Source organism: Choloepus didactylus, chromosome 25 (assembly GCF_015220235.1).
Source record: "Choloepus didactylus isolate mChoDid1 chromosome 25, mChoDid1.pri, whole genome shotgun sequence".
In the NCBI taxonomy this organism is placed as follows: domain Eukaryota; kingdom Metazoa; phylum Chordata; class Mammalia; order Pilosa; family Megalonychidae; genus Choloepus; species Choloepus didactylus.
Window position 1 is genome coordinate 3,972,883 of NC_051331.1, and position 66,283 is coordinate 4,039,165.

The following is a 66,283-nucleotide window of genomic DNA, read 5'->3' on the forward strand; positions in this document are numbered from 1 at the left end:
TCAGAAACCTAACTGAAGAAGCTATACAGTTGGCAATTAAGCATGCAAAATATACTCAACACCATTTGTCATTAGGGTATTGCAATATTAAACCACAATGATATAGCATCACACACCTCTTAGAATACGTAAAACCTAAACACTGACAATACCAATACATGGTGAGTGTGGGGTGCAATACAGACTCTCATTCATTGCCAGTGACAATAAAAAATGGTGCAACAAGAGGACAATTTGGCAGTTTCTTTTAAACTAAACATAGTCTCACCACAAGATCCAGCATTCAGTTCTTAGGTATGCAGCTGTTTGAAAAGTTAAGTCCACACAAAACCCACAAATGAAGATTAGAGAGCTTTACTTATAATCTCCAAATTCTCAAAGCAGCCAAGATGCCCTTCAGTGGTTGACCAGGTAAATACAATCTGCTATATTTATACAATGGGATATTATTCAGTGATAAAAAGAAATAATCCAGCCAGCCACAAAGGTCAAGGTTAAATCTTAAATGATGGTGACTAACTGAAATCAGTCTAAGCATGCTGGATGAGTAAAAGTTCAGTTACATGACCTGATAGATCAGGCTAACAATAGAGACAACTGAATGATCACTGGTTACCAGGGGATTGTGGAGAGGGGAGGGGGTTATACAGGCAAAACACAGAGAATCCACTTCACCAGGATTTCAGTGCCACCTCAGGATATTGCAGTGAGTCATTTCTATGTCTCTTGCCCTATTTATATGTAATCTCACTGAAATAAAGAATAATGTCTTACTGATTTCTTTATTCCAAAAATAATATTTAGTGCCCACCCTGAAGGCTTAAAGAGCTTCATTGTATCCACAATCAAGCTTTTTAGCTAGATAGGACTGTGTGTGAATAAACTTTCTTTATGTGTTTTCCTTTTGATGTCCCTAAATTTACAACCAAAAAAAGGGGTTCCTGGACTCATAATGCACTCCCCCCACTATGGTGAAGATTCTGTGACTCACCCAGAATTTTTGAAAGGAGGGTCTGGGGTCACCAAAGCAGATTCTTCCTTGAATGAAGGATGAAGTTAGAAGCTCTGCTCCCATAAAGGGCAGGGAGATGGGAGCACTCATGAGGTCTCTAGAAGACACAATTGTGTCTCCTCCTCATCAGAGATTGGTAAAGTAGACTTAGAATAGTGTAGGTGAAGCATTTAGTTTCCATGCCTTTAGGGATTTCATTCCCCTGGGCCAAATAAATGATGTATTCTTTTGCATATCTACTCCTGGACATATTTAGTTCTCTGGAGATAAGAAAGAAAACACAAAGCAAACTTGTGCCAATTTTGATGCTTTGGAGAGAGCTTTGAAGATTCATGTTTGTCTCTTGCCCCAATGGACTCCTTCCTTCCAGCAGGAGGTCACCCCTCTTTAGGTGTGGGCTCTAGGATTGCAATATCTCCCATAAGGGTTTCCATATCCCTGATTCTAGAGAGAGATCCTGGGGTGCACTAAAACATCTGTCTCTGATCTGACTCCTTCTGTGTTGTATCTCATTCATGGGGATGCCCTCTCTCCAAGGTATTTCCTTTTGTTCCACTACTGTGCTTTTTTCCCCCATAATTAGCAATAACTGTTCAACTCCCTCCAACATTTGTTTTATCAGTCATTCAACAAATATTTATTCAGCAATACTGTATGTTGAGCATTAAACTATGGTCTGAGAATTGATAAAGAGAAAGATATTTTACTTTCACTCAAACAGTCTAAACAGGCTGAGAGACATGTAAATAAATAAATTCATTACCCTAAGGTGGTCCTGCATCCTGGTCAAGTGCAATTTCTTAGTAATGAGAATGGTCTCCATTTCTGCTAAAAAGCTCTTGGTACCCTGATAGGGGTTACATCCAAATGATAGATCACTTTGGTTTTATTGGAAGATTAGAAATATTAATCCTTATCTAAGAAAACAGACATCTTGCTACTTACTTAGTTCTCTGATTTCCTTCAGCTGTGTTTTGCAGTTTTATGTGTAAAAGTCCTTCTTGACTTTAGTTAAAATTATCCCTTGGTATTTTCTTCTTTATATGATATGGTAAATGGAATATTTTTAAACTTCCAGTGAGTGATGTACATTGCTGGCATATAAAGGATAACCTGACCAAAAGGAGGATGTGAAAGGAAATGAAATAAGCTTCAGTGGCAGAGAGATTCCAAAAGGAGCCGAGAGGTCACTCTGGTGGGCACTCTTATGCACAATATAGACAACCCTTGTTAGGTTCTGATGAATTGGGGTAGCTGGTGGTAGATACCTGAAACTATCAAACTGCAACCCAGAACCCATGAATCTTGAAGATGATTGTATAAAAATGTAGCTTATGAGGGGTGACAATGTGATTGGGAAAGCCATAAGGACCACACTCCCCTTTGTCTAGCTTATGGATGGATGAGTAGAAAAAATGGGGGAGGAAAAAAAACAAACAAAGGCACCCAGTGTTCTTTTTTACTTTAATTGCCCTTTTTCACTTTAATTATTATTCTTGTTATTTTTGCGTGTGTGCTAATGAATATGTCAGGGATTGATTTGGGGGATAAATGCACAACTATGTAATGGCACTGTGAACAACTGAATGTAGATTCGTTTTGTATGAGTGCATGGTAACATAAACCTTGTGCTTACACTTGGCTGAATTCATTCATGAGCTCTAGAAGTTTTCTTGTGGATTCCTAAGTATTTTCTATATAAATAATTATGTCATCATGAATACAGACAGTTTTATTCTGTCATTACCAATTTTGATGCTGTTTATTTTGTTTCATTGCCTAGTTTCTTGGGAAAGGAATTCTAGTGCAGTATTGAAAGCAGTAGTGAAAGCAGGCATCCTTGCTTTGTTACTGTCCTCAAGGGGAAGGACTTCACTCTTTCACCATTGAGTATAAGACTAGCTGTATTTATATGTATGTGCCCTTTATAATTTTGAAGAAATCAGTTTCTATTCTTTTAATTCTGGTGTTTTTATCATGAAAGGGCATTGGATTCTGTCAAATGGATTTTCTACATCAATTAGGATTATGCGATTCCCACCACCCCCCATTCTGTGAATGTGGTGTTTTACCCTGACTGATTTTCTTATGTTGAACATCCTTGCATTTGTGAGATAATTCGCACTTGATCATGGTGAATTATTCTTTTAATATTCTGTTGGATTGGATTTGCTAGTATTTTTTGAAGATTATGCATCTATATTCATAAGGGAAATTGCTCCTTTGTTTTCTCTTCTTTTGATGTCTTTATGTAGCTTTGGTATCACAATAATCTTACCTGCATAGAATGAGTTTGGAAGAGTTCCCTGCTATTAAATTTGGAAGAATTTGAGAAATATTGGAATCAATTCTTTGAATATTTGATAGAATTCACCATTGAATCTTTCTTGTTTTGGACTTCTCTTTATTGGGAATCTTTGATAAGTGATCAATCTCTTTTCTTCTTAAATACCTGTTGAGATTTTCTATTTGTTCTAATGTCAGTTTAGGTAAGTTGTGTCTTTCTAGGGATTTCTATTTCCTCTGGATTTTCTAGAGTGTTGGCATATACTTGTTCATAGCATTCACTAAAAATCCTTTTTATTTCTTCAGTATCAGTAGCAATATCCCTAATTTCATTTTGATTTTAGTAGTTCGCATCCTCTTTTTTTTTTTTTTTTAACTTTTTCTCTAGCTAAATGCTTGCAATTCTATTGATCTTTTCCAAGATCTACTTTTAGTACCATTGGTTCTCTAAATTGTTTTTCTATTCTCTATTTCATTTATCCCCATTCTGACCTTTAGTGTTTCCTTCCTTCTAATAATTTTACATTCTGCTTGCTCTCTTTCTTTCCTGGTTTCACTAGATGTGAAGTTAAGTTGTTGATTTTTGATATCTCTTCTTATCTAATATAGGCATTCTTAGCTATAAATTTCTCTTGAGCACTGCCTTTACTTCAGCCCATAAGTTTTGGTATGCAGTGTTTTCATTTTCATTTGTCTCAAGATATTTCCTAATATCCACTGAATTTATTTTTTGACCTTTTGATTCTTTAAGACTGTATTGTTAAATTCCACATATTTGTGTATTTTCCATTTCATTCTCTTATTGATTTCTAGTGTCACTCCATTGTGTTCAGAGGAGATGGTTTGCAGAATTTCAATCTTTTTTAATTTATTGAGACTTGTGTTGTTAACTAATATGTGGCCTATCCTGGAGAGTGATCAATGTACACTTGAGAAAAATATGTACTCTGTCTTTGTTCTGTGGAGTGTCTTGCATATTTCTGTTGGGTCTAGTTCATTTATAGTTTTGCCTTAATCTTCTGTTTCCTATTGCTCTTCTCTCTAGATGTTCCACCCATATATAAAAGTAGTGTGTTTGAATCTCCAAGCATCTCTTTCTCCTTTAAATTTTGTCAATGTATTTTAGGACTCTGTTATTAGATTCATGTATATTAATAATAGTTAAATCCTCTTTGCATATTGACCAAGTCATCAAAAGTGTCCTTCACTATCCCTGTCAATGTATTTTCACTTAAATTCTATTTAATCTGATATTAGTATAGCCACCCAGCTGTCTTTTTGTTCCTATTTGTTGGAATATTTTATGCATCTTTCATGTTCAGTCTGTTTGAACCTTGTGTTGTAGGATTTATCTGCATTATTTTTTGCCTCTTGTTGAGAATATATAGCATTAGATCATGCTTTTTTATCCCTTCTGCAAATCAGTGACTTCTGACTGGAAAGGTCAAGTCATTTACAGACAAAGTTACTTGTAAGGCAAGAAATATTTTAGACATTTTGTCACTGGTTTCTTGTACATCATATGGCTTTTTCACCCTCATTTCTTCCAATGCTGTTTTCATTTATGTATGGACAATTTATTGCAGTGATGAAAATTGATCCTCTTTTCATTTCCTTTTCTGCATATATTTTAGATATATTCTTTGTTGTAACCAAGGGGTTAATATTTAATATCCAAAATCTATAACACATAAGTCTGATAAAATAACTTATCTTCAACAGCATATAAAGTCTCTTCTCCTATATCCCTCCACCTCCACCCTTAAAGTTTTCCTGTTAATTAACTCTTGATATATGTCATGCATAATTACATAGAAATATGGTGATGTCTTATACATATGTATTTTTGATATTGTATGAAATGAAACGTATATTACCTACTGAGAATACAATAATCCTGGAATTTGTATTTACCCATGTAAATTTTTTCACATGGCTCCAAGTTACCATCTAGTGTCCTTTATTTTGACCTGAAATGTTCACTCTAGCCTTTTGGTAGGGCAGGTCTAATGTGGATGAACAACCTCAGCTCTTGTTTATCTGGGGAAGACTTAAACTCACCATGTAACACTAGGGACAAAACAATCTTGTATCTAAGTACCCATTTTTGTTTAGTGTACCACTTATCATTGATCTTTAAAATGATAAAGATACAAGAATCATTTACCAGAGCTTCCAGATTATAAAGGTTTGAGTTTCATATCTATCCTAAACCTACTTCCCTAATGTAGAATACAAAGTTCTAATGTGTTCATAGATACTCTGCAAATGCTAGCTCATTATCAGTGTTAAAGATCTGGAACTTGATCACTGTACTGAAAGTGGTTATGTATGTGAGTAGCCTTTTTTTAGAAAATGTACATGGAAATATTATATGTTCAAGGAGCATAATATATGTAGACTACTATAAAATATTTTAAACATGAATAGGGAGATAGATTGAATAATACGGCAAATTTGGCAAACTTTTATAATTTGCAGATTTGGGTATCTTCAGGAAGGTGTTGGAGTTGCTTGAATGGGTTTAGATCATGTTTGCAACAGCATTTTCAGTTTGAAAGTATTTCAAAACTAAAAATTGAAGGAAAAATAAACTACAGCTGCATTTGGGCTTCCCTAATATAGTTCCCTATTATGTTTTATTTTCAGGCTGAATTACTTTCTTATTTTCAGAAGAGATCAGGGTCTATTGAAGGATTATATTTTGATTGTTTTTCCAGAATTTTATTTATCAGAAAATAGTGGTATGCCTTCCATGGGGGCAGTTCTACAAGGTTATCAACTTGTCAATTTGTAGTTAACTGATTCTCCCAGGATATGTTTCCATGTGGTGCTCAGTCTTGGTTTCTGCTGTTGGTAGCTGGGGAAATCATCAGTGACAACAACCAAGCATGTCTCAGTGAGTGTAAGTCCATGTTTCTCAGCACATAAGTAACTTCTATCCCTTCCACTGAGGCCAATGTGTTCATGAGTGCATGGGGCAAGGACAGACATAGCTGGGATCAAGTCTGACTGCCATCCAAAGAATGGCTCAACTTGCCCACTGATTGCTACAATTGCCTCAGCTGAAGTTGCTCTGGTGGGGGTTCACATAGGATACAAATATCTTTATCTTCAGCACTCACTCAGAGATGTATAATAATTCATTTTATAAAATCAGCCTTTCCCTGGCACTTGGCTTACAGCTATTTACCTAAATATCAGCTTACCTCTCTATCTAATATGAAAGGCCAACAGAAGCAGTTGATTGTGCATGAAATAACAACTAATGTGGACACTTTAGTATAATATACGTGTCTCAGAGTGTCGTGAACACATTCCACATAAATTCAGGGTTTTACCACCATTGCAAAATGTTTGCCAGCCCAGTGGTCTGGGGCATGCTGAGAGAGCCCTTTCAATAGGGAGGACAACTTGCTGCATTTGGATCCTCTTAACCTGAAGACAGGAACAATATCTGTTGGGCTTTCTTGTATTTTGAAGGCAACTAATATCTCATTTGTACATACAGATCTACATATCATATCTAATTGTTGTCAAAGTATCTGTGACAGAGAGGGATGTTGTATGGTGCTTTTGGCAGACTCATATTAGTGAATCACAAAACGCAACTTGAGGATGTTTGAGCAAGTTTCTGAATACATTTTGAGGATAACTCTTCTACATTTTGGAAACATCTTATGGCTTGCTCCTGGACCATAGTAAGGAAAACAAATGCTTAACTTTGTGACATCAGTATACCATGCCACAAAAGAGGCTGAAAGGCTGGACTTCCCAGAAAGATGGTGGTTTAGAAGAGACAGAAAAATTCTCCTCAATGAAAAACACTAGATAGAGGACTGAAAGCACTCCAGAACAGCACTTCCAGGGTTCACCTGGCTGGGCAGAGACTTCTACATCAAATGGTGAGGACCTAGCTGAAGAGCTTGAGAGACTGCATTTAAGATCAGTGAGTGTTCAGACTGGAAAGCCACTGGAGAACAGGCAGTTGGAGCCAGCTGATGAGCCCAGACAGTAGTGAGTGCAGACGGAAGCAGACTTCCATGCCCTGTCCACCCTCATCACCACTTGGCTGGGTTGATAACTCCTTGAGACCAATGGTCAAGAGCCCCTATGCCAAGGACTGGTGTTTGGAGCAGGCAGACAAGCATGGAAGGAGACAGCTTTCCATGACCCATGCAGCCATCTCAGCAGTTGGCTGGGGAGATAACCCTTTACAGCCCCCATGGCTTCCAAGCTGGAAACTGGCTGCCGAGCATGGACTGAGGGGCTTTCTAAGCCCCATCCCTGCAGTTGACTGGGGAGATGATCCTTCACAGCCCCATGGCCAAGAGAAGCTCCCTTGAGGGAATTTGGGAGTTGGTGGACTTGTGACAGTATCCACTCTTCCTCCAGAAGCCTGCAGTGTGCACAGCCTAGAGGCAAGTGTGCCACATGGAAGTGCCAGGAGCCCCCCCCCCCACAAATACCAGGGAACCATGAGTGGATGGCAGACAGGGACTTTGGGCCCCTTTGAGCTGGAAGGTGAGTGTGCTGCTTTGCAGCCCCAGAAAACTCCACTTGCAGCTCCAGGAATGCCTGGGTCCACTGTGTCCTGAGTGGACTCCCTGACAAACTGCAGAGCACACCAGCTACCCATAGGGTTGGCAGCCCCCACTACACATGGAGAATTGGTGGACTGATTGGATTTCCACATGGTTTGTACTCCCACTCAGTACATAGATGAAGTTGGGGAGAAATGGCTCAAGGGAAAAACTAGGTTTGACAACTAAAAACCAAAGGACAAATGGCTGATTCAAGGACTGCCTTCATGGTAATAACATTGAATGTGAATGGATTAAACTCCCAAGTTAAAAGATATAGATTGGCAGAATGGATTAAAAAATATGAACCATCAATATGCTGTTTACAAGAGACAGACATTAGACCTAGTGACACAAAGGGATTGAAAAAGAAATGATGAGGAAAAAAATTCCATGAAAGCTACAGACAAAAGAAAACAGGGGTAGCAATACTAATTTCAGATGAAAGAGACTTTAAATGCAAGGATATTGTAAGAGACAAAAGGACACCATATACCATTAAAAAGGAAAATTCACCAAGAAAAATTGAGAATCATAAATGTTTATGCACCCAATCAAGTGCCTCAAAGTACATAAGACAAACATTGGCAAAACTGAAGGAAACAATAGATGTTTCCACAGTGATCTTGGAAGACTTCAATAAACCACTCTCTCCTACAGATAGAACAACCAGACAGAGGGCCAATAAGGAAATTGAGAACCTAAACAATGTGGTAAATGAATTAGACTTAACAGACATTTATACAATATTACATACAAAATTACTAGGATATGCATGCTTCTCTAGTGCTCATGGAACTTCTCCAGGGTAGAGCATATGCTGGGGCATGAAACAATCCTCAAGAAATTTAAAAAGTTTGAAATTACTCAAAGCACACTCTCTTACCACAATGGAATGCAACTAGAAGTCAATAACCAACAAAGATCTAGAACATTCACAAATATCAGGAGGAGAAACAACATACTCTTAAACAATCAGTGGGTCAAAGAAGAAATTGCAGAAGAAATTGCTAAATATCTATAGATGAATGAAAACAAGAAAACAACATAAAACTTATGGGGAGGCTGGGCAAGATGGTGGCATAGGGAGGTGTGGAATTTAGTTGGACTCAGGAACAACTAGCATATAGCCAGGAAGAACTAGTGAGCACTCGGAAAAAACTGTTGGAATTCTGATACTGGGCAAACATCATACACCAGACCAGAATGGGTGGAATGGCTGAGAATGAAGCATAAGAACTGTAACTAAAGCTCCCCAAACTGCGGAGCTGGTGCCCCTCCTCTACTGACATGGCAGGCTGAGTTAGAAGACTTCCCTGTGGGGAAAAGAAGCAGTCTACTAGGAGAAAGGGAAGATAGCTCAATCAAGCACCAACTGTGATTTTTAATTAATGAATTTGGACTACTGAATATATGCTATGAGCCCAGATAAACCCAGAGCAAACAGAAAAGGATGCTGGAGGTTCCTCCAGACAGACAGGAGGTGGGGATGATGGGAAAAAATTCATAAATAAATAAAAACAGAGGCTTTTCAAATTGGCTGAGCTCAGAATACTGGAAAAGGGCTCTGTCCCAAGAAAATGGGCACATAGAACTGGGCACCTACTCCAGTTCTTGACTGGTAACTCGGAAGCTGGGGATTGGCTCTGAAAAGGGGATTTCTTTCTTTTCTCCTTTTTCCTCTCAGTCTAAGTATCTCAATAGAGAAATCCTCAGGCATTTTCAATTGTCAGAGCTGACCCTGGCAAATGTGGAGTTAAGATAATTAGAGAGTTAAAGGAAGAAATCAAGTGTAGGAGATAAATCCCTAAAGGGCTTATCTTCCCTAAGAAAAGGGGGAGGCAGGGCCCAATTTAATTGGCTGCCTCCCTCAGTGAACTCAGACACCAGGGCCTGGGGAAACAAAAAACAGAAACAGTTTAAGTTTGGCCTCTGACACTCTCAGCCTCTGGCAGGGACAGGCACTACTGAGAATTAAAGGCACTGCACGTCTTTACACTGGCGGCAGCTGTGGGCTGACAAGTGCCACCCGCTGGGCAGGATAGGAAAAGGACAGAGTCTGAGGCCTCAAAGGAAAATCTGACAACTTTCTGGGTCTCATCCTCAGGGAAACCTGATACTGATTATGGCCTCTTCCTGAGACCTTGGCTTGTCTGGTCTGGGAAAATCTGATTGGGGTAATCAAAGAAACCAGATGCCTAGACAAGAAAAAATTACTAACCACACTAGAAAAAATGAAGACATGGCCCAGTCAAAGGAACAAATTTACACATCAAATGTGATACAGGAGTTGAAACAACTAATTAAATATCTTTAAACAAATACGCTAAATGAATTCAAAAATGAAATCAATGAATTGAGGGAAGATATGGCAAAAGAGATGAAGGATATAAAGAAGATATGGGAGAAAGCCAGGAACTGCATGGACTGGACACCACAGAGCAATCTGACTTTGGGCATACTTCATACAACACTCGTGAAAACGTGGAACTGCTGAGATCAGCGAAATCTGTAAGTTTTTGTGGCCAGGGGACCCGTGCCCCTCCCTGCCAGGCTCAGTCCCGTGGGAAGAGGGGCTGTCAGCTCTGGGAAGGAGAAGGGAGAACTGCAGTGGCAGCTCTTATTGGAAACTCATTCTACTGATCCAAACTCCAACCACAGATAGAATGAGACCAGACACCAGAGAATCTGAGAGCAGCCGGCCCAGCAGAGAGGAGACAGGCATAGAAAAAAACAACAACACGAAAACTCCAAAATAAAAGCGGAGGATTTTTGGAGTTCTGGTGAACATAGAAAGGGGAAGGGCAGAGCTCAGGCCCTGAGGCTTATATGCAAATCCCGAAGAAAAGCTGATCTCTCTGCCCTGTGGACCTTTCCTTAATGGCCCTAATTGCTTTGTCTCTTAGCATTTCAATAACCCATTAGATCTGTGAGAAGGGCCCTTTTTTTTTTTTAAATCCTTTTTTCATTTTCTAAAACAATTACTCTAAGAAGCCCAATACAGAAAGCTTCAAAGACTTGCAATTTGGGCAGGTCAAGACAAGAGCAGAACAAAGAGAGCTCTGAGACAAAAGGCAATAATCCAGTGGCTGAGAAAATTCACTAAACACCACAACTTCCCAAGAAAAGGGGGGTGTCTGCTCACAGCCATCATCCTGGTGGACAGGAAACACTCCTGCCCATCACCAGCCCCATAGCCCAGAGCTGCCCCAGACAACCCAGTGTGACAGAAGTGCTTCAAATAACAGGCACACACCACAAAACTGGGTGTGGACATTAGCCTTCCCTGGAACCTCAGCTGATTGTCCCAGAGTTGGGAAGGTGGAGCAGTGTGAATTAACAAAGCCCCATTCAGCCATAATTTGAGCAGACTGGGAGCCTCCCTACACAGCCCACGAGCCCAGAACCACCCTGGGGGGACGGCACTCACCTGTGACATAGCACAGTCATCCCTAAACAGAGGACCAGGGGGTGCACGGCCTGGAAGAGGGACCCACTTGCAAGTCTCAGGAGCCATACTCCAGTATTAAGGACTTGTGGGTCAGTGGCAGAGACAAACTGTGGCAGGACTGAACTGACGGATTAGACTATTGCAGCAGCTTTAAAACTCCAGGATCACCAGGGAGATTTGATTGTTAGAGCCACCCCCTTCTCTGACTGCCCAGAAACACGCCCCATATACAGGGCGGGCAACACCAACTACACACAGAAGCTTGGTACAGGAATTGGACCCCACAAGACTCACTCCCTCACTCACCAAAAAGGCTAGGCAGGGGAGAACTGGCTTGTGGAGAACAGGTGGCTCGTGGACGCCACCTGCTGGCTAGTTAGAGAAAGTGTACTCCACGAAGCTGTAGATCTGATAAATTAGAGATAAGGACTTCAATTGGTCTACAAATCCTAAAAGAACCCTAACAAGTTCAGCAAATGTCAAGAGGCCAAAAACAACAGAAAATTATAAAGCATATGAAAAAAACCAGACGATATGGATAGCCCAAGCCCAAACACCCAAATCAAAAGATCAGAAGACACAGCACCTAGAGCAGCTACTCAAAGAACTAAAGATGAACAATGAGACCATAGTACGGGATACAAAGGATATCAAGAAGACCCTAGAAGAGCATAAAGAAGACATTGCAAGACTAAATAAAAAAATGGAAGATCTTATGGAAATTAAAGAAACTGTTGACCAAAATAAAAAGATTCTGGACACTCATAGTACAAGACTAGAGGAAGTTGAACAACGAATCAGTGACCTGGAAGATGACAGAATGGAAAATGAAAGCATAAAAGAAAGAATGGGGAAAAAAATTGAAAAAATCGAAATGGACCTCAGGGATATGATAGATAATATAAAACATCCAAATGTAAGACTCATTGGTATTCCAGAAGGGGAAGAAAAGGGTAAAGGTCTAGGAAGAGTATTCAAAGAAATTGTTGGGGAAAACTTCCCAAACCTTCTAAACAACATAAATACACAAATCATAAATGCTCAGCAAACTCCAAATAGAATAAATCCAAATAAACCCACACCGAGACATATTCTGATCACACTGTCAAATACGGAAGAGAAGGAGCAAGTTCTCAAAGCAGCAAGAGAAAAGCAATTCACCACATACAAAGGAAACAGCATAAGACTAAGTAGTGACTACTCAGCAGCCACCATGGATGCAAGAATGCAGTGGCATGATATATTTAAAATTCTGAGAGAGAAAAATTTCCTACCAAGAATTCTTTATCTAGCAAAGCTCTCCTTCAAATTTGAGGGAGAGCTTAAATTTTTCACAGACAAACAAATGCTGAGAGAATTTGCTAACAAGAGACCTGCCCTACTGGAGATACTAAAGGGAGCCCTACAGACAGAGAAACAAAGAAAGGACAGAGAGACTTGGAGAAAGGTTCAGTACTAAAGAGATTCGGTATGGGTACAACAAAGGATATTAATAGAGAGAGGGGAAAAATATATATGACAAACATAAACCAAAGGATAAGATGGCTGATTCAAGAAATGCCTTCATGGTTATAAAGTTGAATGTAAATGGATTAAACTCCCCAATTAAAAGATATAGATTCTCAAAATGGATAAAAAAATGAACCATCAATATGTTGCATACAAGAGACTCATCTTAGACACAGGGACACAAAGAAATTCAAAGTGAGAGGATGGAAAAAAATATTTCATGCAAGCTACAGCCAAAAGAAAGCAGGTGTAGCAATATTAATCTCAGATAGAATAGACTTTAAATGCAGGGATGTTTTGAGAGACAAAGAAGGCCACTACATACTAATAAAAGGGGAATTCAACAAGAAGAAATAAAAATCATAAATGTCTATGCACCCAATCAAGGTGCCACAAAATACATGAGAGAAACACTGGCAAAACTAAAGGAAGCAATTGATGTTTCCACAATAATTGTGGGAGACTTCAACACATCACTCTCTCCTATAGATAGATCAACCAGACAGAGGACCAATAAGGAAATTGAAAACCTAAACAATCTGATAAATGAATTAAATTTAACAGACATATACAGCACATTACATCCCAAATCACCAGGATACACATACTTTTCTAGTGCTCACGGAACTTTCTCCAGAATAGATCATATGTTAGAACATAAAACAAGCCTCAATAAATTTAAAAAGATTGATATTATTCAAAGCACATTCTCTGACCACAATGGAATAAAATTAGAAGTCAATTACCATCAGAGACTTAGAAAATTCACAAATACCTGGAGGTTAAATAACACACTCCTAAACAATCAGTGGGTTAAAGAAGAAATAGGGGAGGCGGGGCAAGATGGCAGACTGGTGAGCTGTAAGTTTTAGTTACTCCTCCAGGAAAGTAGGTAAAAAGCCAGGAACTGCGTGGACTGGACACCACAGAGCAATCTGACTTTGGGCATACTTCATACAACACTCATGAAAACGTGGAACTGCTGAGATCAGCGAAATTTGTAAGTTTTTGCGGCCAGGGGACCCGCGCCCCTCCCTGCCAGGCTCAGTCCCGGGGGAGGAGGGGCTGTCAGCTCCGGGAAGGAGAAGGGAGAACTGCAGTGGCTGCTCTTAGCGAAAACTCATTCTACTGATTCAAACTCCAACCATAGATAGACTGAGACCAGACACCAGAGACTCTGAGAGCAGCCAGCCCAGCAGAGAGGAGACAGGCATAGAAAAAAAACAACACGAAAAACTCCAAAACAAAAGCAGAGGATTTTTGGAGTTCTCGTGAACACAGAAAGGGGAAGGGAGGAGCTCAGGCTTTGAGGCGCATATGCAAATCCCGAAGCAAAGCTGATCTCTCTGCCCTGTGCACCTTTCCTTAATGGCCCTGGTTGCTTTGTCTATTAGCATTTCAATAACCCATTAGATCTCTGAGGAGGGCCGTTTTTTTTTTTTTTTTTTTTTTAAATCCTTTTTGCTTTTTCTAAAACAATTACTCTAAGAAGCTCAATACAGAAAGCTTCAAAGAATTGCAATTTGGGCACGTCAAGTCAAGAGCAGAACTAAGAGAGCTCTGAGACAAAAGGCAATAATCCAGTGGCTGAGAAAATTCACTAAACAACACAACTTCCCAAGAAAAGGGGGGTGTCTGCTCACAGCCACCATCCTGGTGGACAGGAAACACTCCTGCTCATCGCCAGCCCCATAGCCCAGAGCTGCCCCAGACAACCCAGTGTGACGGAAGTGCTTCAAATAACAGGCACACACCACAAAACTGGGCGTGGACATTAGCCTTCCCTGCAACCTCAGCTGAATGTCCCAGAGCTGGGAAGGTGGAGCAGTGTGAATTAACAAAGCCCCATTCAGCCATCATTTGAGCAGACTGGGAGCCTCCCTATACAGCCCAGCAGCCCAGAACTGCCCTGGGGGGACGGCACTCACCTGTGACATAGCACAGTCATCCCTCAACAGAGGACCCGGGGTGCACAGCCTGGAAGAGGGGCCCACTTGCAAGTCTCAGGAGCCATACGCCAATACCAAAGACTTGTGGGTCAGTGGCAGAGACAAACTGTGGCAGGACTGAACTGAAGGATTAGACTATTGCAGCAGCTTTAAAACTCTAGGATCATCAGGGAGATTTGATTGTTAGGGCCACCCCCCCTCCCCGACTGCCCAGAAACACGCCCCACATACAGGGCAGGCAACACCAACTACACACGCAAGCTTGGTACACCAATTGGGCCCCACAAGACTCACTCCCCCACTCACTAAAAAGGCTAAGTAGGGGAGATCTGGCTTGTGGAGAACAGCTGGCTCGTGGACGCCACCTGCTGGTTAGTTAGAGAAAGTGTACTCCACGAAGCTGTAGATCTGATAAATTAGAGATAAGGACTTCAATAGGTCTACAAACCCTAAAAGAACCCTATCAAGTTCAGCAAATGCCACGAGGCCAAAAACAACAGAAAATTATAAAGCATATGAAAAAACCAGACGATATGGATAACCCAAGCCCAAGCACCCAAATCAAAAGACCAGAAGAGACACAGCACCTAGAGCAGCTACTCAAAGAACTAAAGATGAACAATGAGACCATAGTACGGGATATGAAGGAAAGCAAGAAGACCCTAGAAGAGCATAAAGAAGACATTGCAAGACTAAATAAAAAAATGGATGATCTTATGGAAATTAAAGAAACTGTTGACCAAATTAAAAAGATTCTGGACACTCATAGTACAAGACTAGAGGAAGTTGAACAACGAATCAGTGACCTGGAAGATGACAGAATGGAAAATGAAAGCATAAAAGAAAGAATGGGGAAAAAAATTGAAAAACTCGAAATGGACCTCAGGGATATGATAGATAATATGAAACGTCCGAATATAAGACTCATTGGTGTCCCAGAAGGGGAAGAAAAGGGTAAAGGTCTAGGAAGAGTATTCAAAGAAATTGTTGGGGAAAACTTCCCAAATCTTCTAAACAACATAAATACACAAATCATAAATGCTCAGCGAACTCCAAATAGAATAAATCCAAAAAAACCCACTCCGAGACATATACTGATCACACTGTCAAACATAGAAGAGAAGGAGCAAGTTCTGAAAGCAGCAAGAGAAAAGCAATTCACCACATACAAAGGAAACAGCATAAGACTAAGTAGTGACTACTCAGCAGCCACCATGGAGGCAAGAAGGCAGTGGCACGATATATTTAAAATTCTGAGTGAGAGGAATTTCCAGCCAAGAATACTTTATCCAGCAAAGCTGTCCTTCAAATTTGAGGGAGAGCTTAAATTTTTCACAGACAAAGATATGCTGAGAGAATTTGCTAACAAGAGACCTGCCCTACTGGAGATACTAAAGGGAGCCCTACAGACAGAGAAACAAAGACAGGACAGAGAGACTTGGAGAAAGGTTCAGTACTAAAGAGATTCGGTATGGGTACAATAAAGGATATTAATAGAGAGAGGGAAAAATATGGCAAACATAATCCAAAGGATAAGATGGCCGATTCAAGAAATGCCTTCACGGTTTTAACGTTGAATGTAAATGGATTAAACTCCCCAATTAAAAGATATAGATTCGCAGAATGGATCAAAAAAAATGAACCATCAATATGTTGCATACAAGAGACTCATCTTAGACACAGGGACACAAAGAAACTGAAAGTGAAAGGATGGAAAAAAATATTTCATGCAAGCTACAGCCAAAAGAAAGCAGGTGTAGCAATATTAATCTCAGATAAAATAGACTTCAAATGCAGGGATGTTTTGAGAGACAAAGAAGGCCACTACATACTAATAAAAGGGGCAATTCAGCAAGAAGAATTAACAATCGTAAATGTCTATGCACCCAATCAAGGTGCCACAAAATACATGAGAGAAACACTGGCAAAACTAAAGGAAGCAATTGATGTTTCCACAATAATTGTGGGAGACTTCAACACATCACTCTCTCCTATAGATAGATCAACCAGACAGAAGACCAATAAGGAAATTGAAAACCTAAACAATCTGATAAATGAATTAGATTTAACAGACATCTACAGGACATTACATCCCAAATCACCAGGATACACATACTTTTCTAGTGCTCACGGAACTTTCTCCAGAATAGATCATATGCTGGGACATAAAACAAGCCTCAATAAATTTAAAAAGTTTGAAATTATTCAAAGCACAATGGAATACAATTAGAAGTCAATAACCATCAGAGACTTAGAAAATTCACAAATACCTGGAGGTTAAACAACACACTCCTAAACAATCAGTGGGTTAAAGAAGAAATAGCAAGAGAAATTGCTAAATATATAGAGACGAATGAAAATGAGAACACAACATACCAAAACCTATGGGATGCAGCAAAAGCAGTGCTAAGGGGGAAATTTATAGCACTAAACGCATATATTAAAAAGGAAGAAAGAGCCAAAATCAAAGAACTAATGGATCAACTGAAGAAGCTAGAAAATGAACAACAAACCAATCCTAAACCAAGTACAAGAAAAGAAATAACAAGGATTAAAGCAGAAATAAATGACATAGAGAACAAAAAAACAATAGAGAGGATAAATATCACCAAAAGTTGGTTCTTTGAGAAGATCAACAAGATTGACAAGCCCCTAGCTAGACTGACAAAATCAAAAAGAGAGAAGACCCATATAAACAAAATAATGAATGAAAAAGGTGACATAACTGCAGATCCTGAAGAAATTAAAAAAATTATAAGAGGATATTATGAATAACTGTATGGCAACAAACTGGATAATGTAGAAGAAATGGACAATTTCCTGGAAACATATGAACAACCTAGACTGACCAGAGAAGAAATAGAAGACCTCAACCAACCCATCAGAAGCAAAGAGATCCAATCAGTCATCAAAAATCTTCCCACAAATAAATGCCCAGGGCCAGATGGCTTCACAGGGGAATTCTACCAAACTTTCCAGAAAGAACTGACACCAATCTTACTCAAACTCTTTCAAAACATTGAAAAAAATGGAACACTACCTAACTCATTTTATGAAGCTAACATCAATCTAATACCAAAACCAGGCAAAGATGCTACAAAAAAGGAAAACTACCGGCCAATCTCCCTAATGAATATAGATGCAAAAATCCTCAACAAAATACTTGCAAATCGAATCCAAAGACACATTAAAAAAATCATACACCATGACCAAGTGGGGTTCATTCCAGGCATGCAAGGATGGTTCAACATAAGAAAAACAATCAATGTATTACAACACATTAAAAACTCGAAAGGGAAAAATCAATTGATCATCTCAATAGATGCTGAAAAAGCATTTGACAAAATCCAACATCCCTTTTTGATAAAAACACTTCAAAAGGTAGGAATTGAAGGAAACTTCCTCAACATGATAAAGAGCATATACGAAAAACCCACAGCCAGCATAGTACTCAATGGTGAGAGACTGAAAGCCTTCCCTCTAAGATCAGGAACAAGACAAGGATGCCCGCTGTCACCACTGTTATTCAACATTGTGCTGGAAGTGGTAGCCAGGGCAATCCGGCAAGACAAAGAAATAAAAGGCATCCAAATTGGAAAAGAAGAAGTAAAACTGTCATTGTTTGCAGATGATATGATCTTATATCTAGAAAACCCTGAGAAATCAACGATACACCTACTAGAGCTAATAAACAAATTTAGCAAAGTAGCGGGATACAAGATTAATGCACATAAGTCAGTAATGTTTCTATATGCTAGAAATGAACAAACTGAAGAGACACTCAAGAAAAAGATACCATTTTCAATAGCAACTAAAAAAATCAAGTACCTGGGAATAAATTTAACCAAAGATGTAAAAGACCTATACAAAGAAAACTACATAACTCTACTAAAAGAAATAGAAGGGGACCTTAAAAGATGGAAAAATATTCCATGTTCATGGATAGGAAGGCTAAATGTCATTAAGATGTCAATTCTACCCAAACTCATCTACAGATTCAATGCAATCCCAATCAAAATTCCAACAACCTACTTTGCAGACTTGGAAAAGCTAGTTATCAAATTTATTTGGAAAGGGAAGATGCCTCGAATTGCTAAAGACACTCTAAAAAAGAAAAACGAAGTAGGAGGACTTACACTCCCTGACTTTGAAGCTTATTATAAAGCCACAGTTGCCAAAACAGCATGGTACTGGCACAAAGATAGACATATAGATCAATGGAATCGAATTGATAATTCGGAGATAGACCCTCAGATCTATGGCCGACTGATCTTTGATAAGGCCCCCAAAGTCACCGAACTGAGCCATAATGGTCTTTTCAACAAATGGGGCTGGGAGAGTTGGATATCCATATCCAAAAGAATGAAAGAGGACCCCTACCTCACCCCCTACACAAAAATTAACTCAAAATGGACCAAATATCTCAATATAAAAGAAAGTACCATTAAACTCCTAGAAGATAATGTAGGAAAACATCTTCAAGACCTTGTATTAGGAGGCCACTTCCTAGACTTTACACCCAAAGCACAAGCAACAAAAGAGAAAATAGATAAATGGGAACTCCTCAAGCTTAGAAGTTTCTGCACCTCAAAGGAATTTCTCAAAAAGGTAAAGAGGCAGCCAACTCAATGGGAAAAACTTTTTGGAAACCATGTATCTGACAAAAGACTGATATCTTGCATATACAAAGAAATCCTACAACTCAATGACAATAGTACAGACAGCCCAATTATAAAATGGGCAAAAGATATGAGAAGACAGTTCTCTGAAGAGGAAATACAAATGGCCAAGAAACACATGAAAAAATGTTCAGCTTCACTAGCTATTAGAGAGATGCAAATTAAGACCACAATGAGATACCATCTAACACCGGTTAGAATGGCTGCCATTAAACAAACAGGAAACTACAAATGCTGGAGGGGATGTGGAGAAATTGGAACTCTTATTCATTGTTGGTGGGACTGTATAATGGTTCAGCCACTCTGGAAGTCAGTCTGGCAGTTTCTTAGAAAACTAGATATAGAGCTACCATTCGATGCAGCGATTGCACTTCTCGGTATATACCCGGAAGATCGTAAAGCAGTGACACGAACAGATATCTGCACGCCAATGTTCATAGCAGCATTATTCACAATTGCCAAGAGATGGAAACAACCCAAATGTCCTTCAACAGATGAGTGGATAAATAAAATGTGGTATATACACACGATGGAATACTACGCGGCAGTAAGAAGGAACGATCTGGTGAAACATATGACAACATGGATGAACCTTGAAGACATAATGCTGAGCGAAATAAGCCAGGCACAAAAAGAGAAATATTATATGCTAACACTAATGTGAACTTTGAAAAATGTAAAACAAATGGTTTATAATGTAGAATGTAGGGGAACTAGCAGTAGAGAGCAATTAAGGAAGGGGGAACAATAATCCAAGAAGAACAGATAAGCTATTTAACGTTCTGGGGATGCCCAGAATTGACTATGGTCTGTTAATTTCTGATGGATGTAGTAGGAACAAGTTCACTGAAATGTTGCTATATTGTGTAACTTTCTTGGGGTAAAGTAGGAACATGTTGGAAGTTAAGCAGTTCTCTTAGGTTAGTTGTCTTTTCCTTACTCCCTTGTTATGGTCTCTTTGAAATGTTCTTTTATTGTATGTTTGTTTTCTTTTTAACTTTTTTTTCATACAGTTGATTTAAAAAAGACGGGAAAGTTAAAAAAAAAAAGAAAAAAGAAAAAAGACAAAGAAGGAAAAAAAAAAAAGATGTAGTGCCCCCTTGAGGAGCCTGTGGAGAATGCAGGGGTATTCGCCTACCCCACCTCCATGGTTGCTAACATGACCACAGACATAGGGGACTGGTGGTTTGATGGGTTGAGCCCTCTACCGTAAGTTTTACCCTTGGGAGGACGGTTGCTGCAAAGGAGAGGCTAGGCCTCCCTGTATTTGTGCCTAAGAGTCTCCTCCTGAATGCCTCTTTGTTGCTCAGATGTGGCCCTCTCTCTCTGGCTAAGCCAACTTGAAAGGTGAAATCACTGCCCTCCCCCCTACGTGGGATCAGACACCCAGGGAAGTGAATCTCCCTGGCAACGTGGAATATGACTCCCGGGGAGGAATGTAGACCCGGCATCGTGAGATGGAGAACATCTTCTTGACCAAAAGGGGGATGTGAAAGGAAATGAAATATGCTTCAGTGGCAGAGAGATTCCAAAACCAGCTGAGAGATCACTCTGGTGGGCACTCTTACGCACACTTTAGACAACCTTTTTTAGGTTCTGAAGAATTGGGGTAGCTGGTGGTGGATGCCTGAAACTATTAAACTACAACCCAGAACCCATGAATCTCGAAGACAGTTGTATAAAGGTGTAGCTTATGAGGGGTGACAGTGGGATTGGGAATGCCATAAGGACCAAACTCCACTTTGTCTAGTTTTTGGATGGATGTGTAGAAAAGTAGGGGAAGGAAACAAACAGACAAAGGTACCCAGTGTTCTTTTTTACTTCAATTGCTCTTTTTCACTCTAATTATTATTCTTGTTATTTTTGTGTGTGTGCTAATGAAGGTGTCAGGGATTGATTTAGGTGATGAATGTACGGCTGTGTAATGGTACTGTAAACAATCGAAAGTACGATTTGTTTTGTATGACTGCGTGGTATGTGAATATATCTCAATAAAATGATGATAAAAAAAAAGAAACAAAGAAAGAAAAGAAAGGAAGGAAGGAAGGAAAAGAAAGAAAAGAAAGGGAGGGAGGGAGGAAGGAAGGAAAGAGCTTCTGTGTTACAGGGTTGAAATGATGTCTACAAAGTAACTCAATAAATGTTAGATCTTATTAAAAAAAAAAAAAGAAGAATTAGGAAGAGAAATTGCTAAATATATAGAGATGAATGAAAATGAGAACACAACATACCAAAACCTATGGGATGCAGCAAAAGCAGTGCTGAGGGGGAAATTTATAGCACTAAACACATACATTAAAAAGGAAGAAAGAGCCAAAATCAAAGAACTAATGGATCAACTGAAGAAGGTAGAAAATAAACAGCAAACCAATCCTAAACCAAGTAGAAGAAAAGAAATAACAAGGATTAAAGCAGAAATAAATGACATAGAGAACAAAAAAACAATAGAGAGGATAAATATCACCAAAAGTTGGTTCTTTGAGAAGATCAACAAGATTGACAAGCCCCTAGCTAGACTGACAAAATCAAAAAGAGAGAAGACCCATATAAACAAAATAATGAATGAAAAAGGTGACATAACTGCAGATCCTGAAGAAATTAAAAAAATTATAAGAGGATATTATGAACAACTGTATGGCAACAAACTGGATAATGTAGAAGAAATGGACAATTTCCTGGAAACATATGAACAACCTAGACTGACCAGAGAAGAAATAGAAGACCTCAACCAACCCATCAGAAGCAAAGAGATCCAATCAGTCATCAAAAATCTTCCCACAAATAAATGCCCAGGGCCAGATGGCTTCACAGGGGAATTCTACCAAACTTTCCAGAAAGAACTGACACCAATCTTACTCAAACTCTTTCAAAACATTGAAAAAAATGGAACACTACCTAACTCATTTTATGAAGCTAACATCAATCTAATACCAAAACCAGGCAAAGATGCTACAAAAAAGGAAAACTACCGGCCAATCTCCCTAATGAATATAGATGCAAAAATCCTCAACAAAATACTTGCAAATCGAATCCAAAGACACATTAAAAAAATCATACACCATGACCAAGTGGGGTTCATTCCAGGCATGCAAGGATGGTTCAACATAAGAAAAACAATCAATGTATTACAACACATTAAAAACTCGAAAGGGAAAAATCAATTGATCATCTCAATAGATGCTGAAAAAGCATTTGACAAAATCCAACATCCCTTTTTGATAAAAACACTTCAAAAGGTAGGAATTGAAGGAAACTTCCTCAACATGATAAAGAGCATATATGAAAAACCCACAGCCAGCATAGTACTCAATGGTGAGAGACTGAAAGCCTTCCCTCTAAGATCAGGAACAAGACAAGGATGCCCGCTGTCACCACTGTTATTCAACATTGTGCTGGAAGTGGTAGCCAGGGCAATCCGGCAAGACAAAGAAATAAAAGGCATCCAAATTGGAAAAGAAGAAGTAAAACTGTCATTGTTTGCAGATGATATGATCTTATAATTGGAAAACCCTTAGAAATCGACGATACAGCTACTAGAGCTAATCAACAGATTTAGCAAAGTAGCTGGATACAAGATTAATGCACATAAGTCAGTAATGTTTCTATATGCTAGAAATGAACAAACTGAAGAGATACTCAAGAGAAAGATAACATTTTCCATAGCAACTAAAAAAATCAAGTACCTAGGAATAAACTTAAGCAAAGATGTAAAAGACCTATACTAAGAAAACTACGTAACTCTACTAAAAGAAATAGAAGGGGACCTTAAAAGATGGAAATATATTCCTTGTTCATGGATAGGAAGGCTAAATGTCATTAAGATGTCAATTCTACCCAAACTCATCTACAGATTCAATGCAATCCCAATCAAAATTCCAACAACCTACTTTGCAGACCTGGAAAAGCTGGTTATCAAATTTATTTGGAAAGGGAAGATGCCTCGAATTGCTAAAGACACTCTAAAAAAGAAAAACGAAGTGGGAGGACTTACACTCCCTGACTTTGAAGCTTATTATAAAGCCACAGTTGCCAAAACAGCATGGTACTGGCACAAAGATAGACATATAGATCAATGGAATCGAATTGATAATTCGGAGATAGACCCTCAGATCTATGGCCGACTGATCTTTGATAAGGCCCCCAAAGTCACCGAACTGAGCCATAATGGTCTTTTCAACAAATGGGGCTGGGAGAGTTGGATATCCATATCCAAAAGAATGAAAGAGGACCCCTACCTCACCCCCTACACAAAAATTAACTCAAAATGGACCAAAGATCTCAATATAAAAGAAAGTACCATAAAACTCCTAGAAGATAATGTAGGAAAACATCTTCAAGACCTTGTATTAGGAGGCCACTTCCTAGACTTTACACCCAAAGCACAAGCAACAAAAGAAAAAATAGATAAATGGGAACTCCTCAAGCTTAGAAGTTTCTGCACCTCAAAGGAATTTCTCAAAAAGGTAAAGAGGCAGCCAACTCAATGGGAAAAAATTTTTGGAAACCATGTATCTGACAAAAGACTGATATCTTGCATATATAAAGAAATCCTACAACTCAATGTCAGTAGTACAGACAGCCCAATTATAAAATGGGCAAAAGATATGAAAAAACAGTTCTCTGAAGAGGAAATACAAATGGCCAAGAAACACATGAAAAAATGTTCAGCTTCACTAGCTATTAGAGAGATGCAAATTAAGACCACAATGAGATACCATCTCACACCGATTAGAGTGGCTGCCATTAAACAAACAGGAAACTACAAATGCTGGAGAGGATGTGGAGAAATTGGAACTCTTATTCATTGTTGGTGGGACTGTATAATGGTTCAGCCACTCTGGAAGTCAGTCTGGCAGTTCCTTAGAAAACTAGATATAGAGTTACCATTCGATCCAGCGATTGCACTTCTTGGTATATACCCGGAAGATCGGAAAGCAGTGACTCGAACAGATATCTGCACGCCAATGTTCATAGCAGCATTATTCACAATTGCCAAGAGATGGAAACAACCCAAATGTCCTTCAACAGATGAGTGGATAAATAAAATGTGGTATATACACACGATGGAATACTACACGGCAGTAAGAAGGAACGATCTCGTGAAACATATGACAACATGGATGAACCTTGAGGACATAATGCTGAGTGAAATAAGCCAGGCACAAATAGAGAAATATTATATGCTACCACTAATGTGAACTTTGAAATATGTAAAACAAATGGTTTATAATGTAGAATGTAGGGAAACTAGCAATAGAGAGCAATTAAGGAAGGGGGAACAAGAATCCAAGAACATATAAGCTATTTAACGTTCTGGGGATGCCTAGGAATGACTATGGTCTGTTAATTTCTGATGGATATAGTAGGAACAAGTTCACAGAAATGTTGCTATATTATGTAACTTTCTTGGGGTAAAGTAGGAACAGGTTGGAAGTAAAGCAATTATCTTAGGTTAGTTGTCTTTTTCTTACTCCCTTGTTATGGTCTGTTTGAAATGTTCTTTTATTGTTGTTGTTTTTTTTTTTTTTTTTTTTTTTCCATACAGTTGATTTAAAAAAGAAAAAAAAAAGTTAAAAAAAAAAAGGGGAAAAAATATGTAGTGCCCCCTTGAGGAGCCTGTGGAGAATGCAGGGGTATTCGCCTACCCCACCTCCATGGTTGCTAACATGACCACAGACATAGGGGACTGGTGGTTTGATGGGTTGAGCCCTCTACCACAGGTTTTACCCTTGGGAAGACGGTTGCTGCAAAGGAGAGGCTAGGCCTCCCTATAGTTGTGCCTAAGAGCCCCCTCCCGAATGCCTCTTTGTTCCTCAGATGTGGCCCTCTCTCTCTAGCTAAGCCAACTAGAAAGGTGAAATCACTGCCCTCCCCCCTACGTGGGATCAGACACCCAGGGGAGTGAATCTCCCTGGCAACGTGGAATATGACTCCCGGGGAGGAATGTAGACCTGGCATCGTGGGACGGAGGATATCTTCTTGACCAAAAGGGGGACGTGAAAGGAAATGAAATAAGCTTCAGTGGCAGAGAGATTCCAAAAGGAGCCGAGAGGTCACTCTGGTGGGCACTCTTATGCACACTTTAGACAACCCTTTTTAGGTTCTAAAGAATTTGGGTAGCTGGTAGTGGATACCTGAAACTATCAAACTACAACCCAGAACCCATGAATCTTGAAGACAATTGTATAAAAATGTAGCTTATGAGGGGTGACAATGGGATTGGGAAAGCCATAAGGACCACACTCCACTTTGTCTAGTTTATGGATGGATGAGTAGAAAAATAGGGGAAGGAAACAAACAGACAAAGGTACCCAGTGTTCTTTTTTACTTTAATTGTTTTCATTTTAATTATTATTCTTGTTATTTTTGTGTGTGTGCTAATGAAGGTGTCAGGGATTTATTTAGGTGATGAATGTACAACTATGTAATGGTACTGTGAACAATTGAATGTACGATTTGTTTTGTATGACTGCGTGGTATGTGAATATATCTCAATAAAATGAAGATTAAAAAAAAAAAAGAAGATATGGGTGCACCTAAGGAAGAACTTGAAAGTTTGAAAAATCAATTGGCAGAATTTATGGGAATGAAACAGTGAACAATAGAAGAGATGAAAGACACTATGGTGACATACAACAGCAGATTTGAAGAGGCAGTAGAAAGGATTCAGGAACTAGAGGACAGAATATCTGAAATCCTACACACACACAAATAAAACAGATAGGGAAAAGAATGGGAAAATATGAGCAGGGTCTCAGGGAATTGAATATGAATATGAAGCACATGAATATATGCATCATGGGTGTCCGAGAAGGAAAAGAGAAGGGAAAAGAGGCAGAAAGAATAATGGGGGAAATAATCACTGAAAACTTCCCATCTCTTGTGAAAGACATAAAATTTCAGATCCAAGAAATGCAGCATACCATAAACAGAATAGAAATGAATAGAAGTACTCCAAGACACATGCTAATCAGATTACTGAATGTCAATGACTAAGAGAGAATTCTGAAAGCAGCAAGAGAAAAGTGATCCATCACATAAAAAGTAAGCTCAATAAGACTGTGCAGATTCCCCTGTAGAAACCATGGAGGTGAGAAGGCAGTGGTATGATATATTTAATATACTAAAAGAGAAAAACTGCCAACCAAGAATTCTATATCTGGCAAAATTGTTCTCCAAAGATGAGGGAGAGATTAAAATATTTTCAGACAAACAGACACTGAGAGAGTTTGTGAACAAGAAATACTAAAGGTAGTACTTCAGGTAGACAGGAAAAGAGAGGAGAGAGAGGTGTTTGGAGAGTTGAGTAAAATTGAAGACTATCAGTAAGAGTAAAAAGAGAGAGTGAGAAAATAAAAATAAGATATGACATATAAAATCCAAAAGACAAAATGATAGACAGTTGTTCCGATTTGCTAATGCTGCCATTTTGCAAAGCACCAGAATGGACTGGCTTTCATAAAAGCAGTTTATTTGGTTACAAAGTTACAGTCTTAAGGCCATAAAGTGTCAAGGGTAAGGCATCAGCCATAGGGTACCTTCACTGAAGGATGGCATTGGGATCCGGGAAACCTCTGTTAGCTAGGAAGGCACGTGGCTGGCATCTGCTTGCTCCCAGGTTGTATTTCAAGATGGCATTCCCCAAAGTGTTGTTTTTGGGGTGTTTTGTCCTCTCTTAGATGCATCCCATATTCAAAATGTCACTCTCAATGGCTCTGAGGTCCTTCTGTTTGTGAACTCCTCTATAGGATTCCACTGATCCAATTAACACACACCTTGAATGCATGGGATAACACTTCCATGGAAATTATCCAATCAAAGGTTTCACTCACAGTTCATTGAGTCACATTTCCATGCAAAAACTCAAAGAATTCCGATCTAATCAACACTAATACATCTGCTCCCACAAAATTACATTGAAGAACATGGCATTTTGGGGTACATAATACATCCAAACTGACTGATCTTTGTTATTTCTTTCCTTCTGTTTGCTTTGGAGCTAGTTTGCTGTTCTTTCTCCAGTTCCTCCAGGTGAGCAGTTAAGACCTCAATTTTTGCTCTTTATTCTTTTTTAATATAGGCATTTAGAGAAATAAAATTTCCCCTCAGCACTGTCTTTGAAGCATCTCATGTTTTGGTATGTTGTGTTCAAATTCTCCTTTGCTTCAAGATATTTATGGATTTATCATGTAATTTATTCCTTGACCCATTCATTTTTTTAATAGCATGTTGTTTAGCCTCTATATACCTGAGAATTTTCCATTTGCAATAGATGGAGGTGGCTTAAGGGTACATTGACTGATAAATGGAAGGGCAAACTGTGGTGAATTCATATGACAGAATATTAAGCAGCGGCAGGAAGGAATGAAGTCATGTGGCATGTAACTAGGTGAATGAACCTTGGGGATGCTGCATGGAGTGAAATAAGGCAGAAACAAAAGGTCAAATATTGTATGGTCTCACTGATATAAGCTAACATGAATGAACAATCTCTGAGAATTCAGTGTAAGAACATAGGTAATCAGAGGATGGTAACTGGGCAGAGATTGGGCAATTGATGATTAAGGAATACAGAATGTTCAAGTAAGGCTCATTGTAAATGTTCCTAGATTGTAGGCTCTTACAGCAGTCACATCTATTTCTGAGTTTTAACTCTTATTTCTAAATTCTGAGATGCTGTGCTCTGTGTGTAACTTGGTAATTCCCTCAAACATTGGGTAACTGTGTGACACCTGAGGCTCAGAGTTAGTATTTGTAGCTCAGAAAATCAGCATTACTCCATATAGCAACTGTTAAAGAAGGCACCAGCTCTGTTCTACAGCTTTTGGGGGTCCAGCATGTGAACTTTGTAGGCAGACCTTCAGTTATCAATGTGTGACTCAATAAAGAATTTCTCATTTTCAGTCGTATTTTGGTGCCTCACTTGAATCATCTTGCAGGGGATCCCACTAGTGTAATGTGGACAGGGCCCAAGTATCCTAGAGGGGTGGATGCCATCTCCAGTGGGTTCCACAGGAACAAAGTGCTTGTCCTTCCCCTAATTTATTCATACTGACATTATGGGGCAAGGAGGCACATCTGGTTGATGTTCTTGAAGAGGCTATTGCCTTTGGGTTTGGGGACTTAGCTGGCATAGGAGCTCTCTAGAGGATTTAAGTTTCTGAAGAATACAGTTAGTGAGTGAACTTTTATAGAGTCTCAGATAGGAATCTAGGTATTCTTCAGGGCTTTGGGGACTGCTGTTGACTTCAGCTTATACTGTGACCATTTGTCATATCTAGCTGAAGCTTTCATAGAAGCAACCTCCAGGACAGCCTCTTAACTCTGCTTGAAATCTTAGCTACTGAAACCCTACTTTGCTGCCTTTCTTTCCCCCTTTTGGTCAAAAAGGCATTCTCAATCCCTGTATGCCAGGGTCAGGCCCATTAATGGAATCTGTGTCCCATATATCCAGGGAGACTGACTCATCTGGGAGGCCCTGTCCCACATGGTGTGTGTGTGTGTGTGTGTGATGCATTTATTTTCAAAGTTGGGCTTAGAGAAAGTCCACATTTGAGCAAAAATAGAGGTTCTCTGAAGGTGACTCCTAGGCATAATTACAGGTGGGCTTAGCCTCCCCTTTACAACCAAAAGTTTCATAAGAGCAAGCCTCAATATTGAGGGCTTCACTTATAAAGTAGGGAGTTCCAAGATTCACATAGCATATGTTCTGCAGACAATAATCCATCCCTGTCTCACATTACATCACTTAGTTGTACAATCCTCATCACTCTCCATTTTAAACAATTCTCATGACCCAAAACACTCCATAGCTCTTTTCAGCCCTTAATTATTTGTCCCTAGTATTTCTGCCATACTAGTAAGGTATTCCTATTAATTATAGTCCCTAGTATGCAACAGGTAGATGTTTCCCTTATGCCATTCTGTTGTTAACTCTCTGTACCAGTGTCATACCTTAGAAGTATTTCATGCAAGCACCTACCTATATTTGTAGTGCTGATCTCTGGAATATATGCCTTTAAATAACCCCTTTTAATCCTGAGAATAACTTTTTAAAAAATATGTTACTCACACAGAAAAGCATATTATAAATATTCAGCTTGCTGATTTTTTTTAAACTGAGTACACCTATAAAATGAGAACACTAGGAATTTCAATGTATTTGCTTTTTTCTAGGCGCCTTCCCATTTTCAGAAAACCTCTGTCCTGATGCTAACTTATAACTTCATTGTGAAAGTTTGTGCAGTTTATATAAATCAATTATCAGTTGTATATTATTTTGTGAGGGCTTTATTTCTCTGACTTTATCTATATTTTTGGATATGGTTGCAGACCAACCATGGTCACTGGTACATAGTAATTCTTTGCATTGGTATATTTAAGTTTATGGATCACCCTTGCTGGTGATGAGAATTTGATTAGTTTCCATTTGGGGCTATCACCAATAATGTTCTTTTCAACATTGTGGTCTGAATGCTTGATATGGTGGGGAAGGGTGGGAATGCTGGCTCTCAAGGCAAATTAAAGATAAACACTGCCATAAGCAGAGGTCCTAACTGATAGGAAGGGAACCTGTGTTACTCAAGGTTCTCAAGGGAAACAGAACCAAAAGATGTAAGTTTTGGAGCACTTGAGATTATTGGAGTTTCCACTCCAGGATCTCCAAAGAATTAAGCATCAATTCACAGATGACAGAAATTGAAGTCTAATGGAGACTGCCCTGGAGAATTTCTGACTTGTGTCAGATATATGGACCCATTTCCCTTTCAATTTCTCCCTTCTAGAATTGCAGTGTCTATCCTCTCCCTCTTCCACCACTTATTTTGGAAGTAGAGAATCTGTTTCCTTGTTCCACAGGTCCATAGATGGTGAGGAATTTTCACTCAGGATGGAGTACACTCATAGCTGATTTTGTGAGGCTTTCTACTTAGAATTGTCAATGAAATGACTTAAAGCTTTTGGGATATGGTGATGGGGTGAATGTATTTTTTTCAACTTTTAAGAAGACCACTTGTGCCAGTTTGTATATATTATGTCCCCCAGAAAATACCATATCCTTTAATGCAATCTTGTGGGGGCAGATGTGTTAGTGTTGATTAAATTGGAATCCTTTGATTGAGAGTTTCCATGGAGATGTGACTCAATCAACTGTAGTGAAAAGTTTGATTGGATAATTTCCATGGAGGTGTTACCCCACCCATTCAGTGTGGGTGTTAATTGGATCACTGGAGTTGTATAAAGGAATTCAGACAGAAGGACCTCAGAGCAACTGAGAGGGACATTTTAAAGAGAAGCTGCATCATACAGAGACATGTTTGTAGATGAACTTGAAAGCAGACTTGTGCTACAGAGAAGTAAGAGAGGACAAATGCCCCAAGAGCAACATTTTGAAGAAGGCACAGGAGCTGAGAGAGGAGCTGGAACACAACCCAGGATCAGCAGATGCCAGCCACATGCCTTCTCAGCTAACAGAGTTTTTTGGACACCATCAACCATCCTTCAGTGAAGGTACCCTGCTGTTGGACACTATGGCCTCAAGACTGTAACCATTTAACCAAATAAACCCCTTTTATAAAAGCCATTCAATTTCTGGTATTTTGCATAACAGCAGCATTAGGATACAAGAACACCACTTTACTAAAGCCTTGGGAAATTTTGATCATGGCACCTCTAGATCAAACTGTGTTGGAGGATAGGAGGGTTACAATGATACTTGAAAAACATCCAACCAGGGCTGGATGTAAACAGGGACTTGGGTTTGAGTCCATTTTATAAATATGGAGACTTAAGGCAAAAGAGGGAGCACTTTGTTTTCCTTAGACCTCCACATACAGAGGTATTTTGAATAAGATGTCAGTTCTTTTGTTGGGTAAATATCTGTTCTAGTTTGCTAATTCTGCTGGAATGCAAAACACCAGAAATGGATCGGCTTTTATAAAGGGGGTTTATTTGGTTACACAGCTACAGTCTTAAGGCTATAAAGTGTCCAAGGTAAGTCATCAACAAATGGGTACCTTCACTGGAGGATGGCCAATGGCATCTGGGAAACCTCTGCTAGCTTGGAAGGCACATGGCCATTGTCTGCTCCAAGTTCTGGTTTCAAAATGGCTATCTGCCAGGACATTCGTCTCTAGGCTTCAGCTCCTCAAAAATGTCACTCTTTGTGGTGTGTTTGTCCTCTCTTAGGTTCTCCAAAAATGTCACTCTTTGTGGTGTGTTTGTCCTCTCTTAGGTTCTCCAGAGCAAAAGTCTGCTTTCTAAATTCATCTCCAAAATGTCTCTGTAAGCTGAAGCTCCTCTCTCAGTTCCAGTGCATTCTTCAAAGTGTCCCTCTTGGCTGTAGCTCCTCTTCAAAACATCCCTCACAGCTGCACTTCATTCCTTCTGTTTGTCAGCTCATTTATATGGCGCCACTGATCAAGGCCCACCCTGAATGAGTGGGGCACAGCTTCCATGAAAATTATCCAATTAGAGTCATCACCCACAGTTGGGTGGGGCACATCTCCATGGAAACACTCAAAGAATCACAATCTAATCAAAACTGATAATGTTAACACAAGATTACATCAAAGATAATGGTGTCTGGGGGGACATAGTACATTCAAATCAGCACAATATCAAATGTCGGAGTATTTGGTATTTCATAGGAAGCCTGGGGGTTTGGGTGCTGGTTCACTTGCAAGGCTGAGAAAACTTAGTCACCCTGGGTAACAACACCAGAAAGGAAGATGTTCAGTTAGGTGGACAGGGAATTTCCCATTCTTGGTCTTCCTTGTCTTTCTCTTCCTTGTCATCTCCACCATCTGGGTGATTCTTCACTTTTTGCATTGCACCAGGGTTCATGGTGGGTGGGTGTCCAGCTTTATTCTCTGGCTTCCCTTTGGGAGGCAAAGACATGGAGTGATGGGGGGTCAGAGGGGCTAGGTCTGTGCAGTTCCTGAGCAGGAAGGACTGGGAGTGGGAGTGCAAGGTGGGACCCATGGAGAGAGGCACTTGGGGGGTGGGCCAGCTAGGGGGTGCATGGCCTGCCTTGGGTAAATGTATTTTGCAAGAAGGAAGAACACATATATTTGGGGGTCCAGAGCAAAGACTGTGGTGGACTGAAATACATACATCCTTAAAAGACACATTCTTACACTTAATACTTGTTCCTGTGGGCATGAACCCATTTGTAAATAGGAACCTTTGAACATATATTAAGCTAAATTGTGGGCCCATTTGTGAATAGAATCTTTTATTTAATTTTCAATTTTTATTTTTTAAACCTTATCAAAAAATTAAAAAAAAACATTTCAAACAAAATGAAACAAAAGAATAAGAAAAGCAAATAACCTAAAATAAATACATTGCTTCCAACGTGTTCCTACAGTACCACAAGAAAATAAACAAACCGTAGTCAATCCTGAGCATTCCCATATCATTAAGATTACCCTCAATATCTTATCTACTCTTATTAGATTATCATTCTCCTTCACAAGTTGCTGTCTATCTCTAGGTCCCCTACATTCTACAATATAAGACAGTTTACATTTTTCACAGAGCGCGCATTAGTGGTAACATACAATATCTCTGTTTTTGTGTCTGGCTTATTTCATTCAGCATTATGTCTTCAAGGTTCATCCATGTTGTCATACATTTCATGAACTTGTTCCTTCTTACTGCTGCATAGTATTCCATTGTGTGTATATACCACATTTTGTTTATCCATTCATCTGTTGAAAGACATTTGGATTGTTTCCATTCTTGACAATAATGTGAGTAATGCTGCTATGAACATTGGTGTGCAAATATCCATTCGTGTCACTGCTTTCAGATGTGTATGTACTGAAAAGTGAAACTGCTGGATTGTAGGACAGCTCGATATCTAGTTTTCTATGGAACTGCCAAACTGTCCTCCAGAGTGGCTGCACCATTATACAGTCCCACCAGCAATGGATAAGAGTTCCAATTTCTCCACATCCTCTCCAGCATTTGTAGTTTCCTATTTGTTTAATGGCAGCCATTCTAATTGGTGTGAGATGGTATCTCATTGTGATCTTGATTTGCAGCTCCCTAATAGCTAGTGAAGATGAACATGTTTTTCCTGCATTTAAGCCATTTGTATTTCCTCTTCAGAGAAATGTCTTTTCATATCTTTTGCCCGTTTTATAATTGGGCTCTCTGTGCTGTTGTCATTGAGTTGTAGGATTTCTTTATATATGCAAGGTATTGCTCTTTTATCAGATACAAGGTTTCCAAATATTTTCTCCCATTTTTGTTGGCTGACTCTTCACCTTTTTGACAAATTCCTTTGAGGTATAGAATTTAATTTTGTGGATTTTCCATTTATCTACTTTTCTCTTTCATTGTTTGTGCTTTGGGTGTAAAGTCTAAGAAGTGACTTCCTAATACAAGTTCTTGAAGATGTTTCACTACATTATCTTCTAGGAATTTATGGTACTGTCTCTTATATTGAGATCTTTGATCTACTTTGAGTTAATTTTTGTGTAGGGTGTGAGGTAGGGGTCTTCTTTCATTCTTTTGTATATGGATATCTAGTTCTCCCAGCCCCATTTATTGAAGAGACTGTGGATTTGGGATCCTTATCAAAGATCAGGTGACTGTAGATCTGGGGGTCTATTTCCAAATTCTGAATTCCATTCCATTGATCAATATGTCTATCTTTGTGCCAATACCATGCTGTTTTGACTATGGTGGCTTTTTAGTGAGCTTCAAAGTCAGGAAGCATAAGTCCTCCCACTGGGTTTTTCTTTTTTAGAATCTTTTTGGCAATTTGACGCATCTTTCTCTTCCAAATAAATTTGTTAACCAACTTTTCCAAGACTGAAATTAGGTTGCTGGAATTTTGATTGGAATCGTATTGAATCTGTAGATGAATTTTGGTAGGATTGACATCTTAACAACATTTAGCTTTCTGGCCCATGAACATGGAATATTTTTCCTTCTCTTTAGGTCCTCTTCTATTTCTTTCAGTAAATTTCTGTAATTGTTTGTGTAGAGGTCTTTTACATCCTGGGTTAAGTTTATTCCTAGGTATTTGATTTTCTTTAGTTGTGATTGAGAATGGAATCTTTTCTCAAGTGACTCTTCAGGTAGGTCATTTCTAGTGTATAGGAATACTGACTTATGTGCATTCATCTTGTATCCTGTCACTTTGCTAAATTTGTTTATTAGCTCAAGTAGCTGTGTCATTGATTTCTCAGGGTTTTCCAAATATAAGTTCATATCATCTGCAAATAATGGCAGTTTTACTTCTTCCTTTCCAATTTGGATGCCTTTAATTTCTTTGTCTTTCCAGATTGCTCTTGTTAGCACTTCCTCCACAATGTTGAATAACATTGGTGACAGTGGGCACACTTGTCTCCTTCCTGATCTTAGAGGGAAGGCTTTCAGCCTCTCACCATTGAGTAATATGCTGGCTGTGGGTTGTTCATATCTGCTCTTTATCACATTGAGGAAGTTTCCTTCAATTCGCACCTTTTGAAGTGTTTTTATCAAGAAAGGATGATGTATTTTATTGAATGCTTTTTCTGTATCCATTGAGATGACCATTTGATTTTTCCCTTTTGATTTTTTAATGTGCTGTATTACATTGGTTAATTTTCTTATGTTGAAACATCCTTGCATGCCTGGAATGAACCCCACTTGGTAACGGTGTATGATTTTTTAAATGCACCTTTGGATTCTATTGGAAAGTAATTTGTTGAGAAATTCTGCATCTATATTCATGAGAGAGATTGTCCTGTCGTTTACCTTTCTTGTAGCATCTTTACCTGGTTTTGGTATTAGAGTGATGTTGGCGTCATAAACTGAATTAGATAGTGTTCCATTTTCTTCAATTTTTTGAAAGAGTTTAAGTAAGGTTGGTGTCAGTTCTTTTTTGGAATGTCTGGTAAAATTCCACTTTAAAGCCATCTGGGTCTGTGCTGTTATTTTTAGGAAGATTTTTAATGACTTCCAATTACTTGAAAGAAATACCTCTATCTTCTTCAACAGTGTTGAGATTTCATGAATACTAAGCTTCTTCTCAAAACTCTTGAAGAGATTTCTTTTTCTGAAAAGAGCTATCTGCTTAAAGAAAATAAACCATGCAGGTAAACATTGGAAACAAGAGCTTTTTGCAAAGACTCAGATCTTCCAGGACAGGATTCTGGGGATTGATATATCAACTTGTTGGATGTGAAAATAAGAATGATGCTACTTATTTCTTTTGGGTAAATGTATATCACCAATTTATGAAAAGCATTGTCAAATCTGTTTCACAGTATATTTTTTTATACCCATCCCTAAAGAAAGTGCTGAGAGAAGATTTTGCAAACTTCCTGGTTTATGTGATAAAATATTCTGTTGAGAATCATAATTCAGTGAATGTGGAGTGAGGTACATCTTACAATTTCTCTCAAAAGATTTCCAAAAAAATGACCAGTGGGTGATTTTTAATTCTCAAATTATGGCACAATCAAAAACAAGATATTTTCCATGATTGCATGAATCAAGTCATTTTTGTCTGTAAATTACAGTTCTAATGTTGGTGTGACTCAAAAGCAGAGTCTGACAACCCTTTTTAGGTTCTAAAGAATTGGGGTAGCTGGTGGTGGATACCTGAAACTATCAAACTACAACCCAGAACCCATGAATCTCGAAGACAGTTGTATAAAAATGTAGCTTATGAGGGGTGACAATGGGATTGGGAAAGCCATAAGGACCAAAAACCACTTTGTCTAGTTTATGGATGGATGTGTAGAAAAGTAGGGGAAGGAAACAAACAGACAAAGGTACCCAGTGTTCTTTTTTACTTCAATTGCTCTTTTTCACTCTAATTATTATTCTTGTTATTTTTGTGTGTGTGCTAATGAAGGTGTCAGGGATTGATTTAGGTGATGAATGTACAACTATGTAATGGTACTGTAAACAATCGAAAGTACAATTTGTTTTGTATGACTGCGTGGTATGTGAATATATCTCAATAAAATGATTATTAAAAAAAAAAAAAAAAGCAGAGTCTGATCCTGTCAATTAATACATTGCAAAGTAAAATGAATTCAGATCTGTGCCAAAGAATATGAAGTGAATAAAAGGACACAACAAAGTCACTTATTATTATTATTTTTTTTTACAAAACTGGACTTTAACTCTAAGCAATTTCTAAACCCAAAGTACCACTCTGGTTTCCCAAGCAAAGAGATGCCTCTGGGTTCAGCTGATGAATGAAGCATTAGCCTTATTCTCCCTCACAAAGAAGAGTATATCTACATAAAATCCTGATTTTTTTTCCCTAATAACTGGGATTAATATTTGAAAAGACATGCTGGCAATGGGAAAAATACACCTGTGACATTTAAGGATATGTAAATGAGGGCTATTATTGTAGGAAGTGTCAATAAAAATTTCCTGAAAATGTTCCTGCCTATGAAAATAATTTTAAAAGAGCAAATTTACATTGCTGGAAGAATCACAGAGAGTAGTGACCCCATAAGCCATTGAAGAATCAGGGGATGTATTGTTTATTACATCCTTACCTTACTTATGCTTGGTCTGTGCAGGAAAATGTCATATATCATAGGAAGAATGTTGATTACTGAAATATAATTAGATGGTAAATACAGTTCATGATGTGATCACTTTCTGGGGCTCCTTAACAGAAACCCCATCAATGAGGACTCACTGTTTTATAAGTTTAATGATTTTCACCAAATACTTATAATACAAAAGCAGTTGATTTCATGTATCAGGGATTGCAAACACACCTTCATCCCTCCAGCACTTCATGTAATATTATATATACCCCCTTACCTGCATTAAATATTTTACTACTCAAAATGCAGACAGAAGATTGCCTTCAATACTGAAACAATGAAATACAATGAAAGAAGTCAACTTATTGAAAAAAAATAAATGGAATGAAAAAATGATTTTGATGTATAAAAATTAAGAGATAGGATTGTAGAAATTAGGCAAATAGCAGATTATCTTTCTGTACACAAATAAGAATACCTAGACTTCGATCACACAATATTTAACCTATGTTAGTCATGAGCAAATACCTAAACTTGAAACAAAGGATACATTTATAGCAGAATATCTCTCAGCTGAGGAGTTTTTTAAAGGCATGCTTTAGGTCCTTGTTTCTAAGACTGTAGATAAAGGGGTTCAGCATGGGAGCGATCACTGTGTACATCACTGAGGCTACTGCTCTTTCCCTTGAGTTTTGGGTAGCAGCAGAACTAAGGTATACTCCAAAAACTGTGCCATAGAACAGGGACACAACTGAGAGGTGAGACCCACAAGTGGAAAATGCTTTAGACTTGCCTCCAGCTGAGGAAATTCTCAAAATGGAGGATACAATCTTACAGTAAGAGAAAAGGATCCCAGTGAGTGGAATAACACCCATAAGTCCAGATGCAAAATACAGCACTACATCATTGAGGAAGGTGTCAGAGCAAGCAAGGTGGATTACCTGATTAAGCTCACAGAAGAAGTGGGGGATTTCCAACTTGGGAGGAAAAGACAATCGCAAAACCATTAAGCCATGTAAAAGAGAGAGCAGAGCACTGAATAACCAGGATGCCAACAGCAGAAGACCACAGAGCCAGGGGTTCATGATAACCATGTAGTGCAGGGGGTGACAGATGGCCACGAAGCGGTCATAGGCCATCACAGCCAGGAGGATGTTGTCTAATGCTCCAAAAAGCATAAAAAAGTACATCTGGGTGAGGCAGTTTATATATGTTATCATTTTGCTCCCTGTATGGATATTCACTAGCATCTTTGGGACGGTGGAGGAGGTGAAACAGATATCATTTAAAGACAGGTTAGAGAGGAACAAGTACATGGGTGTGTGCAGGTGTGAGTCAGAGATGGTGGCCAGGATGATGAGCAGGTTCCCAATGAAAGTGACCAGGTACATCATCAGGAAGAGCCCAAAGAGGAGGGGCTGTACTTCTGTATCTTCTGAGAGTCCAAGGAGAATAAACTCTGAAACACGTGTTTTGTTTTCTGATTCCATGTAGCTGATGAAACTGCTGGAAAAAAGCCCAGAGCAATGCATATTTAGCCATCATCAGTGACCAGCTAATTTACACAAATGCTATCATTTGTATGGCAAACACATTAATTATTCCTTATTATATACTTACAGATGTAGGGCACTCTATCTGCCAATATCAAGGGAAACAAATTCAGCTGCTACTCCAATATGCTGTTGCTGACTAGCCATTCTTCCCCCAAAATGAAGATATTTTCCCAAGGCAATAATTTCCACTACAAATGCTCTTAGATTTTACTCATATCAACAAATAATCTTGAGCAGTCTTTTTGTACTATGTGATGAAGAAGTTGGTATAATGGATATTGGTATGGTAGCACAATATTTTGAATGTAATTAATATTACCAAATTGCACACCTGAAAATTGTTTGAGAAATTTGAGTTGCATTTAGGTTACTACAATAAAAATTTAAGTTAAATAAATAAATAAATAAATGTATAAATTAAATTTTTCCTTCCTAATTGATAGGAAGACTCTATATTGCTAAGATGCCATTTCTTCCCAACCTGACATACACATTAATCAAATCCCACTCTAAATGCCAGCAAGTAATTTTGTGAATATTGACAAATTAATACAAAATTTCTATGGAAAGACAAAAGGTGTAGAGAGCCTAAAGTATACAGAGGAAATAAGAAGTTGCAGGACCCATACTACCTGATTTCAAGTCTAACTATAAAGACACAAGAATCAGTGCTGTGTTTGTGAAATAGCCACAAAGACTAATGTTAAGAGAACTCAGAAATAGACCCACACGAATGCAGTCAATTGATTTTTGACAAAGGAGCAAGAGCAATTCAATGGAGAAAGTAAGGTCCTTTCAACAAATGCTGGTAGAGGAACAACATGCACATGCAAAACACAAAAGGAGCTTACACACAGATGGCAAACATTTTGCAAAAACTATAATCAAAATGAATTCTTTTTTCTTGCAAAGGGTTTGCAGCCAGGACACAGGTGTCATGAAAACCATTGCTATATCTTAAGCCAAAGTGGGAATGTAAAAGACTCATATCAACATTGTCATTATTCAACATGTAGATTTGGGCAAGTCCACACTACTGGCCAGCTCATCTGCAAGAGATATGAGGAAATCATCAAGGAAGTTACCACCTTCATTTAGAAAATTGGGTACAATTTGTGCAAATTTCTCGTTGGAATGGAGCCAAGAGCTAACATGTCTTGGTTCAAGGGATGGAAAGTCACCTGTAAGGAAGGCAATACCAGTGGAACCACACTGCTTGAAGCTCTGGATTGCATCCTGCCACCCACTCATCCGACTGAGAAAGCCTTGCATCTGCCTCTTCAGGATGTCTACAAAATTGGTGGTATAGGTACTGTCCCTGATGTTCTCAAACCAGGAATAGTGGTCACCTTACTCCAGCCAATGTTACAACTGAAGTAACATCTGTAGAAGTGCACCATGAAGCTTTGAGTGAAGCTCTTCCTGGGGTATTGTGGACATCAATGTCAAGAACGTGTCTGTAAAAGATGTTCTTTGTGGCAATGTGACTGGTGATGGCAAAAATGACTCACCAATGGAAGCAGCTGTCTTCACTGCTCATGTGATTGTCCTGAACCTTCCAGACCAAATCAGTGTTGGCCACGCATCTGTGCTGGATTGTCACATAGATCACGCTCCTTGCAAGTCTGCTTGGATAAAGGAGAAGATTGACCTCCATTGTGGTAAGAATCTGGATGATGGCCCCACATTTCTGAAATCTGGTGATGCTCCGTCATTGATATGGTTCCTGGCAGGCCCATGTGTGTTGAGAGCTTCTCTGACGGTCCTCCTCTGGGTCATTCTGCCATTCATGACATGAGACAGTTGCTGTGGGTGTCATCATGGAGTTGGACAGGGAGGCTGCTGGACATGGCCAGGTCACCAAGTCTGCCCAGAAAGCTCAGGAGGATAAATTTATATTATCCATAAAGCTGCTGCCCAGTCTTCATCAGTGGTGGAAAACAGTCTCAGAACTGTTTGTCTTTATTGGCACTTAAGTTTAATAGCAAAAGACTGGTTAATGATAACAATGCATCATAAAACTTCAGAAGGAAAGGAATGTTTTGCAGACCATTTGTTTATGTGTGGCAGCTTCAAGATACTAATTTTTAAAACCAGTACTTTTTTAAAAATTCAATTTTCTTGAGATATATTCACAACCATACAATCATCCTTGGTGGGCAACCAACCGCCCCCAGCACCATCACATAGCTGTGCATTCATCACCACAATCTATCCCTGAACACTTTAATTATAACAGAAAGAATCAGGATAAGAATAAAAAAAGAAAAATAAAAATGTACACCCCAATCATCCCCCCCATCCTACCCTATTCTTCATCTAGCCTCTGTCCCTGTTTATCTACTCTTCCATGCACACACTGGACAAAGCGAGTGCAATCCCCAAGGTTTTCACAATCACACTGTCACCCCTTGTAATCTACACTGGTACACAATCATCTTCAAGAGTCAAGGCTAGTGGGTTGGAGTTTGGTATTTTCAGGTATTTACTTCTAGCTAGTACAAAAAATCATTACTTTTAAATGGAAACAATGACCAAAAAATCTGTCACAGAATTTTAAGACCCATTAAAACAAAGTTTAATGAGAGAGAAAATGAATTTACTTAAAACTAAAACGCAAACTATAAAGCTAACAGAATAAAATATAGAAGAAAATCTAGGAACCCACAGTTTGGTGATGAGCTTTTAAATACAGCAAACAAAGCAAGACACATGATGGGAGAAAATTTATCAGTTAGACTTTTAAAAAATAGAAATCCTCAGCCCTGTGGAAAACATTCATAAGAGAATTAAAAGAAAAAGCACAAATTTGGAGAATATATTTTGAAGCCACATATCAGATAAATGATTTGTATCCAAATATACAAAGTTGTCATAAACCCCAATTTAAAAAAGGGCAAAAGATCTGATCAGAAACCTAACTGAAGAAGCTATACAGTTGGCAAATAAGTGTGCAAAAGATACTCCACATCACTCATCATTAGGGAATTGCAATATTAAACCACAATGATATAGCATCACACACCTCTTAGAATACGTAAAACCTGACAATACCAATACATGGTGAGCGTGGGGTGCAATACAGACTCTCATTCATTGCTAGTGACAATAAAAATTGGTGCAACAAGAAGTCAGTCTGGCAGTTTCTTTTAAACTAAACATAGTCTCACCACAAGATCCAGCATTCAGTTCTTAGGTATGCAGCTGTTTGAAAAGTTAAGTCCACACAAAACCCACAAATGAAGATTAGAGAGTTTTACTTATAATCTCCAAATTCTGAAAGCAACCAAGATGTCCTTCAGTGGTTGACCAGGTAAATACAATCTGATGTATGTATATGACAGAATATTATTCAGTGATAAAAAGAAATAATCCAGCCAGCCACAAAGGTCAAGGGTAAATCTTAAATGATGGTGACTAACTGAAATCAGTCTAAGCATGCTGGATGAGTAAAATTTCAATTACATGACCTGATGGATCAGGCTAACAATAGAGGCAACTGAATGATCACTGGTTACCAGGGGATTGTGTAGACGGGAGGAGGGTTATACAGGCAAAACACAGAGAATCCACTGCACCGGGATTTCAGTGCCACCTCAGGATATTGCAGTGAGTCCTTTCTATGTCTCTTGCCCTATTTATATGTAATCTCATTGACATAAGGAAAAATGTCTTACTGATTTCTTTATTCCAAACATAATATTTAGTGCCCACCCTGAAGGCTTAAAGAGCTTCATTGTATCCACAATCAAGCTTTTTAGCTAGATAGGACTGTGTGTGAATAAACTTTATCTGTTTTCCTTTTGATGCCCCTAAATTTACAACCAAGAAAAGGGGTTCCTGGACTCATAATGCACTCCCCCCACTATGGTAAAGATTCTGTGACTCACCCAGAATTTTTCAAAGCAGGGTCAGAGGTAACCAAAGCAGATTCTTCCTTGAATGAAGGAAGAAATTTGAATCTCTGCTCCCATAAAAGGCAGGGAGATGGGAGCAATCATGAGGTCTCTAGAAGACACAATTGTGTTTTCTCCTCACCAGAGATTGGTAAAGTAGATTTAGAATAGTGTAGGTGAAGCATTTAGAGCTTCCATGCCTTAAGGGATTTAATTCCCATGGGCCAGATGAATGGTGTATTCTTTTGCATATCTACTCCTGGGGATATTGAGTTCTCTGGAGATAAGTAAGAAAAACACAAAGCAAACTTGTGCCAATTTTGATGCTTTGGAGAGAGCTTTGAAGCCTCATGTTTGCCTCTTGTCCCAGTTGACTCCTTCCTCCCAGCAGGAGGCCACCTGTCTTCAGGTGTGGGCTCTAGTATTGAAAGGTCTCCCATAAGGATTTCTGTATCTCTGATTCTAGAGAGATCCTGGGGTACACTAAAACACCTGCCTCTGATCTGTCTCCATCTGTGATGTATCCCATTCATGGGAATGCCCTCTCAATGGTATTTCCTTTTCTTTCACTACTGTGCTTTTCTCCCCCATCATTAGCAATATCAGTTCAACACTGTTCAACATTTGTTTTATCAGTCATTCAACAAATATTTACTGAGCAATACTGTATGTTGAGCCCTATACTATGGTCTGAGAACTGATAAAGAGAAAGATATTTTACTCTCACTGAAACAGTCTAAACAGGCCAAGAGACATGATAAATAAATTAAATACATTAGCCTAAGTTTGTCCTGCATCCTGGTCAAGTGCAATTTCATATTAATGAGAATGGTCTCCATTTCTGCTAAAAAGCTCTTGGTACCCTGATAGGGGTTACATTCAAATGATAGATCACTTTGGTTTTATTGGAAGATTAGAAATATTAATCCTTATCTAAGAAAACAGACATCTTGCTATTTACTTAGTTGTCTTATTTCCTTCAGCTGTGTTTTGCAGTTTTATGTGTAAAAGTCCTTCTTGACTTTAGTTAAAATTATCCCTTGGTATTTTCTTCTTTATATGATATGGTAAATGGAATATTTTTTAAACTTCCAGTGAGTGATGTACATTGCTGGCATATAAAGGATAACCACACATAAACCTTGTGCTTACACTTGGCTGAATTCATTCATGAGCTCTAGAAGTTTTCTTGTGGATTCCTAAGTATTTTCTATATAAATAATTATGTCATCATGAATACAGACAGTTTTATTCTGTCATTACCAATTTTGATGCTGTTTATTTTGTTTCATTGCCTAGTTTCTTGGGAAAGGAATTCTAGTGCAGCATTGAAAGCAGTAGTGAAAGCAGGCATCCTTGTCTTGTTACTGACCTCAAGGGGAAGGACTTCACTCTTTCACCATTGAGTAAAGACTAGCTGTATTTTTATGTATATCACTTTCCATTCTTTTTATTCTGAGTGTTTTTATCATGAAAGGGCATTGGATTCAGTCAAATGGATTTTCTACATCAGTTAGGATTCTGTGATTTTCCCCCGCATTCTGTGAATGTGATGTTTTACCTTGACTGATTTTCTGTGAAGCCATCTGGCCCTGGGCATTTATTTGTGGGAAGCTTTTTGATGACTGATTGGATCTCTTTGCTTGTGATTGGTTGGTTGAGGTCTTCTGTTTCTTTTCTGGTCAGTCTAGGTTGTTCATATGTTTCCAGGAAATTGTCCATTTCTTCTACATTATCCAGGTTGTTGCCATACAGTTGTTCATAGTATCGTCTTATAATTATTTTAATTTCTTCAGGATCTGCAGTTATGTCACCTTTCTCATTCATTATTTTGTTTCTATGGGTCTTCTCTCTTTTTGATTTTGTCAGTCTAGCTAGGGGCTTGTCAATCTTGTTGATCTTCTCAAAGAACCAACTTTTGGTGTTATTTGTCCTCTCTATTGTTTTTTTTGTTCTATATGTCATTTATTTCTGCTTTAATCCTTGTTATTTCTTTTCTTCTACTTGGTTTAGGATTGGTTTGCTGTTCATTTTCTAGCTTCTTCAGTTGATCCATTAGTTGTTTGATTTTGGCTCTTTCTTCCTTTTTAATATAGGTGTTTAGTGCTATAAATTTCCCCCTCAGTACCGCTTTTGCTGCATCCCATAGGTTTTGGTATGCTGGGTTCTCATTTTCATTTGTCTCTATATATTTAGCAATTTCTCTTGCTATTTCTTCTTTAACCCACTGATTGTGTAAGAGTGTGTTGTTTAACCTCCAGGTATTGGTGAATTTTCTAAGTCTCTGATGCTTATTGACCTCTAATTGTATTCCATTGTGGTCAGAGAATGTGCTTTGAATAATTTCAATCTTTTTAAATTTATTGAGCCTTGTTTTATGTCCCAGCATATGATCTATTCTGGAGAAAGTTCCGTGAGCACTTGAGAAGAATGTGTATCCTGGTGATTTGGGATGTAATGTTCTATATATGTCTGTTAAATCCAATTCATTTATCAGATTGTTTAGGTTTTCAATTTCCTTATTGGTCTTCTGTCTGGTTGATCTATCTATAGGAGGGAGTGATGTGTTGAAGTCTGCCACAATTATTGTGGAAACATCAATTGCTTCCTTTAGTTTTGCCAGTGTTTCTCTCATGTATTTTGTGGCACCTTGATTGGGTGCATAAACATTTATGATTGTTATTTCTTCTTGTTGGATTGCCCCTTTTATTAGTATGTGGTGGCCTTCTTTGTCTCTCAAAACATCCCTGCATTTAAAGTCTATTTTATCTGAGATTAATAATGCTACACCTGCTTTCTTTTGGCTGTAGCTGGCATGAAATATTTTTTTCCATCCTTTCACTTTCAGTTTCTTTGTGTCCCTGTGTCTAAGATGAGTCTCTTGTATGCAACATATTGATGGTTCATTTTTTTTGATCCATTCTGCGAATCTATATCTTTTAATTGGGGAGTTTAATCCATTTACATTCAACTTTATAACCATGAAGGCATTTCTTGAATCAGCCATCTTATCCTTTGGTATTTCTCATATATATTTTTCCCTCTCTCTATTAATATCCTTTATTGTACCCATACTGAATCTCTTTAGTACTGTACCTTTCTCCATGACTCTCTCTCCTTTCTTTGTATCTCTGTCTGTAGGGTCCCTTTAGTATCTGAAGTAGGGCAGGTCTCTTGTTAGCAAATTTGCTCAGAATTTGTTTGTGAAAAATTTAAGCTCTCCCTCAAATTTGAAGGAGAGCTTTGCTGGATAAAGTATTCTTGGTTGGAAACTTTTCTCACTCAGAATTTTAAATATGTTATGCCACTGCCTTCTTGCCTCCATGGTGGCTGCTGAGTAGTCACTACTTAGTCTTATGCTATTTCCTTTGTATGTGGTGAATTGCTTTTCTCTTGCTGCTTTCAGAACTTCCTCCTTCTCTTCCATATTTGACAGTGTGATCAGAATATGTCTCAGAGTGGGTTTATTTGGATTTCTTCTATTTGGAGTTTGCTGGGCATTTATGATTTGTTTATTTATGGTGTTTAAAAGATTTGGGACGTTTCCCCCAACAATTTCTTTGAATACTCTTCCTAGACCTTTACCTTTTTCTTCCCCTTCTGGAACACCAATGAGTCTTATATTTGGATGTTTTGTATTATCTATCATATCCCTGAGGTCACAAACAGTTATCTGCATGCCAATGTTCATAGCAGCTTTATTCACAATTGCCAAGAGATGGAAACAACCCAGATGTCCTTCAACAGATGAGTGGATAAATAAAATGTGGTATATACACACAATGGAATGCTACACAGCAGTAAAAAGGAATGATGTCGTGAAACATATGACAACATGGATGAACCTTGAAGACATAATGCTGAGCGAAATAAGCCAGGCACAAAAAGACAAATATTATATGCTACCACTAATGTGAACTTTGAAAAATGTAAAACAAATGGTTTATAATGTAGAATGTAGAGAAACTAGTGATAGAGAGCAATTAATGAAGGGGAAACAATAATCCAAGAAGAACAGATTAGCTATCGTGGGTAAATTTTACATTCTGGGAATGCCCAGGAATGACTATGGTCTGTTAATTTCTGATGGGTATAGTAGGAACAAGTTCACAGTAATGTTGCTATATTAGGTAACTTTCTTGGGGTAGAGTAGGAACATGTTGGAAGTAAAGTAGTTATCTTAGGTTAGTAGTCTTTTTCTTACTTCCTTGTTTTGGTCTCTTTGAAATGTTTTTTTATTGTATGTTTTTTTAATTTTTTTTTATACAGTTGATTTAAAAAAAAAGTTAAAACAAAAAAAAAGGAAAAAATATGCGGGGCCCCCTTGAGGAGCTGGTGGAGAATGCAGGAGTGTTGGCCTGCCCCACCGTGATGGTTGCTGGCATGCTGGCAAACATGGGGGACTGGTGGTTTGATGGGTTGGGCCCTCTGCCACGGGATTTGCCCTTGGGAGGACTGTTGCTGCAAAGAAGAGGCTGGGCCTCCCTATAATTGTGCCTAAGAGACTCCTCCTGAATGCCTCTTTGTTGCTCAGATGTGGCCCTCTCTCTCTAGCTAAGCCAATGGGCAGGTGAATTCACTGCCCTCCCCCCTACATGGGATCAGACACCCAGGGGAGTGAATCTCCCTGTCAACATGGAATATGACTCCCAGGGAGGAATGTAGACCCAGCATCGTGGGATGGAGAACATCTCCTTGACCAAAAGGGGGATGTGAATGGAAATGAAATAAACTTCAGCGGCAGAGAGATTCCAAAAGGAGCTGAGAGGTCACTCTGGTGGGCACTCTTATGCACAATATAGACAACCCTTTTTAGGTTCTAATGAATTGGGGTAGCTGGTGGTAGATACCTGAAACTATCAAACTACAACCCAGAAACCATGAGTCTTGAAGACAATTGTATAAAAATGTAGCTTATGAGGGATGACAATGTGATTGGGAAAGCCATAAGGGCCACACTCCCCTTTGTCTAGTTTATGGATGGATGAGTAGAAAAATAGGGGAAGGAAACAGACAAAGGCACCCAGTGTTCTTTTTTACTTTAATTGCTCTTTTTCACTTTAATTAATATTCTTGTTATTTTTGTGTGTGTGCTAATGAAGGTGTCAGGGATTGATTTTGGTGATGAATGAACAACTATTTAATGGTACTGTGAACAATTGAATGTATGATTTGTTTTGTATGACTGCGTGGTATGTGAATATATCTCAATAAAATGAATATTAAAATTTAAAAAAGCAAGAGAGAGCTAAAACCAGAGAACCAAAGAACTAATGGAACAACTGAAGAAACCAGAAAATGAACAGCAAACTAATCCTAACCAAGTAGAAGAAAAGAAAAGAAATAACAAGAAGTAAAGCACAAATAAATGACGTAGAGAAAAATAACAACAACAAAACAATAGAAAGAATAAAAAAAACCAAAAGTTGGTTCTTTGAGAAGATCAACAAGATTGAAAAGCCCTTAGCTAGACTGACAAAATAAAAAAAGGGAGAAGAGCAGAATAAACCAAATAATAAACAAGAGGGGGGACATTACTGTGGATTCCAAAGAAATTGAAAGAATTATATGAGGATACTATGAACAAGTGTATGCCAACAAACTAGATAATACAGAGATAATGGACAATTACCTAGAAACATGAACAACCTAGACTGTCCAGAGAAGAAATAGAAGACCTCAACAAACCAATCACAAGCAAGAGATCCAATCATTCATCAAAAACTTCCCACAAATAAATGCCCAGGGCCAGAAGTCTTCACAGGGGAGTTCTACCAAACTGTCCAAAAAGAAATGATACCAACTTACTTAAATTCTTTCAAAAAATTGAAGAAGAATGGTACACTACCTAAATCATTTTCGTGAGATTAACATCACTTTAATACCAAAACCAGATAAAGATGCTACAAGAAAGGTAAACTACCGGCCAATTTCCCTAATGTATATAAACACAAAAATTCTCAACAAAAATACTGGCAAATCGAATTCAAAGTCACATTAAAAAAATCATACACCATGACCAAGTGGAGTTCATTCCAGGCATGCAAGGATGGTTCAACATAAGAAAATTAGTCAATGTAATACAATACATTAACAAATCAAAAGGGAAAATTTAAATGACCATCTCAATAGTTGCTGAAAAAGAATTTGACAAAATCCAGCATCTTTTTTTGATAAAAACACTGGGTAAATTCAGTAGTCATTTCCTGGCACCCTTCCATGCAAACTTTTAGAAAAAACGCATGCTTTCTATGAGAAAATTAATTGTTTAGAGTAGGGGAAGTCAGAATAAACACAGCCAGGTCTAGGAAAGACCAATTAAACTCAGACACAGTTGAAAGCAGTAACAGCCCTTACCACTTACCCTGTACCATAATAATGCAGCCAGTGTCAAAGGGTGTGTATGGGAAACAGAAGCAAAGTCTCCTTCCACCCCTGTGAATAGCTGGATTTCCAAGAGAAGAAGACGATACAGTAGCAGTATTGGTGAGAAGGTCTGGGAAAGCAAATCTGCACCATCTTCCATGGGGATCAACTTTCTCATTTTCCCCTCACTTCCAGATCACCCTTGGCAGAAGAATTGGAAGCAACCACATAGCTCTGAGATACATCATCCAAACTGAGGATACATCTCTGTTCTATCTCCTTTAGTTTCCAGAATGCAGATATTTAGTATTTATCATTGATCTAGCAGAAACAAAGTCAATGAACAACAAAAAAATATCACTTGAATGAGCCAGAGAAGTTGTGTTGTGCCGAAGGAAAGAAATGTTCTGGCAAGGAATGCTTTATTGCAGTAACTGCAGGGACATAGGGAAAGATCAGATATAGAGAAAGTCTACAAATATAAATCTGTTTTTTTTTTTCTTTTTTGGTCTAATTTCTGTTTCTGGAGGGGGCTTTTGTTTCTTTTGCAGTCAATTTTCTTTCAGTTTCACTTCACAGGAATTTTAAATTTTCATCATGATATTCCTCAACCTTAAAGGTGCTGTGTGATTCATTTTTTTTTATAGCTAAAACATTTTTTTATTTCCTCTTTTAATACATGGTTAGTACCAAATTAGATTTTTTTTAATTAAATTCAGTTTTATTGAAATACATTCACACACCATACAATCATCCATGGTATACAATCCACTGTCCACAGTATGATAACATAGTTATGCGTTCATCACCACACTCTATCTCTGAACATTCTCCTTACATCAGAAAGAACCAGAACAAGAATAAAAAATAAAAGTGAAAAAAGAACACCCAAATCATCCCCCCATCCCACCCCATTTGTCCTTTAGTTTTTATCCCCATTCCTCCACTCATCCATACACTAGATAAAGGGGGTGTGATCCACAAGGTCTTCACAATCACACTGTCACCCCTTGTAATCTACATTATTATATAATTGTCTTCAGGAGTCCAGACTGCTGGGTTGGAGTTTGGTAGTTTCAGGTATCTACTTCTAGCTATTCCAATACATTAAAGCCTACGAGGTGTTATCTATATAGTGCATAAGAATGTCCACCAGAGTGACCTCTCGACTCCATTTGAAATCTCTCAGCCACTGAAACTATTTTGTCTCATTTTGCATCCCCCTTTTGGTCAAGAAGATACTCTCAGTCCCATGATGCCAGGTCCACATTCATCCCCGGGAGTCATATTCTGCATTTCCAGGGAGATTTACACCCCTGGAAGTCGGGTCCCACATAAGGGGGAGGGCAGCGAGTTCACCTGTCAAGGTGGCTCAGTTAGAGAGAGAGAGGGCCACATGTGAGCAACAAAGAGGTACTCAGGGGGGAGACCCTTAGGCACAATTACATGCAAGTTTAGACTCTCCTTTGCGGTAACAAGCTTGTATGATTCATTTTTAAGTATGGTTGTGCTATTGTATATATTTTAAGGATCCTCTTTAATTTTCTCAAACCTATTAAAAATAGCTGTTCTATGATCTGTGCCTGAATAATGTCATTATCTGGTACAGTTAAAGGCTTGTTTCCACCATCTGCTTTTCTTCTGCATTTTAGTCATTGTCCCTTGTTAGAACTTATGGTGATATTTTTACTGTGGTCTGTTTAATTTGATGGGCCATATTTTTGAGAATTCTTGGAAGCTGTTCTAGTTTGCTAATGCTGCTATTTGCAAAACACCAGAGATGGACTGACTTTTATAAAGGGGGTTTATTTGGTTACAAAGTCACAGTCTTAAGGCCATAAAGTCTCCAAGGTAAGGGGATGAAGGATGGCCAATGGTATCAGAAAACCTCTGTTAGCTGGGAAGGCACGTGGCTGGCATCCGCTCCAGAGTTCTGGTTTCCAAATGGCTTTCTCCCAGGATGTTACTCTCTAGGCTTCAGCTTCTCTCCAAAATGTCACTCTCAGTTGCTCTTGGGGTATTTGTCCTCTCTTAGCTTCTCTGGGACAAAAGTCTGCTTTCAACGGCTGTCTTCAAACTGTCTCTCATCTGTAGCTCCTCTCTCAGCTCCTGTGCATTCTTCAAAGTGTCCCTCTTGGTTATGGCAAGCTAGCTCCTTCTGTCTGAGCTTATATAGTGCTCTAGCAAACTAATCAAGGCCCATGCCAAATGGGCGGGGCCACACCTCCATGTAAACTATCCAATCAGACTCATCACCCACAGTTGGGTGGGTTGCATCTCCATGGAAACACTCAAAGAATTACAATCTAATTAACACTAATATGTCTGCCCACAGAAGATTACATCAAAGATAATGGGGTTTTGGGGGACATAATATATTCAAACCAGCACAGAAGCCTTGAAAGAACAGGGAGGGTTTACATTTTGCTTTATTTTGCCATGACCAGGTCCTGACCACTTACGTTAAGCTTTCCCCCTAGAGTTTCTAAGCCCATACAGGTGCTGTGGTTTCAGGCTACACCCTGGCTTGTCATTCAGAGAGTTTCCCCACCATGTAGCTCTGTGATCAGGGCAGGTGTTTTCTTGATACCCATTTTTGGTTAGTGTATTCGTACATTTTTAACCTTTAGAATGTCACTATAATTCTAAGGTTGACTCATTTATTCAAGAAGCCCTTACTGGAGTTTTCAGGTATGAGATGTTTGAGTTTCATCTTCATTTGAGACCAACTTCAATAATATAGAATCTCATGTCCTTCAGTATTGACTGACTTCGAAAACTGCAGCAGTCATTTAAACTCTGCTACCCAACCATGTCCCTATTATTGTTTATTTAGTGGCTTTATCAACACCTAGCTGTCAGGCAAGCTCAGAAAGGAATTTGAAGTATGCCCTGCATAACTTCCACACTTAACACTAATAACACTGACCAGGAGCACATTGGAAGAGTACAAAGGTAACTGCAGAAAATGACTGGCTGCAATATACAGAATGATTCAACTTCTATGGCTACCATGACCTCCTGCTGCTTAAGTTTCTCTTTGGCCAGTATTTGCACAGTGCTCAAGTATCTTCATATTTTGTTCCCATTCACATCCTTTCCTTCCATATCTCTGACCAACCTGCAAAATAATTAATGCTACCCATAAATTAGTTTAAATTAATACTATTGTCCACATCTCCTTGGAGGCAAAAAAAAGCAACCAAGTATACTTCTCAACTTTTTTCCTCCCTCAGAAGATTCCCCTTGCCACTATTCTTCAGCATGACTACTGGGTCAGGATGTAGTTCTGCATCTCACTTTTTTAATAGTACAAAAGTATCACCATGTAACACTAGGCATAAGACAAGCATGTGTCTAGATATCCATTTCATCTTGTGTGCAATTTATTATTGTTCTTAAATATGATAAATATTCAGGAATCTTTTCAACCCAGAATTTGTTCTTCTCTAGTCAGCTGATCAAAGGGAACTTGCCATTAGACCATTAGTATAAGTTGAGATGCTTACGAGCTGTGAGGCTGCACCATTTATTCATCTAACTCACTTGTGCTTCAGTAGCAGCTCAAACCTGATCGTTTGGTCACTGCTTTCCTGGTAGTGTTTTTATGTATGCCCTTATTTATGTTTTTTGTGGGCAGGTCAGATTGCATGATATGTGGATGGCCCAAAGTTAGGCAGATTTTGACTATAGGGTCCAGTTATGTCAAAAGCTCTTTCTGTCATGAAGAAGAGTTGTCTTCAAATTGTAACATAACATTGCTCTAACATCCTCAAGCTCTGCTTTGTGCTTCACCAATATGGGCCTGCCAAAGGCTCCATAGAGCATCCCCATCTGTCACAGTCACTTGAGATACTATCAGATATGAAATGTAGACAAGGATGTACAAATGAGATACAAGTTGTCTTTGAATATACAAGGAAGGTCAACAGCAAATGTGCTCCAAGAGAAGCCAAATGCAGCAAGTTGTCCTTCTGATTGAAAGATATATCTCTGTGTGCCCCAGCCCACTGGACAGGTAAGAATTTTGCAAAGGTGGTAAGCTCCTGAATTTCTGTGGAATGTGTTTCCCACATTCTGAGACACATATGTTATACCCAAGGGTCCCCATCAGATGCTATTTCCTGTGCAATCAAGTGTTTCTGTTGACCTTTCATAATAGATATAGAGGTAAACAGATGCTTAGGTAAACAGCTATAAGCTAAGTGCCATGGAAATCCTGATTTAACACAATGAATTATTACATCTCTGAGTGAGTGCAGAACATGAAGATATTTGCATCCTATGTGAATGCTCACCAAAGAGCAACTTCAGCTGAGGAAATTATAATAATCAATGGACATTTGAGCCATTCTTTGGGTGGCTGTCAGCCTTTTTCCCCAGCTACCCCTGGCCTTGCCCAATGCACTCATAAACAGAGTAGCCTCAATGTCAGGGATAGAAGTTATTCTTGGGCTGAGAAACATGGACTTTCATTCACTGAGACAGATATGGTTTTAGTCACTGCTCAGTTCACCAATGTCTAACAGCAGAAACCAACATTTTCCTACAGATACCCAGATCCATGAATTATAAAATTTTGTCAAATTTGCTATAACTTTCTATCTATCTACCTATCTATCTATCTGTCTAGCTAGCTATATAGATGTTTTAAAACTCTTAAGAGTAGGCTATATACATTATGCTACTTGAACACATACTACTTACATTTCCTAAGAAAAGGCCCATTGACATATGTAGCTGCTATAAGTATAGTAATCAAGTTCAAGAACTTTAACATTGATAGATCACTGTAATTTTGAGGGTGCGTATCAATATGAAAGAACTTGATATTCTATGTTAGTGAAAATGGATATGAAACTCAAGCCATTACAAGATGAAAACTCTGGTAAAGATTCCTGTATCTCTAACATTCTAAAGATCAATGATAAATAGTGCACTAAGAATAATGGGTATGTATGTAGTTTGGGCCTAGTGTTACATGGTAAGTTTAAGACATTTCTTGATAATCAAAAGCTGAGGTATTTCATCAGCACTAGAACTGTCTACAAAAACTGATACAGTGAATTTTTCAGGTTGAAATAAAAGAATACTAGATAGTAGCTCTGAGCCAACTGAAAAAATAAATATCTAGGTAAATGTAACTACAAGGGTAAATACACATGCCAGTATTATTGTATTCTCAGTATGCAACTCTAATTTTTAAATCAGATATTCTCACATCCTTAGAGGGAAATTTTTATCTGTGGATATGTATGTCAGAAAAGAAGAAAGATCATAAATCAGTAATGTAACTTCACATCTGGAGGAACTAGTAAAAAAGATGTTCTGGTTTGCTAATGCTGCCATTATGAAAAATACCAGAAATGGATTGGCTTTTATAAGGGGGTTTATTTGGTTACAAATTTGTAGTCCTAAGGCCATGAAAGTGTCCAAAGTAAGGCATCAACAAGAGGATACCTTTGCTGAAGAATGGCCTATGGCTTCCAGAAGAGCACTGTCAGCTGGGAAGTTACATGCCAGTATCTGATGGTCCCTTGGTCCTGGGTTGGGTTACAGCTCCTATCTCTGAGTCAGAGTTCTACATACCATCAATTTCTGGTTTCTTTGTACCCAATAGTTCAGTTCTCAGCTTATCTTTTTCCTCTCAGATCTTACTGAGAGGCCTCAAGGAGAAGCCAGGCTGCATTTTCCACATTTAGTTTGGAGATCTCTTCAGTTAAGTATCCCAGCTTTTTGCTTTCAAAATCTTCCTTCCATCTGACACCAGGACTGAATGGTGAATTCTATCAAACATTCAAAGAAGAATGAACTCCAATACTTTCCAAATTCTTCCAAATTTAAGTGGAGGGAACTCTTCCTAATTCATACTATGAGGGTAAAATTATGAAACCAAAGCTACATAAAGACTTAAAAAGAAAGGGAAAAGAAGGACCAATTCTCTTTATGAATATTGATGCAAAATCCTCAATAAAAACCAGCAAATTAAATCCAGCAGAATAGTAAAAGAATTATCCTTCATGACCAAATTGGATTTATCTCACAGATGAGAGGGTGTTCAATGTAAGAAAATCAATCAATGTAATGCACCATATTCACAGAATGAAGGGTAAAACCACATGATAATCTCATTTGAGGTAGAAGATGCATTTTACAGAATCCAGTGCCTTTTCAGGACAAAACACTGAGAAAAATTAGAATGGAATGTAACTTCCTCCACATGAAAAAGAGTATATACAGACACAACTACTCTTATAGTCAATGCTAAAAGAGTGAAGGTTTTCCCCTTGAGTTCTAGAAAAAGACAAGTATGCCTACTTTCACCAATGCTATTCAGTTTTGTACTGGAAGTCTCTTCCAAAGGAATTAGGCAGTAGAACAAAATAAAGATGCATCCATTTGGAAAAGAAGTAAAACTCTGTATTCAAGAAGACATGATACTTTATACAGAAAATACACAAACATTCATATTAAGCTTCTTGAGTTCATACACACTTCAAACCAAATGCAAGCTACAAGATTAACATGCAAAAATCGGTTGTGTTTTATACACCAGGAAAGAACATTCATAACTGGAAGCTTAAAAGACTTTGGTCAGGACAGTGCCTTCAATAATAAAACACCTGGGAATAAGTTGAACTTGAGAGGTGAAGGACTTGTACACTAAAAACTACAAAACATTGGTGAAGAGAATTAAAAAAGACCTAAGTAAATGGTGAGACTTACTATGTCCTTGTATAGGAAGAATTAATATTATTAAACTGTCAATAATACCCCAAGTGATCTATGGTTGAACAGTATCCCTGTTATAATCCCAGAAGCCCTTTTGGCAGAAATGGGACAGCTGATCCTCCTTCACATGGAAGTCCACTTCACCAGGACTGCAGAATCACCTTAGAGTGCTGCTTTTAGTTTTTTCCATGTCTCTTGACCTCTTTGAACTGTTGGAGTGGAAGAGCAATATCTTACTTTTTTTCTCAATTCTGAGATCATAGTTTAGTTCTTGCCATACATTATTGCTGAATGACTGAAAAAAAAACTAATGGTGAATAGGGTCAAACAGTTATTGCTTATGATGGTTGAGAAAGGAGAAACAGTGAAACAAGTGGAAATAATGTTGAGAGGGGAGTCCTATGAATGAGATCCAATATCAGAAGAGGCAGATCACAGACAGAAGGTGTTTTAGTGCACCAGAATCTCTGTCTAGAGACAGCAGTAGGGAAATAATTGTTGGAAACCTTGCGATACTGGAGCCTACATGTAAAGAGGGGTGACCTTTTCCTGTTAGGAAGGAGTCCATTGGGATAAGAGAGGAACTTGAAGTTCCAAGCTGTCTCCCAGGGTTCAAAACTGGCACTAGTTTGCCTTATCCTTTTCTTTCTTACCTCCAGAGAACTAAATATCCCCAGGAGTATTGAGACAAAAGAATACATCATTCATGACACTAGTGGGAATGAAATCCGTAAAGGCACTGAACATCTCTATGCTTCCACTACACTATCTCAATTATATTTCCTTACTCTCTGGTGAGGAGGAAACAAAATTTTGCCTTCTAGAGACCTTATGAGTGGTTCCAAATCCCTGCCCTTCCTGGGAGCACAGCTTCCAACTTCATTCTTCATTCAAGGAATAGTCAGCATTGCTGTTCTCTGACCCTTCTTTGATAATTTCTAGGTGAGCTACAGAATCTTCACCAGTGTTGGGGGAATGTATTGAATCCAGGGTCCCCTTTTACTGGTTGTAACTTTAGGGGCAGCAACAGGGAAAACATGTAAAAATAGCTTAATCATACAAAGTCCTGCCTAGTTAAAAATCCTGATTGTGGAGGGAGGTAATAGATACACTAAAATATCTTTTCTAGTTTGTCTCATTTGTTGTCAGCACTCACTCATGGGACTTCCCTCATGGAAGTATCTGTTTAACCACATACATTCATTCCTTTTCTTTAAATCATTCAACAAACATTTAATCATCAAACACATATTTATTCATAAAATACTTCATGGTAGGCACTGAATATTCTCCTGGGATTAAAGCAATAAGATGTTTTTCCTTATTTCAAAGAGATTACCTCTAAATAGGGCAAGATACACAGAAATGAGTGTGTGTGCAATATCCAGAGGTGGCACTGAAATCCTGGTGAAGAGGATCCAGAATTTTGGACTCATCTTGTGGAGGTGAGTGAAGACTTTCAAGGGTGCTGATAATTGTATTGAGCCTTGAAGGAGGAATTGGAGTAATTTCAGAAGGAGAAGGTTTTAGATGTGACACAGATGTGGGATCAATATAACAACAATGTAAGTTGTGGTTGGGTTTTAAAAGCAGTTCTTAATATCTGATGAATAATGAGTGCCTGGGAGTGAAAAGTGGAACATTAACCTGGCCAGGCTGGCAGCAGTCACATAACAGAGAGCCTTGTATTTATCCATTTAATTGATATTTATGCTTCAAGTTATTGAAGAGTCAGTGCAGGGTTTTAAGAATGTGATGTTCAAGAAAAGTCCTGCCCTGTGGAAATAGCACAGTGGATGTGGGGATGGAGCTTTGTGGAATGAATCTGTGTAGGGTTGAATTGTAATATATAGAAATATTCTCTATTAATACTACCCACAATGCCAGACATTTTATATTCATTATTTTATCTAATTCTTTCAATTATTCTATGAAATTTGCATCAATCCTCTGATTTAATGCCTAAAGAATGTGAGACTTACAGCAGAGTAAAATTCTAGTCCTAGGAATGTCATCGTGTCTTGAAAGGAGATGAGAGTTCATTGTTTCTCAGGCTTTTGCATTTCGCTAATAATTTTATTTCTTAGTAGACAATTTTTTAAAACTGTGGTAGAGTTACAGGAAAATTCCAAGGATAATAGAGACAGTTTCCAAAACCTCTCACCCATATTCCCCTATTCAGAACATCTTCCATCCCAAAGACCACATTATATTTACTTGTCATAAATAACAGTTTCTCATGCTCACTTGTTTTTGATGACCTGGATTTTTTGAGGAGTCGTGGTCAGGTGGTTTGTAAACTATCACTCAGTTAGAATTTGTATTTTGTTCTTCTCATAATAAGACTGGGATTATGGGTTATGTAGGAAGACTCCAGAGATAAAATGCTACTTTCTTTACATCATATATCCAGGGTGCATCTTATCAACAGGACTTATCACTGTTGATGTTGACCTTGGCCAACAGTGCTTGCCAGGTTTCTCCACTATAAGGTTCCTCATTTCCCCACCTTTCCACATATCACCTCTGCAAAGAAGTCACTATGTGAAGTCCTCACTTTAGGAGTGGTGTTGTACTCTACCTTCTTGAGGGAGCAATAACTACATATATTATTGCAATGCTTCTGCAGGAGAGATTTGTCTCTTCTTATTCACATATTCAATAATTTGTTTATATCATTATGGACTCGTGGCATTTATTTCATACTTTGATTTGTCATACAATAATTCTTCATTTTTCTGTTCAATTTGTTGCAGTTTTCATGCAGTTCTCCTTAATCTGTGCCCTGTGTTCTTTGATATACCCCCATATTTGAGGTCTTTATTTTAACACCTACTTACTTTTTGGTATGACAAGACAATCCAGGCTCTTCTTGTGTATTTCTTGCCTGAGTCCTAGTGACATCATTTCTCCAAGGAGCCTTTTACTGGAGAATGGTATTTAAAACCAGGGTCTGGGTACTATCTGTTCTCCTTGATATTGGGATCTCTCGGCCTTCTCTGCTAATAGGCTAAGAAAATATAAGTGAATCTCGTAAAATGCACAGATACACAGATCTATAAATATTTCTACATGTAACCCTATGTGTGTCTATTATCCTACACATGAGTTCATACTGATGTGTCTAGCTCTAAACCAGAACCACATAGAATATTCTAGCTTCCTCCCCTTGCTTGTCTGTAACCTCCCATTCCACAGTGAGAAACATATTCTTCCAACTGTCATCCATTTACTTAATTGCTTGACTACAGTATAAATGCATAGAAGAGAAAGAATTGTTAACCAATACCCTGGTGATATAAATTTTATCATCCAGAATACAGCTAGAACTCAGTTTCTATTACCTTCATTTTCCAGACTCCATTCATATCCAACATTACTCTTTCAGCATTTTTTCCTCTCATCCCCTAAGTAAGTGTGTTTCATTCATTTGAAATACAGTTAGATTGTTGTGTCATATTTTGCTTTCCATCCTGGAATTCCTTGATCTTCAACTGAATCTTTTCTTTCCATATATTATGGTTCACAGTTTGAGTTGTAAAAGAAAATGTGTTTTAACAAATACATAAAGTCACGTGTCTAGAATTACAGTAATACGCAGAATAATTTCACCAATCTAAAAATTTCCCTTGCTTCACCTATTGAACCCTCCTCCCTTCTCCCCGGTGATCATGTTATTGTTACTATTGTCATATATTTGAAATTATATGTCACAGCATGTTTTGACAAGATTCTTTCATTTAGAAACAATCATTTAAGGTTGGGAATAAACGGCATCTTAATGATATTGAGTCTTTCGATCCATGAAGATGGAATAACTTTATTTATAATTTTAATAACCTATAAACAACTCAAAATTTCTGATTTTAACCATTTTCAAGTGTGCAATTTGGTAATATTAATTACAATCAAATTTTTTGGTATCATCACCAATATACATCACCCAAATTTTTCATCACTTGGGACATAATGATGGGTCAAAATGCCTGTTAAATAAAATAAAGACTTAGAGCATTTGTAGTGGAAAGTATTTCCCTGGGAAAATGTTTACAATTAAGGACAAGAATGGCCAGTCAGCAACAGCATCAAAGAGAAGCAGGAGCATTTGTTTTCCCTGATATTTTCAGATCAAGGTCACTAGATCCATACATAATAAATAATAATTGATTAAATTATTTAATTAATGAGATTGCAATACAGACAATAGCATTTATGATAATTAGCTGATTGTGGCCTGAGGCTAAACTTGCATTGCTTTGATCTCTTTCCCGTCAGTTTCATCACCTATATGGAACCAGAAAACCAAACACGTGTTTCAGAATTTATCCTCCTTGGACTCTCAGAAGATACCAAACTGCAGCCCCTCCTCTTCGGGATGTTCCTGACAATGTACCTGGTCACCTTCATGGGGAACCTGCTCATCATCCTGGCCATCATCTCTGACTCCCACCTCCACACCCCCATGTACTTCTTCCTCTCTAACCTGTCTTTTGCAGATATCTGTTCCACCTCCACCACTGTCCCGAAGATGCTGGTGAACATCCAGACAGAGAGCAAAATGATAACTTATGGAATCTGTCTCACACAGATGTACTTTTTTATGCTTTTTGGATTATTAGACAGCATCCTCCTGGCTGTGATGGCCTATGACCGCTTCGTGGCCATCTGTCACCCCCTGCACTACACGGTCATCATGAACCCCCAGCTCTGTGGTCTCCTGCTGCTGGCTTCCTGGTTATTATGTCTTCTGGACTCTCTCTTACATGTCTTAATGGTTTTGCAATTGTCTTTTTGTACAGAGTTGGAAATCCCTCACTTCTTCTGTGAGCTTAATCAGGTCATCCACCTTGCTTGCTCTGACACCTTCCTCAATGACCTAGTGCTGTATTTTGCATCTGGACTTGTGGGTGTTATTCCACTCACTGGGATCCTTTTCTCTTACTATAAGATTGTCTCCTCCATTTTGAGAATTTCCTCAGCTGGAGGCAAGTCTAAAGCATTTTCCACTTGTGGGTCTCACCTCTCAGTAGTGTCCCTGTTTTATGGTACAGGAATTGGAGTATACCTTAGTTCTGCTGCTACCCAAAACTCAAGGGCAAGTGCAATAGCTTCAGTGATGTACACGGTGGTCACTCCCATGCTGAACCCCTTTATCTACAGTCTTAGAAACAAGGACCTAAAGCATGCCTTAGAAAAACTCTTCAGTTGAGAAACATTCTTGCCATAAAAGGATGCTTTGTTTGAAGTTTAGAAATTTGTTCATGATTAACAGAGGTTAAACACTGGGAGCCCTAATCTAGAAACTTTCTGTCAGTTTATAGAAAGATAATCTGCTATCTGCCTAGTTTCTAGATTTTCTATGTTATTTTTTATCCTTGAAAAAAAGCCTAGTACCTTTTGCATTTTCTTTTCTATCATCTGACCTCTCTGATTGCATTCTCTGGGTTCATTATTCAGACTGATTCTGCCACCTGAGTTTTCTGCAGTAAATATTTAATACAGGTAATTGGGTACCTATACAATTATAGGAATTGTTGGAGAGATGTAAGTGTGCTGCAGTCCCTGACAGATGAAATCAACTGTTCTTGTGTTATATCCTTTGGGTGAAAATGATTTTTCATATCAAAGACATAGTACCTGCTGTCAGGGTTTGTGTTAATTGGCTCCTGAAATAGGGCATAATCTGAGTAGGTGACTGTAATGCACATTCCATCAGAAATTATGAAAGGATGTAATAGGCATTATAACCCAAATTCATCAGTTGTTGCTTGTGTCACTACTCTGTGATTTTTCAAGTAATGCAATGTTGCTCTTTAAAAATTATTTTCATAGGCAGGATCAATTTCAGGAAATTTCTCTTTGCACTTCCTACAATAATAGTCCTCATTTACAGATCCTAGAAAGCAACATTGGTAATTTTCCCATTGCCATCTACGTCTTTTTCAACAATCAATCCCAGATATTAGGAATAATACCAGGGGTTCTGTAGACCTACTGTGCTCTTTGTGAGGTAGAATAAGGTTCATGCATAGTCATCACCTGTCCCTTGAGCCATCTCTTTGCTTGGCAAACCAGAGTGGCATTTTGGGATTAGAGTTTGCTCTGACCTAATGTCCCGTTTTGAAAAAAATGATGGGGTAATTTCATTATATTCAATTCACATTCTTTGGACAGGCCTATATTAATCTTATTTTGCAATGATTTAAACCACCAGATCAAGCTCTGTTTTGGAGTCATACCCACATCAGTACTGTAGATTACAGAGAAAACAGATTTGCTTCAATCAGTACTGGAAATTTTCTTTTTTTTTTTTTTTATTGCACCATGATCTGAAATTAAAAATTCTAAGATTGTCATTTTTGGGGGGAAATCTCTCCAGGGCAATTAAAAGACCCACCTCATTCCACATTCACTGACTTATGATTCTCAGCTATATATTTTGTCACATAATTCAGTCAGTTTGCTAAAACTTTCTCTAGGCACTTTCTTTAGGAATGACCAAAAAAACAATATATTGTGAATCAGATTTAACAACTCTCTTCATACACTGGTGGTGCATATTTATCCAATATACATTGTATCGTTGTGTCATCATATCCAACAAGTTGTTATATCGTTTCCTATATTCCTATCCTGAAAGATCTGTGTTTCTGCAGTCAGTTCTTTCATCCAATAGTCTACCTGCCCGGCTTATTTTCTTTAAACAGAAATCTCTTTACTAAAAATATCTCATTAAGAATGTTGAGAAGAAATTTAGTGAGCTTGTTCTCTCAGCATTGTTGAAGAATCTAGGGGTATGTCTTTCAAGTAATTTGAAGTAGAAAACACTATAAAAAAAATAAACAACACTGGAAAACAGACCATCCAGGAATGTGGATACTTCTGTTGTCATCAGAAACATCATACAATCAAGAAGACACCACTGAAATTGTTGGCTCCACATGCAAGCTGCATTTTCTGCAATCCAGGTAGTAGGAAGCTCTTTACATAAGTATTGGTTAAATAGGCACTGCACCTGCAGTTCATCATCCTCTGGAGAACAGGAACACAAGCCAGAAGGAGGGAGAAATGGCTGCCAAGAGCTAGTTCACCCTCCCAACCTCACACCGTATCATGTAGACTGGATGTTGGTGCCAAACTTCCTTATAGTCTGATTGCATTTTAGGAAAGAGGGCAATAGTATCTCTTTCAAAATTCCCTAAGACATTTCCCTGTTTCATTTTATATACTCAACTAGTATACAGTTTCTTTAAAAAGATATTTTGTAGAACATAGCATGAGTGAGTGATGGAGACCATTATATCTTTGCCATATTCTCCTAGATCTTCACTTCAGCTACCATTCTAGTGGTTCCTATGTTTTTCTTAGAAGAAAAACCTTCCTGGATTTTATCAATATAAATTTACTCTTCTTCAGGACCCTTAAAATACGTGGTGACTTAATGATTCTTTCTGAACTGAGCATATAAATTGTTCTCATGGAAAACTAAGTTTTCTTTTTGAGGATTCTGTACATGGTTTCAAGAAAAAATCATCAAATTTTGAGCTAGTGAAACTTTAGTGCAGTGTTGGGTTTTGTTTAAAGGGGAAACTTGAAGAGAATTATTAAAATACAGATTTTAGAAATTGTATTATTTCTTCTGGAGAGATGGGGGACATGTGCTGCCTGCAAGCTATAAAAGATATGTTATATAGAAGGACAAAAAGACTCATTTTGAGTGAGTGCTGTTCTCTTCAATTGTATTGTATTATATTTTGTAAATTTAAATAATCATTTACCGGGACCCTTCCATGCAAAATTTTTGGAATGATGTATGCTTGTATTAAAAAGTCAATTTTCCAGAATTGGGGAGGCATAAACACCTTCAGATCCTTGAAACATTATTGAAACCAAGACACAGTGGAAAATGGTTACAGAGCTCTTACCACTTATAATGTACCATTGAAAATATAGTCAGTGGAGCTTAGTTTCCAAGAAAACAAAATTATAGAATCACAGTATTGGATGACAAGTTCTGCAAAGCCATCTACTCATTGTCTTCCCCTGGTTTTAGCATTCCTATATCCCCTTAATTCCAGATCATCCTCCTCAGATGAATACCCCATCCAAACTGTGAATATAAATCTGTTTCATGTCCTTGAGTTTGTAGAATGCAAATATTTTGCATTTATCTATAATTCAGGGAGTAAACAGAGCCTGTAGAGAAAAGAAATCACTTCAATGAGTCAAAGAACTTCTGCTGTGCTGTGGGAAAGAAATATCATGTGTGGGAATGCCTTTATGGTTGTAATTGCAGGCACACAGAAACAGAACCAGATATAAGGGAAGTCCATGGATATGAATTTGTCTTATCTTCTTTTCTGTTTCTGGATGGTGCTTGGTTTCTCTTGAGCCAGTTTTCTCTCTGTTATGCCCCATGGAAATTTTTACTTTTCATTCCTGTATTTTTCAACTCTAGAGGTTTCTATTTGTTTCATTCTTGAAATTTTTTTTGCTATTGTGTATATTGTCAAGATTCTTTTTAATTTTCTCAAATTTATTTAAATTTGCTTCATGATCTGTTCTTGATAATTTCAATATCTGAAATAGTTAAAGGCTGGTTTCCTCCATATGCTTTTCTTCTGGCTTTCTTAGTCATGGTATCTTATTCTCTTAGTGTCTATGGTTATACTTTTTATTGTGTTCTGTTTTATTTGTAGGGCCCATTTTTGTGAGAATTCTTGGAGACTTTGTTGGAAGAAGGAGGGCTTACATTTGATTATCTTGTGCTATTACCAAGTCAGGGTCATTTAAGTTCAGCTTTCAATATAGAGTTGATAAGAACCCATAAGTGATGTGATTTCAGACAGCGTGCTTGTTTTTCATTCAGAGGGCTTCCCCACCATTAGCTCTAGAGTCAGGGCAAGTGTGTACCTTGATCCAATTACAGATCAGTGTGTTTTTTTATCATTAACATTTAGAATGCAGTATAACTCTAAGGACCCAACTTTTATCCAGGAATCTTTACCAGAGTTTCCACTTAGGAGAGGTTTGGACTTCATCTCCATATGAAATCTACTTCACTAATATAGAATCTCAAGCTCTTCAGGATTGACAGGCAGCCAAAACTACAACTGGCATTTGAACTCCTCTTCCCAGGAAGGTTACTATTATTGTATGTTTTGTGGCTAAATCAGTTCCTTACTGTCAGGCCAGATCAGGGATGAATTTATAAGATGATTTATAAAAAATTGATTTCCAGCATTTTAGATGTCAGATCAAAGCAGCGTCTCTTCCATAATGGAATGGTACAATGTAATCCACTTGTCCCAGGTATCTGACAGATGCCCCCGCCCCCCGCAATGTATGTTGTCATATTTGTGTTCAGGGCTGTTCTCCACTATTGGCAGTTGGGACACACAGTGGTGACTAAAACCATATTTGCCTTGATGATGGTACGTGTGTGTTCCTCAGCCCGTTGCCAATCTCCTTCTCTATCACTGGGTCACTCTGACAATGAGCCCTCTTGACAATGACAAAGGGAATTGGGGATAATGGCTGGTTGCCATCCACAAATAGTTGAGCTTTCCTATTATTACCAAGAACTTCTTCTGCTGAACTTCCTCACACCAACAGAAATTAGAAATATATTAAAGATGTTAAGAGCAGATTTGATAGGCAAAAAACAAAACATCATCAAACTAGAAGACAAGAAAATTGAAATCAGTCCGTAGAACAGATAGAAAAATGATAAAAATTGAGCATTTTCTAAAGGACACATTGGGGAAACAGGAAGATTACCAACATATGCACTGTGGGAATCCTAGGAGTAGAGGAGAATGTTAAAGGAACAGAAAGTCTGTCTGAAGAAATAATGGCTGACAACTTCCCAAATATGATGAAAGGCCTGAATATGCAAATCAAAGAAGGTCATGAGACTCCAAACAGTGTAAACTCTTTCTAAGGTGCACCATATTCAATCTGTTGAATGCAAAGATAAAGAGAGAATTCTGAAAGCATTAAGGGAGAAGCAACTTGTCCCATGCATGGGAATCTCAATAAGACTAAGTTCCTATTTCTCATCAGAAATGATGGAGGTGAGGGAGAGTGTGGTGACGTATTTAAATTTTTGAAAGAGAAAAATTGCTGGTCCCAAATTCTATGTTGGGCAAATCTGTCCTTAGGTATACGGGAGAAGTGGTTCATGGGAAGATTGTGAAGTAGGGAGCTCCAAGGCATAGTCCTCCACAGACAGCTAGTGGACAGGCAGAAATGTCGGAAACCACACTTCTGGGGCTCTGGAGACCAGGGGAGCACTGCACAGTATCCAGGGAAGAGTGGGCAGAAGAGGCTGAGAAAGTGTAGTAAAGGACTGCAAGTAACTTATTGCCAGCAACCATCCCCTACTCTCCAAATGGCCACCTTTAATCCAGCTCAGAGAGGGATGTGGATTCCCTCTTCCCTAAGAATGTGGGAGGAGAGATGTGGCAGAATACTGACCATGTCTTTTGATCAGCCTGTTTATATCACTGGGTTCCAACTCTGAACTGCTCTTTTTGTACACCCAGGCAGGGACAACTACAGTTAGTGTTTCATCCCTGCTCCTGATAGGGGGAAGGTGGCAGAGGTTTTAAGACTGGATGGTCATCTTGGATTGAAGTCTCTTAGGGAAGGACATGATGCCACTCTATCCCTTTAGATGCTACAGTAACATGAGCCTCTTCTTTCAAGTGAAAACATGGCAGGAAAATTTGAGCAAACATGTCTTA

At 38.4% G+C, this 66,283-nt stretch overlaps 2 protein-coding genes across 2 annotated transcripts; one reads left to right on the forward strand and one right to left on the reverse strand.

Annotated features, from left to right (window-relative positions):
• Positions 1-37,554: 37,554 nt before the first annotated feature.
• On the reverse strand, positions 37,555-38,475 carry LOC119520614 (olfactory receptor 7A10-like). Its single transcript, XM_037818576.1, has one exon. It carries the CDS (start codon positions 38,473-38,475, stop codon positions 37,555-37,557), a length of 921 nt encoding a protein of 306 aa, XP_037674504.1.
• Positions 38,476-52,746: 14,271 nt separating this feature from the next.
• On the forward strand, positions 52,747-60,744 carry LOC119520535 (olfactory receptor 7A17-like). Its single transcript, XM_037818452.1, has 2 exons — positions 52,747-52,777; positions 59,819-60,744. The coding sequence occupies exon 2, from the start codon at positions 59,824-59,826 to the stop codon at positions 60,742-60,744; it is 921 nt and encodes a 306-aa protein (XP_037674380.1). The 5' UTR covers positions 52,747-52,777; positions 59,819-59,823.
• The last annotated feature ends 5,539 nt before the right edge of the window (positions 60,745-66,283 follow it).

Coding starts and splice junctions, on each gene's coding strand:
- LOC119520535 (XM_037818452.1), top strand. CDS start 59,824: ATGGAACCAGAAAACCAAACACGTGTTTCAGAATTTATCCTCCTTGGA.
- LOC119520614 (XM_037818576.1), bottom strand. CDS start 38,475: ATGGAATCAGAAAACAAAACACGTGTTTCAGAGTTTATTCTCCTTGGA.